The following is a 72,089-nucleotide window of genomic DNA, read 5'->3' on the forward strand; positions in this document are numbered from 1 at the left end:
ACTTTGTTTAGAACACATCAAGTTTTGAGCTTCATTATATTGGGTGATTACGTGGGACTTGAACAGCCCCCGTAGGGAAATTGAGCTCATTGCGATGGCAGAGAAGATATCAATAAGGATTAAACAAATGGTGAGCGGCGACGACAACACAAGAGGGAGTTTGTTCCGGAGTATCCTACACTCAAAGTGTACAACAAACTGCAAAACAAACAGATCTGATAACAGCAGATACAGGCCAGCAAAGTCATAGGACCAGGAATCATACTTTAATTTGAGCAATGTCTGCCTGTTTGTTTGTTCGTCTACTCCTCCAAAGTTTGGTAGATTTTCTTCAAACTTGGTGTGTGCGAGAAGGATGAACCAGGAATTACCTATAAAGGGATTGTTTTGGCAAAGGCCAACATCAGAGTAAAAATTCAAAATTTCAAAAATGAATTTTCACCAAACATGGTAGCAGGCAAGGTCACATTTTCAAAAAAGAAGCATAGCAATGGAAAACAACCTACCAGTGGAAGCACTACCACTTACATCTTAAAAAACTAAACTAAACAGAAAGGCCTCCAGATAAACTGAACCAATGGTGTTCATTGGTTCTTCAACAAGTGAAATCAGATTGGGTTCATATCCACTGGGTACCTAAAACAACCAGTAAGGGATGCCAAATGTCATGTGCGGTGCACAACCAGCAGGGGTAAGCAAATGTCTACATCAAAATTTAAAAGTGTGAAATATGAACTTTTCATGGCCATAAATTTAAAGCATGAATGCTTTTAAAATGCCTATGATGGGAGTTAGACCATCATTCATATATTCTATACCAATCTTACACCAAATATGAAAGCAATCAACTGATTATTTCTTGAGATCTAGTTTTTGCTCAGTGAACTCTTGGACACTGTGATAAACTCCACATCTATCTTTCTTCAGACAAACGGGGAGATAACCTGGTGATGGGTCCCTGCACATGAACACATTTTGTCATATTCAGGTTTAGCATGGGACTTAGGAATGCTAATCAGTCTTTTTGGCAAATCTTTGCCTCGTTAGAATATTTAAAGCTGTGCATAATGATAACCCATTCCTCGCCTCCTCCCTCTCTTACTCCCATGGTTCCATTTAGCTCCTGGCATCCAAACGTCCATCAGCATGGTGTCATAAAAATTCAGGTGTTGTACAAAAACAAGGATTCAGACGGGGACTCATTAGAGGTGTGAAAGCAGAGTGATGGAGCTGGAAGGAGGAATATGCAATGCAAACCAAACATGATAGACGACATGAGCTGTAGAAAATATGTCACATCGAGGCTGCTGTGTGCGCCATGTGGCCAATGTGAGCAAACGCTCACCTCCTGATCTGCCCATTTGTGCTTTCAGGTGATGAGTCTCACATAAAACAGACTGAGCAATGGTGTAGAATATAAAGGATTGAAGGAGATGGGGTGGAGTGGGGTGGGGTCTGATGGATGAGAGATTTGTTCAAGGACCCAGTCAAGAACTGCAATCAACATAACCAGCTGTACCAAATGCTATGAAAGAAAGGAAACTGAGCCCAAATATTATTATGAGCTTTTATACCATGCTATTTTATACCTTCATCGTACCGCATGTCAGATTAGCCCGCAGGGTGTTTTTTAATTGTGAAGTACAAGAAAAGCAATATGTTATAAATTGAATGATGTAAACATATTCTGAACACGCTTTGAAACAAACAATTTTTCTTCCATGATTTTTACTCTCTCTCAAACTGTCAATTTGGCTTTGAAATTACTTTGGAAAAAAGCAGGACCAGAAAGCACTAAAGGCCTTGCTGTAATACAATATCAAGCATGTTGGTGCCTTAAATCTTCCTTTAATCTCATTAATATGATAACCAACAGGGATGATGCTCAATTTAATGAAACAGACCTTGATTTGACACAAGGTTAATTGAAAGCCTCACTTTTGGCTTCCATTGTGCACGTGGTGGCGGTGCATAAAATGCATTTAAAATCCGGTATAAAGCTGCCTCTGCTGTAACCAACTTTCTGCAGCTTGGATATTTTTTGGTGGCCTAATTGCTGCCAGTGGCAAAATCCTATCCATTTGCATTGATCTCCTTTGAAGAGAGATGCAGATGAGCTTAATGAGTGTGCTAATTATGCTAACTCTGCATGGGGAGCCTGCAGTTGTAAACACATGTGACTGTGCGCGCATCTTTCAGATTTTTTTTTTCTTTTTAAGGCTCATGCATGTCTGGTTGTTTGTTTTTGCATGTACACTAATGGAAAAACCCCAAAACATTCTAAGTTCAACAACTTCAACACACATCTTGTGGAATATCATTAACTGAAATATTCAAGTACGGCTATCAGAAAGTGCCTGCCACGCTACCAGCAAACATATGTGCTGTACTGAATACATCCGCAATGTTTTTTGGGCGTTGACATAAAAATAGAGACAAATACATTTGGGGGAGTACCCAAAGCTGTTTTGGTGCAGCACACAAAATAACCTAAATGATGAGACAGAATGTCACATGACAGGCCCGTCTCCTCGCTCTCTCTTTGTCTTTGGCTCCCTCTCTGTTAACCTCCTTTTCTTTCTCTCTCCAAATCCATCTGCTGTGCCGAAGGCGATGTAAGTACCTAGACACGTTACAGTGCTGCAGCGTGATGAGCACCATGACACAATGTGTAGATTTGCAACCGAATATCGGTGAGATATGAAAGAGCCCGAACAGACCCATAATTGGCTGTGGTTGTCGTCCAAAGACAGCAAAGGCTTGAAACTGTCACAACACATCAAGGTTAATGGGGACTTTCAGAAATATTGGGTTCTTTCAAATGTTGGTAAATCAACTAACGGTGCCGTTATTTTTCGATTAAGCTTCTTTATGAAGTCCTTTTTAGCTTGTCGCCGCGGTGTGGGAACAAGAGAAATGGATTGCTGAAGGCCTTCTGTGCCCTTCACAGCATGATTACTCAATGCCAACTTGCCACAGACCCAAGATATTTGTGATATAAGTTCATTTCCCAAGCTCTACTCTGCGAGTTCACATGGCACCAATCTTGATCTAGTTTTTCTGGTTCAGAACTGGGTCAAGTCTTTAAAGTACTACTATAGTTCTTCACAGTGCCAATACTCAACACTAAATAAATGCAGGATCCAAGGTATTTGAGATAAAACATCTCACTTGAATTCAGAGGGTGATGACTTTGACCTCCTTTTCATGGGTCAAATCAGGTAAGTGCCTGAACACCCATCTTTCCACTCTATAGTACCAATTCACTGAGAACTACTTACTTGGCCTTTAGGACGCATCTCTTGTCAGACATGCAAGTCACACTACAGACATCCAGTGCAATTTTGACTTTAAAGCATACATCTCCTTTATTAGATGTTTTCTTACCCTGTTCAGACATGACAGGACATTGAAGGAACTTGCAATAACAACACTTAATAGAGTATATACCTCCACTAAGGTCCAAAACAACCTGAGTCAATCTTGGCGGGGGCAATTTTGCATCGAGATCTTGAGCCAGATTTCATGCTAAGGTTTCAACTTATTCTAATCCAAATAGAGACAGACAGACAGACAGACAGACAGACAGACAGACAAAGGCAGATGCATAATGATTGGACAATGTTTAAATGTTAAGTTAATTAAGGAGTACTCATGTGACTGTGGGCAGCATGGTGGATGAGTGGTTAGCACTGTTGCCTCACAGCAAGAAGGCCATGGGTTCCATTCCCACCTGTGGCTTTTCTGTGTGGAGTTTGCGTGTTCTCCCCATGTTTATGTGGGTTCCCTCTGGGTGCTCCGGCTTCCTCCCACATCCAAAAACATGCAGGTTATGTGGATTGGAAACTTTAAATTGTCTGTAGGTGTGTGTGAATGTGTTTGTTTGTTTATATGTGGCCCTGTGACAAACTGCCGTCCTGTCCAGGGTGTACCCCGCCTCGCACTCTATAACTGCTGGGATAGGCTCCACCCCCCAGCAACCTTTAAAAGGACTAATCGGTTGAAGATAAGTGTGTGTTGTGACTGTCATTTATGATATTTTCATCCACGACACCAAACAGGTGAACATATTTTAATGATACGTTTTGTGTGATATTATACGGAAAGATGTTCAGAAACTCATGTCTGCATTTTGGTTAAGGTTAGGTTTAGGGTTAGAATTATATTAATAAGTAAACAACAACTTATTTCTTTCATTTTTGATGGAATGATTCACTATCTTGTTGTCAGTGATGTTATCACTGCCTCCTGATGGAAAATACACAGGATATGTATGAATCCTGGTACAAGATACGTACAAAGACAACACACCGAATAGATCAAAAGTGACAGAGACACATTAAAATTGCTGAACAGGACTGCATGAGTGTGATGTTTTATTTCTTTTTGCCTTGTGCCATTTTCTGTTACAACTCTGATCTTAAATCGCCACATCAGAATTTTTATGCCGAGGCAGGCTGCTTATTTGCCTGCAGTGAAATTCCTTTGCAGAACAAAAATACGCTGCCATGAGATACACCTAACAATGTCACTAACAAGCATAGGAAATTGGATTTACTAAACAACCCACAGCAGCACATTAATTTGAAAGGATGTGAGATTAGACTTGTTTTTTTAAATGTGGAAATTCTTGTCAAGGTAAACGGGGGACAAGAATCCTGGCTTGTTGCTTGGATGAGAATGTTTTCCATGCCATGCCATGCCGTACCACAGCTATAAGCTGAGCTTTGACAAACGTAACATGTACAATGCACCAGATCACACATTTCTGTACAGCTCATTGTCAAATCCTTTCAGGTAGGACTGATATTAAGTGCCTGATTACATAGTTTTGATGCAAATTCCAGCAGTAGTGTTAATATATTACACTCAGAGACCACATCAAAATGTTGCTTTGTAGTTTTAAAGCAGGGTTTTTGTCTCGCTCAGATGTTCATACAAAATGGATATAAAGCTAAAACAACCTGGGGAAACACAAAATGTCTTTTGAAAGTTAAGTTATCCAACATCAAATGTTCCTACTGTGGAAAAAGTAATTTCCATCTCAGTTACCCACTCAACCAAGTAGCCAAATCTAACTGATAATTGTGTTTGATTAGATGAGACACACCCAGGCTTCATTACTGCAGCACTATTGAATTGAAGCATCGTTTAATTAGAACATTTCCAACAAAGCGAATGCGACTAAAAGAACTCAAAAAGCAACTGTGCCATAACCAAAAGAAACATCACAGAAGCCCAGAGAGAAACTTAACAAATAAATCAGGCTGGAAACGATAAAGTCCTTTCTGGGAATCCAGAAACCAACTGAAACACCCGTTATCTCCCCATGTGGTAACATCAGAATTGTGGGAAATATTTCCAGGAATAGCTGGTTTACCAAATTCTGCCAAAAGCATAGAATTCATAAAAAAAAAAAAAAAAAAAAAAAAATCCAGACAAACATGTCAGGAACTGGAGATCTCGCTCACCTCAATGAAGGTCACCTTTCAGGACAGCACACTGTTATATAACATATACATTGTTGGGTAGGGTTTAAAGGGTTTAAAATATGATAGCAGATCAATAAAATTAGTTGTTCATCAAACATCACAAACTGTTACTTCGAATAAAAGTGTCAAGTTGAGTACACTTGTGCTTTAGATTATCTCATTTAGAATAGTTAACCTCCTTAGGACTTCAAACTTATTTTCAGCTAAATTAAAACTGTTTGTTGTGTGAATGCTTAGTCATTGTATAGCTGACACAGATTTGTATCGTTCTCCTCTATAGGTAGCTTTCCTGTTCATGACAACTGTATGGGGTGGATTTTTATATAACTTATTAGTTTTAACCTATTTTAAGACACAAGACTATGAATAATGAGGGTGCAGTTGCTTTGAGTGATAGCTAGTGTGCCCGCAGGTCCAGGCAGCCACCCGCTTGCAGTAACTGCTAGTTACTGTGGACTGTGTTTATCCATTCTGAAGATTTTATAGGAAGTATCTGAGATAATATGGCTTATTGTGCAGCTAACTGAAGAAGAAGTTAAGAAGTTGGTGCTCCAGTATTTATGTTGAGTGATGCTTTAGTATTATTTAACTTGTATGTTAGCACCCTCAGCACAAATTAGCAGGTACTGAGAGCTTGGTGATGTTATTGCCACTGGTACTCCATGGTAACAATATGCCAGTAGTAATTTTTAATACCCACACTCAAGCTACCGCTTATGAAACCCATGGCCAGCTCTAAAAAATATACCCGTTATTTAAGATATCTGGACTGAGATGAACTTTTTAGCTTTAGCTTGTTTGGTAAATCAAAGTTGGTGGTGGTAGGGGGTAATGTTCAGGCATCATTAGTCTTACCCAAGTCACACTGGTGTTGCTCACACACCGCAACTTTTATCCACTTTTAGTTTTGTCCAATATGTGTACAGCAGATGCTCAGTTATTTCGTAAACAGTGTTTTGCTTGTGCCTCACGGATGAGGCACAAGAGTTGAGAGTTTCCCAAGATTGTATAAAGAGGAACAAGCAATCTGTGATCAGGTAAATAAATTCGGGGACACAGTATTCCGGAGAGTGGAGGATGGACGGCCAGGCCGGCTGAAGCAAGATGGATGTCAGGCCTTGGAAGGACCTCACAGAACACTGCTGTTGGGATTTAGAGATAATTTGCTGCTTGCCTGTAAAAACAAGATGAAAAGCCATACCTTATGGTTACTGTTGCCGCGCTATATGCCGTGGGCCAGAATGACGACGTGTGTGTTGGCGTGCACGTGAATTCTATGGAAGTGAGAGCAAATAAGCAAGCATCCATCCACATACAGCTGAACCTGTGGGCAGCAGTGCCCAATGTGACTGACAACAACACAGTAGCAAGTTTAAAGTGACGCCAAACTTTTGCCCCTGTGCGACTTGTGATGTATAAAAAATTATCTGCCCCTCTGCCATATGGATTATTGAAAATGCAAATTTAAAGCAGACATGCAGCATTTATTTATGTCAAGCTAATTATGAAACTATTTATTCAAATATTTTTGCAATATGAAACCCCACACACCCTGTGGGTGGGTTCCAAATAACTCCAAACTACTGTCAAAAGTTGGCAACCCCTGAGTCAGCATAAGTTCCTACAACTAACACCATAAAGATGTGCATTTGCCTTTTTTTTTTATCGATATAGTTTGTGATTTAGACTTTTGTCATACAGAGAATAAAGTCTTCTTGCTGCTGTGGAGAGTACTGAAATTATACAACACTATAAATTTACGTTTGTTTATTGTACTCTTCCCAGGTCAGTTGGCTGATTTTCACATAAGTTGGTATATGGGATAACCATCTCCGTGGAATTGCCATTAAAGGATTCATTTTGACAACAGTGAATGACATCAAGTTCAAAAGTCAAAATTTTATTTTTCACTCATTCTTGAACCAAATTTGGCAAATATACGTAAATGGAGTCAGGAATTACTCAGGCCAGGTCAAATTTCCCAAATGTCAATCACTGAGGTTGAGGTCACTAGAGGTCAATGTCAAAAGCTTTATTTATTTATTTATTTTTTTCCAAAGTGTTTTCACACCAAACATGGCAGATACATCGGTGGGTTCTGGATTTGTCGAAGTGTGGTCAAATTTTCCAAAGATCAATCACTGGGGTCAATGGAATATCATCTATTTCTGTCCATCTTTCGATGCACTTCACCCATGTGCTTTGGGCAATTTTAACCAAGCTTGGGATATGGATGAAGACTGACTACAGAACTGCCCTTAAATAGTTCATTCATTGGGGTCAAGATCAAAGAATCTGACCAGATTTGGATCAAATTTGACATACATATGCAGTGCCTTTGTCCAGCTACTAATGAACTTGACTGTATGCACTGTGACATACCAAGAAAAGGTTCTGCTGAACAGAAACTCTCCGTTAATGCTTTAACACAATAATTTGAAGTTGCACCAACAGGTGGAAAAACTCTCGGCACAGTTTAGCAGCAACACAGCGTGCTTGGATTTATGCATTTCCAACAAAGAATAAATAAAAAAAGGAAGCACAAGAGTGCACTGGGTAGTGGCGAGAAAGTAGCACCCTTAATGTGATCAGCAGCTGCAGATAATGGCGGCGAAAACACCTACAACTTTTGGAGTAATTCAGCCAATCCTCTCAAACTGCTGCTGTAGACAAACTGCAAAACGTTGCACTCTAATGCACAGCCAAAACGCTGTAGCTATTATTGATTGTTAGTTGGTGTTGAATAAGTCCAACACAAACCAGCTCCTCTGGAGACGGCATTATTTATTCATAAAACATAAGTAGTACAATAATATAATGTGGCACAGTTATGAATAATGCATGTCAGATATGAAGTGTTAAACAAAGCAGTGGAAAAATGTATAAATAGGTTTGATTTGCTACTACATTTGATAAGCTTCTAATTCATAGTAAAAATATAGAAATAACATCACGTTTACAAAAAAGAACAACAACACACACAGCAATGGCAGACAAGGCTTTGAATCAAACGATTCACTGATTGAGAAATTCCTGAAATAGACAATGAAACACTGTTTCACTGTTTCAAAATGATCAAAATAGCCAGCGAGCTTCACAAATTATTCAGTTATTCAAAATGCTCATATTAGTAAATGCAACATGATTCACTGTTACAAATGATTCAAAAGGCTAAATGAAACAGTTGCTTATGAAAATGATTCAGTGGCTTCAAATGTTGGAAAAACAGCAACAGTGACATCTAGTGGACAAAGGGTTCTCCAGCATGAATTCCTGGCTACACCCCCAGACTCCCCCCCAGGAATAAGACACAACAGACTGGTGACACCGCCTTTATGACTGTGTGACCATAAGAGGGCACTGCCGAAACAGCGTCAAACAATGACAAAACTGTCAACAAATGCTGATTTAGTGATAGCAAAATTGAAACGCTATTAAGGAATGTTTGAAATCTGTTGTGAAATATTGTTCCGGAAACTGGAGACTCGCAACCTCCTTCATAGGTGTCAGGCACAGCAGGGTGGTGACACACAAGCCGTTACAACTGTGTCCATCAGAGGGTGCTACAGAAATGGTGGCAGTTGTTGCCAGACAAAGGCTTCAACAAAAGCTTCAAGCATTAGTATTGTTGTTATTTAAAATCGTATGCTATGTGGTGACCATGTCTTGCTTTATCAGCAAACAAAATTATTTCTCTCCTCCAGCGTTGTCTTGCTTATGCAACAACTCAATCATGACAATGGACAAAGGAGTTCTCAGCCTATCAGTGATGCTGGTCTGATTTAGATCAAGATGATGCCCTAATAAATGTACTTGAACCTGGGCCCTCTTTTTAAAAGGTGGAGTTAAAAAGACGAGCTCCATGTTTAATACTACAGAGTCTCTATCAAAAAGGAAGACATGTTGAACATTACCACCTGCTGGACACCTTACGAATGTGCAGCCCTATCATATGATAATCAAATTTCAAGGCTAATTCAGTGCAGGGTCAGTACAATTTTTTATTTTATTTTACAGCTTCAAATGATAACTATAGATTGAATGTGTTATGTTATGAACAAAATCATTTGTGGAACATTCAAGTAGACAAAAATAAATTAAAAAAATTAAATTACACGAGATTAGAATTCATGAAATGCTTATTATGTCAATCAATTTAATTAACACTTGTTTTATTGACACTACTTAATTAAATAGGCTGTTTTGTTGTGCCACATATTAGTCGCATTATATTTTATTACATTAGTAAATTTTGTTACGTAAATTTAATGTGCGGTTTTGCACGTAATCCGCCAGCTATCGCGTCAGAAGGCGGATTTTACGTAAGGACCGTGAAGGCAGCACGGTGGACGGCCAGTTCCCTCAAATCCAACATGAACGCCGCTGTTGCTGTTCGAAGGTTAGCAGCGCTGTCAGGGGCCTCTGCAGTGGTTGCTGGCGCATACGGGGCTCACGGTAGGTACCAAAAACTACACATTAATCCGTAATGATTGTCATAAAGCGGCATGTTATACAAAATCAAGGAGGGCCGTCTTCTGAGCTAGGGTGCGCAAGACTTCGTTAAAAAGTGCTCATTTCTATTTGTCACGCTTGTGTACACAATTTCACAATTGGAAAAAAAAAATTTAAGTTGGTTCCGCAATGTATAACGGGGCTTTGGTAAATTCGGCTTTAAATTTATCCCTCTGATCAGCGTGTTATTTCGCTTATTTTCAGAATTAAGCGAGCCATCTTCACACCGTTTCATGTTTGAAGACGAGCTGGCTGAATGCAAAAATGTAATGAAGTCTGGTTCTTGGTGGATGTTAATTTACTGCGGCAGTTAATGTTGCTGTTGGTCACATGATAAAAAAAGGGTCAAAGTTCAAACTGTAAAGTGTAAAAAGTAAGTAAACTGTATATGGAAAAGGCACCTGGATGTGTGTACTTCAGCCAAGGCTGAGCAATGTTGCAGTTTTGTTTTCATGCAGTAAAGTGGATTTACACACATCACCAGTGTTTAATTATATTTCACTGTAACTCCTGTATCCTTATACAAATCTGCATTCAGTTTCAGTTGTTGATAGTCTGTCATGGATGTGTATTAATGACCGGTTTCATCCTGATTGGTGTATTCGATTTTGCTTGAAATGCTTCGTCCCACACCAAACCAAAGTATTATAATCACAAAAAGTGAGCTGCTTTCAGGCTGCATCTAAATTTAGCTACACCTGCTCCAAATTTCTTTCATGATTCCAAGGCCATTCCCCGCAACAAACCTGGATAAGTCGAGCAAGTTTCAGACAGACATATGGTACATATGCAAAACAACCGTACTTTTTCTCTTCCGTCTTCCTTTTTTTTAATGCCCTTTTAATTTGGAGGCTTACAAGATGAGAGCATTTATCATTTTTGAGCGTTTGTGTTGGTAAACTGGAGATGATGGATATTCATTTACTGTATCTGTTTATTCCCTCACTGCTTTTTTTCATGGTCGATGCCTTGGCTTTTGTCACAGGCTGTGAAATGTAAACGAAAGAAGAACTTTTGTGACAAACATTATCGGAGTTCAGTAAGAGTGAAATTTTCTAGCAGGGAGGTTTCTACATGCACAAATGTAGAATTATGACTTTCGAGATGTTTAACACAAAACTGTGGCCAAATGTAACCATTAAAGTAAGGTACAAACAGATTTTACATATTGTGGTCGATTTAATGACAGAAAACTCTATCAGAGGCTTATTTTTCATACAAACAGCCCATAAAAGTTGTGAAGACATTATTAAGCATTATAGATTTATACCCTATTAAGGATTTTAAAATCTTGTGATTTTTGTGTTTTGTCTTATTTAGGTTTTAAAAACACCAATCCTGATGATTATCAACTTATGGTATGTGATTTTTTTTTTTTTTTCTACATATTTGATTTTGTCGGAATTCTTTTGTATTTTTTTTTTTGTTGTTGTTGTTCTTAATCATTTGTGACATATACTAGTCCATCAGTGCTGGAGCAATAGTTGATGTGCAAACACATAAACAACTGGAAGTGTCAGAATAGCCTGTATGCGATCGAGGTCTGGACCTATATTAGATCCACTACACACCTGTAAACAGAAGTGCTGGAAGAATAACCGGGATGTAGTAGTAGTCTGGACCATATTAGAGAAATTATTGCTATTTACATGAACTTCAATGTGTGCAACTTTAAGAACAGAGTGTCTGTTACCAACATTATAAACAGCCTTATGGCTTATTTATGTTAGTGACTGTGTTTGTACAGTGGTTTTGTAAGTGTTGTCCCACACCTCAGCACAATAATTGAAAGCCAGTCATATGGAGTCCATAATATCTGGGATCCAGAATGTGTCTCACTTTTACAAATGCTCCAATACACCATGCTAACTTCATTTGTACATATCACACAAGGTTTCCAGCAGATATTATGGTCCAGGTACCATTCCCTGTGGTACTCCATATGCGATGTCTAAACATGAGGATCTGTAATTACCTACCTGCACAAACAGCTGACAGTGTCTTAACTAACTTTTAAGTCCATTCAATACCTTCTTATTAGCATTAGATCCACTCCACACCTGGAAATGGAAATGCCGGAAGGATAGCCAGTATGCAATATGTCTGGTCTTGGTCAAGAGCAGAAACTTTAATTAATTAATTAAATTAGGAAGACAGTGTATTGGCCTTTTGTACAGTTGCAAAAGGCTAAAATGATGAAGATTAATCCTCTAAATAGACATCTTAAACAAGGCCCAAACCATTTTTTAAAGGACTTGTAACATGCAGCAATTTTTAAATTGTGAACTCTGGAAAGCTTTCTATAGAATTTGCCTTTTGCAACTGCAGACATTTTTTTTCAGCTCTGTCTGATGGTCTGTCATGTGCATTAGACAACTGGGCCTGATTGATGAAAATGGCCTAATAAGTGCAGGATAGTAATCCATTTCTCTTTCCTACTCTTTACAGACACTCTTTCACTCCACTTACACAGTAATAGTCTTTGTCGAGATTCCCACAGTGTCTATCATTTGGTAAAATGAAGAGTGATTGGAGAGGGTATATTTTTTTTCTCTCTTAAGTCTGTTCTCTGTCTCTGCGCCTGCAGCTTTTTGAAACAGCTAACAAGTACCATTTCTACCACAGTCTGGCTCTGCTTGGTGCTGCCCACTCTCGCAAACCTGCTGTGGTGAGTAGGAGCATTTCACTATAAAATTAAGTCATAAATTCAATTCAATTTATTTATTTTATATATATCGCCACATCACAACAAAGTTGCCTCAAGGCAATTTACACGGGTAAGGTCCAACCCCTAGAGCAAGCACACAGGTGACAGTGGTAAGGAAAAACTCCCTCAGCTGATGTTGAGGAAGAAACCTCAAGCAGACCAGACTCGAAGGGGTGACCCACTGCATAGGCCATTCTAACAGTTACAAGGTTTTTACAGGCTGAACAAACAGGAAAAAGAAAATCAGAATAACATCAAAAACACAGTCCATTATTGAGATGACCATGCAAGCAACTGTGCCACAGGCAAGGGGGGCATCCAGCACCCTAGGATGCAGGGCCAGCCTCCAGCCCTCACGCCATCAATAGGCCTATCCTCCTGGCCGAGCATATTCCAAAAGCAGACCACAGTGTGCTGTGTCGGCTTCAGCCATGGCATGTCATGGTCAGTCCAGCACCATGTGGTGTGCATCTGTCAACCTTGTGTGACATCGTCAGTACCTCTGACAGAGAAAAACAGCAGAATCAGTTGGCCGGAAAAACTGTGTCTAAGGTATGACTTCTCACTTGGCTTATCAAATGCTGAAGTGTATATTAGATGCCCGTTATATCTAGTCTTGGAGCATATGTTGGTGCTATGCATTGCCACATCCACCACACTGCAGAGCTGCTTTGGGTTCTGAATGGCAACCACCCAGGCAGAAAAGTGGTCCTTCCCCACCTCTCAATAGTAGCTATCCATCTATGTCAGCCAGGTGAAACATGAATGCTGGGGTCCTTAACACCGAGGCACCTACATGCCACATCTGAGTCTCACAAAGTAACCATTCATTTCTATTCCAGTGGTGCCCTTGGACTCATAAACTTGCAGTTTGCCTATAAATGTCCTGACAGCCTTAAATGTAACTGTTGACAAAATGTCCTTTTCCCTTTCTGTCTTGTGGAAACAGGCTGGTACCCTCCTGATAGCGGGCATGGGGATGTTCTGCGGGTCAATGTACTACCAGGCCCTAACGAGAGATCCTAGTCTCAGCAAGATGGCTCCTGTGGGGGGCGTTGCTATGATCGTTGGCTGGCTGGCCATCATACTCTGAAAGTACCATAGGGCCCGACGTAAGATTCTGAAGTATAACACTGCTAAGAGACTAGCAGAGCTGCCATGTCACTGCGCCTGTTGTATGACCTGGCACTCCTCTGGTTTGTGGGTGTAAACACGTGATAAGCTTATCACTGTTGTAACACCGCTGTCTGTTTGCTGATCAGAGCCCTTTGTTTATTTCTTCTCAGTCATAACCTCCATTTTGTTACGTGTACAGTGCATCCGGAAAGTATTTACAGCGTTTCATTTTTTCCACATGTTGCAGGCTTATTCCAAAATGAAGTCAATTCATTTTATACCTCAAATTTCTACTTACAACACCCCATAATGACAACTTGTTTTTTTGTTTTTTTTTTTAAAGATTTTTGTTCAACAACCAATATATTTTATATCTGGGGGAAGGGGGGCACAAAACCCCCACACACAACCCTGTGGCAACCCCTTCCACCCCATCCGATAAGTCTCCAATTACAAGTTTCCTACCAAAGCACATGGGGCAATGATTCAAAAAATTTAAGTGAAATGAAAATTATAAGCTACAGATATTCCTTTATCTTTGCTGCTGTGCTGAAATGGTACTAGCTTCAGCGTCATGCATTTTTGCCACTAATAGTTCCATATTAGTGATGTCAAAATATGTGTTGATCCATTGAGTGTTGGTGAGGGCGTGAGGTGTTTTTCAGGGGACAACCAGCACCTTTTTGGCTGCAGTGATACCTGTCAAGACAGTCCATCTTTTTGCACCTGTTAGTTTCAGTGAGGTGGTCTCATTCAAAAGTAACAGTATGGGAACTTTTTTCACATTGTCATTATGGGGTATTGAGTGTAGAATTTTGAGAAAAAAAATTAACTTCATCCATTTTGGAACAAGGCCACAACATAAAATGCGGAAAAAGTGAAGCGCTGTGAATACTTTCTGGATCCACTGTAAATAAAAAAATATTCACAAACATTTGTAATTATGTGACAAATCTAAAGCTATGCAAACAAAAAGTGCATCACATCTCTTCTTTATACTACTTTATCTTCTTGTACTGCAATAAATTCATTTCTGGATAGAATTGATATTTTATATCAGAGACAAAACTTTAAAAATCAATAAACTATTTTCTCACGTTTCAAAGCCTAACCTTTCCTTTTTTGGAGTGTTTGATGAATGATTGCCTCCTGCTTACTCATTCTTGGAAAGACGAATCATTAGCCTGTGGAAAAACACTGAGCTTATAATTTATTTAGTTTTACAATAACCATTCGTGAATATCACCACTTGCAGAGGGTGAAGAAAGAAGACAATTTACTTTCAAAACTGACCACTGACAAATCTTACTGTAAATATTTACATTGTTACCATTTATAGACAGTATACATCTTCTTGAGTATAAGATGGTAATTCCTTCTCAAAAACAACAGGTTGCACCAAATACACAATAAACGTGCTGCTCTCTCAACAACAGCTGAATATCACAGTCTTACATACAGTTATGTCACTGAGTGGCACTTGTCTGCATTTTAACATCACAATTATTTATCGCCAACTTTAAGATCACCACAAGAACCAGCATACAATACTCCTAAATAACAGTAAAATAACTTAAAATTCTTGTAGACCTCCTTATGCTCCTGTGTCCTATTTTAACTAAAGCATGGAGCCACATTATTTTTGTTACTCAAAGCGCGTCAGGAGAGATTTATAAAGCGAACAGCAGAATAACCTCATGGCGTGCCACGTTTTCATTACCATTTCCTATCAATACTGTCATAGTCTAAATAGGGGTGAGTTTGCTGGAGTTGGAACAAATGTTGAGAGGTTCTGCTCAGGCAAGAAGGCACTTTTGAGTGAACATGACACCAATTAGCTTTTGGTCATGACTTATAAAACCCTCACTGGCAGCTATAGGGAGTCATTTTTTTTTAATTCCAGAAAATGTAGGCACACATCTAACGGTGACTCTTGAGATGTCTCATGTCTGGTTATCAACGTGGAACAGGCCTGACAAAGGCGCAGGCACACAGTGTTCGCATTATCACCATGATAAGATTTTCTGCTACATTTCTTACATGGGAGCACCTAATTCAGGAAATGATCTACAGATTTTGACCAGTTTCACATTGTGGCCTTATTTTAGAAGTGTCTATTTCTTGAGTCTGTACGGGCTACCCTGAGGTGTGAATCTTTGCTGCCAGCATAGCATCTCTTTGTTAAAATTCATTAGTTGGAACACAACGTTGGGTTCACCAGACCACGTTTAATGTGTGGGAATAGGAAGGAGGGGGAAAAAGTGGAACACAGAATAAATAGTCACAGTCACCTCTAACTTCCCACCTATTTCAGTTATCTCACATTCACTGTGTCCAAGCTTCTTCATTTATATGACCCAAAATCATAATGAAAGTCTTGGTGGGACATTCTCTGTTCTTAGATCATGGACATTCGCATGTTGCCAACATTAAAAAGGAAACGGAGAAGAGGGTTTTCGTAGAGAATGTCAACTCCCGCTGTCACAGGGAGGAAACTGATGGAGAGGAAGATGGTGTTCCTTTTGGATCTAAACCCAAAACCCTGGTGACCCTCATGGTCGCAAAATCTGATGATCAAGAGAGCTGGGGTGAAGAAAGATCCAATGACAGGGTTTGGCATAAGACACAATGTGGTAAAAGAGAAAAAGGACAAACACTTTAGTGGGAAGATATTAAGACCACTGTGATAGACTGCACCCTGTCCAGGGTCTACCCTGCCTGTCGCCCAATGACCACTGGAATAAACTCCAGAACCCCTGTGACACTTAACTGGAATAAATTAAATTAGAAAAAGGACTGACTGGATATGAAGACCAGTTTTTTACATCCTCTTTACCATGTCAATTGTTTGTTTTACAAATGCAAACTAAAGTTTAAGTTCACTGTGAAATCCTAACCCATACGACTACAGATAAATATTAGGCTATTAACAACCAATAATGTAGGTTATTCCACAGAAAAACAATTTCAATTTATTTTCATTTATATAGCACCAAATCACAACAAAGATGCCTCAAGGTGCTTCACACAATAAGGTCTAACTTTACCAACCACTAGAGCACACAGGTGACAGTGGTAAGCAAAACCTCACTCTGATGATTTGAGGAAGAATCCTCAAGCAGACCAGACTCAAAGGGGTGACCCTCTGCTTGGGCCATGCTACCGACACAATTGGCAATATGAATATACAGGAAATTTTGGGAGTCCATGCTGGTGCACAGGAGGGGAGGCTTTCAGAAGAAGACACCACTCCCTTTTCTGGATGGAGATGCACCTCAGAGAGAAAAAACAGAATCAGGTGGCAGAAAGACAACAAATACATTATATAGTATTATACAGTACTTCGCTTTCACTATTGCAATACACAGTACACCCAAAGGTCTAGAACAGGTACGGGAAGGTACATAAGGCTTCACAAGAGCTACCTGAAAAGAGTGCAACATATTGACAGCAAAACAATACATCATCGCACACGGGCAGAAGGTTAAAGATGTGAGGCTTGTATTAAGGTAATACAGTCAAATTGCTTCATCTTGGCTAGAACTAGCAGCAGCATTTTAAACTATGTGAAGACTTCAAATACTAGGGTATGGCAAGACAGAATAACCAGTCAATTCTGAATACACAGAATCGACAGAATCCTTGCAATGTTCTGCAAGTGGAAAAAAGCATCATCTTTAGGTAATTGTTTTTTATGTTTTGTTTATTTTCAAACAGAACAGACCCACTGCTCCAACATCTGACTTGGGTTTGTCTCTGCGATAGTCTGTACTTTTGTGAGCAGCAAAGAAAAGAGCAGCACAGATACTAACGGGAGCGTTAATTAAACCTCCAGGGACTTTTCCCTGCATTTCGTGAGCTTTCCTATCCATTATTTCTCCACTCCAGAATATATTATTTAGTCAAATACTCCCCTGCATCCTTGCTTCTCTTGCCTTTTTTTCACATTTTGTCCTGCAGACAGATTTAATTACATCTGCTTATTTTATAGGGGAAAGGCTCCTGGTCCCGTCAATTTCTTGTCCTGACTGTTTTGGTCCAAGATGACGGCTGATAGTCACTGGTCGTGAAAAAGCATGCAGATAGATGAGCTTACAGGAGCTGATGAGCAAACTGAGAACGGTTGTGGTTCCACAGATCCTCTCTTGAAGAAGTGGAATGAAGCACTTCAGACACATGCTGGTGTCTGAAGTGCTTCAGCCGTTACTTCCTCTCATTCTCATAGGCGAGGGCACACACACACACACAGAAGAAAACCTACAGCTTTAACTGATAGATTAAAGTGTGGGTTGTATTATATACAGCACAGTGACACTGTATGCTCTCTCAGAAGCATCAATCAGGTGAAGTGGAAGGAATGTAACGCCTCTACTGGGTACTCCTGCAACCCGGTCCCCCTTAATGACCTTTAAAAAGCCACTTAAAAGATGGTCAGTGCTACTTCACCCTCATATTATTCCTGCACTTAAGTGGACACTCAGACCCTGTACACATTGCTTTTTCATGGGTTTTATTTCATTTCCAACTGCGCCACATCATGAAAGGAATGGTGACGAATCTTTGCTCAGTATATATTAGAACCCGACCAATATCGTTTGGCTGATAGGAGGTTTTCACCAATATATCAGTGTCTGCATTATTTTTGCCAAGATGAAACTTATTTTACTGAACAAGCAGTGCAGAAAAAAACACTTTGGCTATTATGAATGGGTGAGACTAAACCCCAGGTGGAGTATGGGAGTTCCATGAGAAACAATTCAGAATATGGGGGTTGGGTCTCAGGGAAAATCGGGTTACCTAACTTTGCTGAAACCCCCATACTTCACCTGGTACTCCCATAGTCTGTCCGGCAATTATACATTTCCGTTGGAAATGGTGTCATTACAAAGTTTATCCAGCAGAGGGTACTCAAATGGCACTGTTTACAATTTGTCAAGCATGGCTGGAACCCACATCATCCCTTGGTCACTTTAGCTACAAGCGAGGCAAAATGACCACCTGTCATTCATTTTCAATCAGAGGTGATTGCTATACTGCCAGCTAGGTTGGACCAAAATATGAGAAGTCTACTTTACACAAATGTGCAATGCATCATGGTGACTGCCAATCCAAGGAAAGGCAGTGTGACATGCACTGGTTGATTTTTGGAAATCTTTATATCTATTTATAATAACGTTCATATTTAAACTGTAAAATGTCAAGCCTCAAATACATTTCTTTGTCATAAGGATCTGATGATGAAATGTTTGGAATCATTGCCTTTTTTTTATTGGCAAACAAAATTTGTACTCCCTAATATCAGTATCTGTATAAAAAAAAAAAAAAATCCACATCGGTCAGAGTCTAGTATACGTAACAAATGCTTTTGGATGAGTGTTTTGAGTTGACCTTACTAATTTGTAAAACTTATTAAAAGTTTTGTTGCTGTGCCCGGCCACACATTCAAGCTATTGTTAATTTTTTTTATTCAGTAGTATTTGAAAAATACTGCTAAAACTTTGTTTTCTTGCTGGGATTTACTAACTCATTCACTCACTCGTCTACATTTTTGCTAAACCCGACACTTAATACTACATGGAATACTGTAAGGTTTGAACTTTTAAACCTTCTTCATTCTCTTCATTCTAACTGCAGAGCAGATAGTACTGTGGATTAGAAGTTGGACTACCACTGTATAAACTGGGGTTCAATTCCAGATCTGCCCTATTTGCAACCCATGTGTGTCCTTGGATAAAGCACTTAATGTGCATGATTCCAGTCCACCCAGTGCTAAAATCCTTACTGGCTGTGGGTATAATCTGTGAATAACTGGCATCCAGGCTGGTGGGAGTCGTAGACTTTCATCTGTTTCATGCTTCAGATGGATCTCAGCTCCTTGTAACCATTCATCAAATTGTTTTGGAGAGAGGATAAGTTTTCAGTTTTTAAACATTCCTTCTAACTCTTTGTCCTTGCATCTATTAGGGTCATATTTCACTGTGTCTGATACTTTTATCGCGTTTTCCAGTTTTGTTGGACATGTGGTGATTTGATGCCAGGGGCTGAATATCTCAACAGTACACCTTCATTTCTTCTGGAACATTGTCTGAAATATCAGCCTAATCTGATGGCAAAGCAGATTTTTCATGGTGGCACCATTTCTGGACAAATGATGTATGAAAACATATGGAGGCAGACGGTAATGTGTTTTCTTTACAGTTCCTTCCTGTCCGGATAAGATTAGGAATGCCACACTTTGTCTTCCGAAGGCCAGGCTTGTCTCTTACCTCTCATTTGGCAGACAGTTGGTGCCATTCGCTCAGCTTGCACCTTCAGTGCTGCTTGGGACACCATTATCTTGATAGATGCTTCACTTATGCCAGAGAATAGGCTGATTAATCAGATATTGTACATGTTCAGCTCTCCTCACAGTCAGTTTGATCGCTGACTGTGAGGCAGCAATGATCCACCGACAAGCGAAAGAAGACGTTTGACTCATTATTTTGGGCACTACTGTCACACCCAGGAACAGTGCCATTTAACCAATACATTTGATACATTACCAATACATTCTAATACATTTGATTACATTTGAGGTGATGGTCTAGTGGCTAAGGTGTTGGGCTTGAGTCCAGAAGATCATGGGTTCAAATCCCCACCTGACTGGAAAATCACTAAGGACCCTTGGGCAAGGCCTTTAATCCCCTATTGCTCCCAGTGTGTAGTGAGCGCCTTGTATGGCAGCACCCTGACATCGGGGTGAATGTGAGGCATAATTGTAAAGCGCTTTGAGCGTCTGATTCAGATGGAAAAGCGCTATATAAATGCAGTCCAGTTACCATTTTACCATTTTAATTATTTTATATATTTATGTATATTGGACAAACTCAGCAACGTCACCCACAGGTTTTATAAAATGTGGCTCCTACTGCAGTGCCTAATTCAGCCATGCTAACAGGGTTATTTGGTTTGGGTGTTCATTGTATTTTCATAAATGTCACATTTTCTGAAATGTTAGTGTTTTATGAAAAGTTGTTTTGTTAAATATCACTGTTTTCATATTGTCAGGTTTTCTGAAAGTTGTTTTCATAAATGTGTTTTGTAAACGTTTTTATGTTGTATTTTCATAAATGTTTGAAAAGTTGGATAAATTACATTTTCTGAAATGTTAGTGTTTTCATGAATGTGTGTTTCCTGAAATGTTTTTTTTCTTCATAAATGTTTTCTGAAAGTTGTTTTGATAAATGTGTTTCTGAAATGTTTTTATGTTGTTGTGTTTTCATAAATGTTAGTGTTTTCTGAAAAGTTTTGATAAAAATCATTTTCTGAAATGTTAGTGTTTTTTGTGAAAAGTTGTTTTGTTAAATAACAGTGTTTTCATAGTCAGGTTTTCTGAAAGTTGTTTTGATAAATGTCTGTGTTTTCATAAATGTGTTGTCCGAAACATTTTTATGTTGTTTTCATAAATGTTAGTGTTTATGAAACGTTTGGATAAATATCATTTTCTGAAATGTTAGTGTTTTCATGAATGTGTGTTTCCTGAAATGTTTTTTTTCTTCATAAATGTTTTCTGAAAGTTGTTTTGATAAATGTGTTTTCTGAAATGTTTTTATGTTGTTGTGTTTTCATAAATGTTAGTGTTTTCTGAAAAGTTTTGATAAAAATCATTTTCTGAAATGTTAGTGTTTTTTGTGAAAAGTTGTTTTGTTAAATAACAGTGTTTTCATAGTCAGGTTTTCTGAAAGTTGTTTTGATAAATGTCTGTGTTTTCATAAATGTGTTGTCCGAAACATTTTTATGTTGTTTTCATAAATGTTAGTGTTTATGAAACGTTTGGATAAATATCATTTTCTGAAATGTTAGTGTTTTCATGAATGTGTGTTTCCTGAAATGTTTTTTTGTCTGCGTTTTCATAAATGTGTTTTCCGAAATGTTTTTATGTTGTGTTTTCATAAATGTTAGTGTTTTCTGAAGTTTGGATAAATATTGTTTTCTGAAATGTTAATGTTTTCATGAATGTGTGTTTCCTGAAATGTTTTTTTTCCCCCTTAATAACTGCTATTTTGTGAAAAGTTGTTTTGTTAAATATCAGTGTTTTCATATTGTCAGGTTTTCTGAAAGTTGTTTTGATAAATGTCAGTTTTGATACACGTGTTTTCATAACTGTTAGTGTTTTCTGAAAAGTTGTTTTGTTAAATATCAATGTTTTCATATTGTCAGGTTTTCTGAAAGTTGTTTTGATAAATGTCTGATTGTAGAAATGTTTTCCGAAATGTTTACGTTGTATTTTCAAAAATATTAGTGTTTTCTGAAATGTTAGTGTTCTCATGAATGTGTGTTTCCTGAAAAAAAATTTTTTTCTGCACAAATGCTGTTTTCTGAAAAGTTGTAGTGTGCTGACCTTCAGGGCCACCGTACAGGTGCTTCCGAGAACTTGGAATTCAAAACAGTGGAAAAGAGTGAAATCACTCTTAATAATGCGGAATATTCTGTTTTTAAGGCGGGGGTGGGAGCAAAGTGATTCCTTGCTGTAAAACACTCGAAGCACGATATGAACAATTGTCTCGGGAAATGATTCAATGTTTCGAAACACTGGTGGCGACATCTAGTGGATACAAACAACAGATCGTAGCTGCAACAAACCCTCCCCAATCCCTGGATGAGTTCTTGTGTTTTCTCTGCTCACTATTGAGTTTTCAACCCGCTGCCATCAACCCGTGTGTGGGTTTTACGCGGCGTGCCCGCTCGTCCCTGACTGCTCCGTGTCGGACCATGAAGCATGGTTCGGTGTTGCTGCCGGGGACGGACGGCGGCGGCGCGCCTTCTGACACATGTTGGAAATGACAGCTGAGAAAACTGGACTGAACCTCGGGGATCATAAAGGCAGAAGATAGCAGAGGAATTCGTGCATTACAACTAATCACTTCACTCTGCTGCTCCGAGACCCGACGAGCTAATGACACGTGAGCCGAGCGCATGTTCGTGCACGCGCCTCCACTGGCCCCACCTGTCATGTTGTTAGCAAACAGGCTAATTTGATGAAGCTAGTCGGCTAATGAGAGATTATCCGCCGTGCGGGCGTCGATTTTTATCAGTTTGAGCGAAATGATCTGCGAACACGGTAGTACAGCAGTCATATGGCTGTAATTAGCGAATACAGTTTGAGCGAATTAGTCTTAATTAGACAGTGTTACATGTAAGCACCCAAGCTGGCTAATTAGCCTGGATGTTAGCTTAGCAGAAGAGCTCTCGGGCTGAGTGACCGAGAGCTATGTTTACAAATTTAAAATTCTGCTAGCTGCTTTAAGAAAATCGTTTGTTTAGAAACCTGATTACACATAAAATTCTGTAAGGTTTCTGCATATGCCCAGATTGTCTACGTGATCCCGATCTTACAGTTAAATATGGTTGGAATTTTATTTATAAATAAACAACTTTACACTGACATATTGGTTTGCTCTTTTGTGATACGCCCACGCGTGACGGAGATAGATTGGGCGTGGCCTGCAACAGCTCCTTTGCATTTAAAGCAACAGGCACTGCCAAATTAGTGTTGTCCACCAACCTCTATTTGAGTCTAACGTAAGATAAAGTATTTAACTATTACCTGTGGGGGGCAGCATTATGCTACGCCAGCGTACAGCCTGCCGGAATCTATTAGAAGAAGAAGAACAAATTAGTGTTTTTTGGGGTGCCAAGCATGCCAGCATCTGTGAGGCAGTATATGATTTTAGTAATTTGTTAATTTTTTTGTTAAAAAAAAAAAAATGTAGTTCAGTCTTACTACCACTGTCCAAAATTCTAGTTTGTCATGAAAATTAATGTTTGAGGGGATTACGCTTGTGAATGTTTTATGTGTGTTTGTGCATACTCTCACGCGCGCCAGTAGCTTAGTTTATGGCAAACTAAAAGTGGACACTCTCGTTTTGGCTGAACAACTATCCAGTTTCTGTATATTCTGTGTTAGTACGTGCCCGCGGCCAACGTGCTTGATGAGTAGTTCCAAGATAATTGTAATATTCCTGTGAGATGATGAGTATATCTCATCTAAATTAATTCTAAAATTTACCAGTAATAAAATTATAAAGATAACTGAAGTTTTAAGAGTGGCCTTAATAAATATTTAAGAAACTTAAAGTTTATGAGCAACTTCACCTGTCAAGCACACTGTAAACGTTGACACAATGGATTTTGATGCGGAAGAGTTCAGAAATATACGACTGGAATGTTTTGATTACCATCTACAGTTGGCAGTGAAAGACTTGGGTGTTAACTTCGTGTTAAAGTCTGAACAAGAAGCTGCACTGAAAGAGATCTGTCTGGGAAGAGACACATTCTGTGTGTTGTCGCTCCAACGAGAGCGGCACGCTGAGCAGGGTGGCGAAAGTAGTCCGACGAGCTCAATTTGTGGGCGAGCTATCCCACAATGCCAAAATAGCAGAGATGTCGTTCCAACGAGAGCGGCACGCTGAGCAGGGTGGTGTTTGTGTCGTTTGGGAAATGGGCAAAGGTTGGACAGATGTTTGGTTTATCTTATTTAAAAATATATATAGTAAAAATACAATTCTTGGGAACAAGTAATGAGGCTGCCTAAATTATACCTAGGTAAAATGAGAACAAAACAGAACATGACGTATTTAAACTTTAAAATAAACCACACTTTTTTTTGGAGAACAATCCAGCTGAGTTGAATATGAAATAACACTGTTAAAAATATGATTCGCAGTGTTATTTTTTTCCTTTACGAGGCATTGTTGTGTACATAGTACACCCTCCTGTGTTCATGATGTGCAAATATAAAGTTACACTTTGTTGAAATACTATGGCGGTAGATTGACAGTTAAATCTTGCCAACCTCAGTGCTGATAAGCATTGTTATTAGCCTAATTTTCTACTCCCAATTTTTTCCCCCATCACATTCTTTCTGGCTGGAAAGGCAACCACATTGTCAATTTTTAAAATAAAAATTGATTAATAGCCAGTTTAGTAGTAGTTTCAGTATAGCATCATTCTCTCCACCTGTAGATTAAGTGCCCTTTAATAGTGTAATACCCCCATAGAAGTCTCTTTTATACAGTGTTACCTATGAACATGGGGCTATTCTGAATTTATATTTGAAAAGGAAAATTGGTTCAAAGATTTTGTAACTTCACAGGGTTGTAGAGATGGAGTCCCTGATGAGTGCGGTGACACCACGCTCCCCAGTGCCTGCCAAGAAGGTGTCAGAGGTGGATTTCCGCTCGGGAGCCACCCTGGAGCAGCTGTCTGCACAGGTGTCAGAGTTGGTGCTGCTGGAGCAGGGGGACTTTGGAGACCAGACCGCCTTAGAGGTCCACACGGCCAAGGACTTCATCTTCAATATGTTAGGTATGTCTGTTCCACGGCATAGTTGTGTACAAGAAACTTTGTGGAACCACCACAGTTACTGATTTAATTAGATCACATTGAGTTGAAACCCTAAATTTTAGGACTAGAGGTTTTTTTTGTGTGTGTGTGGTGGTGGTGAGGGCCTTTATAACAAAGCATATTCAAGTTGAAAGCATTTAAGGAATGTGACCACAAAGTGCAGAGCTTCAGTAAAATTTGAAGGGTTTTCCATCAAATTGAGAGCATGCTCCATCAGCAAATACGGCACTGCTGCCAGCACTTCACAAATATCTCTGCAACTACTAGAGGTAGATTTTAGCAGGAATACACAAAAACCATTAAGCTTGTTTTTCTTGAAAATTGTTGAAAGGGTGGAGCATGTCCCCAGATAGTAACTGGGGACATGGGGTGGTTCTAGGAATGATTTATTACTTTAACATTGTAAGACCAGACAGCAAATAGATCCGGGCTGGATGTAGTCCAGCATCTGGTACGAATCCTGAAAACAGATCCGGTCCAGACAGTTTTTGCACCCTGGCCCAGATCCGGCACGGCTCCGCTTTACAGTTCTGGAACAGATCCAGACCAGATCTGAACTGGATCCGCAAAACACCAACCGTTTACAGACCATATCTGGCACGGATCTGGGACAGATGTGGTCCGCATCACAGCACCGTGGCAGGATATGGGGCATAACGATAAGCAATTTTATCTGCACTCGGTAGAAACTATCCATTAGCAGTTGTAAACTCTGTACTCTGTAATCGTGATTGTCACTGAGGCTTTTTTAAATGCTTATTGCAAAGCGGTTTGTTTCTTTACGACAATCAAGTTTTATAGGTCCAGGGACTTTTTCAAGATTATGTAGATGTTAGCTGGTACTACCTATAAGCTACACAGCCAAATGCTCAGAAAAATGCCATGTGGCCAATAGAATGTATCTGATTTTAGCCACAATGGCTAAGAACATTTTCACGGTTATTCATAGTTCATACAAATTACACACCAGGTACAATTATTGGGGTAACTATTGACTTAAATGTCTTTGATGAAAACTTTTGGTTTGTGAATTTGGCTGCTAATGCCGTTGGTATCATTTACATTTACATTGTGTGGCTCAGGAAAACTAATTGTAGCTAAAGAGAAAATACATAATTTTAGCTGCATTGGCTAAACATTAAACTATCATAGGGTGGTGGCCAAGTGGTTAATGCACTTGGTTTCAGTGCAGAAGGTTCCGGGTTCAAATCCCACTCCTGCCACATTTCTCCATGTAATGTGGAGTTGCATTAGGAAGGGCATCCGGCGTAAAACCTGTGCTAATTCAACATGCAGATCCACCTTGGATTTGCTGTGGCGACCCCGAGTGCAAACTTACTTTACTTAATTAGCACAAACCCAGATTTAGCACTCTACAAATGCCTGATTAAAAACAAAAAATAAATAAAGATTTGTGCATTATCTCTTGAGCAATTTAGCAAAAATATTGACAAAATGACATTGTGGAAGTAAAGCTGGTAAATGTTTTTCTAGTGGCCAATTTCTTTCCGCATACTTTTAATGATGTCTGAGATGTTCTCAGTAAAAATAAAGTGAAGTGCATCTATGTGTCCAGTAGGTGGCAGCCCCCTCCCTCCACCCCACTTGTGGTCAGTGTGCATCGTTAGCTGCTGGACAACTAACGATGCCACACACACACACACACACACACACACACACACACACACACACACACACACACACTTTTTCCACTCCACTCATGTCTGTGTCTTATTTACTAATTTAGGAGTTTCCTTCCTCTTCAGTCTTTGAACTCACTGCAATTGGTGCTCTTGACAGTTTGTCTTGAGAGGACGCACAGTGCAAATCCCCCCCACCCGTCTTCCCACCTCTTGCCTGTAACAACAACTTTGAAAATAGGTCTATTCTGGTTTAAGAAAGCCAGCACTTTTATTACAGTCGTCAAAATTAATGGAGCCATAGAGCAACTCTGCCATCATAGCTAATCCAGGCAGCAAACGTGAGTTTTACCTCACACTGTGTGATAACACGCCCGAGTCACTCTTGTCATGTGACCTTTTTCACGCCATGAGTGCAGGGTTTCATCGCCCCGTCCCATGCTTTTCATTGATGTCATGTTTAAATTTTTTTGCAGTCCACGAGCTATTCGGTACTCTAGTCCAGTTGCTGGCAGTAAAGCACTGTCAGTAATGGCTTTTGTATTTTCGCTACTTAAAGACTGAGAAAATAAAAATAAACAAGGGTTTTACCATTACCATTTTTTTTTTGAGTATAAGTCTTTGTTTTAAAACTAGATTGGGAGGTCCTGCAACTTGTATACTGATGTGAAATAGTTACTGAAAAATCACATATTCGTTATTAACAACAACAAGTAATTACATAGAGCTTTCACAGGAATCAAAGCACTAAATAAAATAAATTCCAATAATAAAAGAAGAAAATGCCAAGAATAAGAAGTACAAAAGCCCAAAATGAAGAAAAATGAAACGGTCAGTGGCAGAATGCAATTTGCAACCTCACCACTAGATGACCAAATCATACACAATGCAGCTTTGCAGGAGATTTCTGCATTGTACAATCTTTTATTATTTCCCATGATCCCAAGCAGTGCAAATCCCTGTGCTGTGATCTTTGGCTGTGTTTGCCACTTTCTTGGTTGATTCGCAGATCTGCGCCTCTCGAGGGCACGGGCCTTGGCGTCCGCCTGATGGCGGCAGTGCGTCGTCGCTGTATAGGTGGTTGGTGAGGTTGTGCACGGACGCCGATAAAGCGTGTCCTGTCTGTTTTTCCAGGGTTTTACAAAGTTTGGGGGTGAATAGGGATGCGCACTTTGCTGTTTCCAACAAAAGAGAAAGATTTTAAGTGTACGCACACATGCATGTGCCCAGTGGCTTTCTTCACAGTTTGACAGATCCAAGAAGAGGCACTTATTTACCTCTCAGCCGAGCACGGTGCAGGTACGGTGTACACTGTGGGGAAAACAAAAGTCAGACGAAGGCTGAAAGAGATTCACACCGCCAGCGAAACAGAAGATCGAACCCCAACACATCAATGTGACACTTCTTTTCAGAGTGCATCCCCCAGATGTTGGCAAGAAAAAGGATGCAACAGCGCTAGGAAATGTATAAAACTGACAAGCTAATTTCAGGCTATATTAAACTTCAAGCACACATATACTGAAAAGGTAAAAGCAGCACCTGCTTCTAGTTTCTGACATGTGTGCAAGAAGATTATTCTTCGCAACAAACCCAGACAGACATGTTTTTTTTGTTTGTTTTCAGATTTGGTGGATCAAAGTTGAGCAAATTTTAATCAGTTTATCCTCCTTATATACCGTTTTAATTTGGAGACTTGCGCAGTATCAGCATTTGTTGCTTTTGAGTTATCCACTCACGGAACTTGCTAAAGCCAAGGAAAAGTGTAAGTCACGAAGAAACAATGCAATACTCACAAATAATGAGTAAAAGTAAAATGTAATGTTTTAGATTTAATATTTTCCAGTCTAGTCTGCAGTGTTCTTTTCTTATCGGAATGTCCAGCTTTAATTTAGATAAAGTTGTCGGTGTAAGCTCAGAATTGGGAGCCAAGTAACGCACCCAGTAATGTCATTTTAAATTCGAGGGCTTGTTTTCATCCAGTTGCTGCACCAATCTGGATCCTTGCCAGTGTAACAGCAGCTGATTTAGGCTTTGCTTCAGGCCGTCTCATTTTGCTTTTCATTAGCACGTACTTTTGTTTTTGCGTCTTGTATAAACGACACTCATTATTGCTCACTCAAACCATTTTTTTTTTTTTTGTTACAACTTCGTTTGAGCACTTGAAAGGCTTTTCGTTGAAGATGGCATCAGTTCTGTCTGCAGCACGATGGCATCACACCACCTAATTAGAACCGGCTTAATGAATCCGGCATGTTCAGAGAGGTGTTGAAACGCTGTTGCTCATTTTGACAGGTGACATTGTGGTTTTTTGTTCTTTCATTATAAGACAGTTTTCCTCGAGCAACAATGGTGAATTGTTTGGATTATAGCTGGCGAGTGATAGGACCGTTTTCTGTGCTTGTTGTTGTTGTGTGGGGGGGTGATTCCAGTAAAAGCAGGGTGTTAAAGCTATACTTTTGTCTCAGTCTTCATCAGTCGCAGGCTGACACACTTCAGTGATTGTTACCTGTTGTTTGAAATGATATATATCAGTGATTTGTGACGTGATGTTTGAAAAATGGCACTGTTCTATTTTTAAAAAGCTCTTTTGAGCTCATATTTTCTCTCAATATGAGTTCATAAATAGCAGATTGATGCACCTTTCAGCAGGCTGGTTTGTCTGGGAATAATCTTGCTGTGAGCGAGTGAAGGAGAACCTCTACAGATAACATCCGGTTGATATGATATTAGTCAAAAAGAGTGCAGTGGCTTGAATGGTTGCTTTTGGAAGAAAACTGTGTATATGATAATTGCTATGATATGAATGACTGCTGTGTTAATTTTACTTTGAATGACAAAAAAAGGATAAAAACTTGAGTCTTGCAGTGCATCTGGAAAGTATTTACAGTGCTTAACTTTTTCACGTATTATGGTACAGCAAGTATCTTAACTCCAGAACCTCATTCACAACTGTTACCCGCTTGTTAAAAAAAAATAAAAATTGACAGTTAATTTTTGGAGATATCACGTCTACACCAAACCAATATGAAGGCATGAAGCCGTTATGTTAATGCAGGTGTTTCACCATCAGGCCATCAAACATTAGCTGATGACTAGTTCCATGGTTTAAAGCGCTTTGTAAATGGTACAGTTACAGTCATCCAGTGCAGAATTTTAGTCAGAGCAGGGCATGAGATTTTCCACTTTATAATTAATAATTCGAGAGGAATTTATTTATATAGCACAAAATAAATTGAACAGAATATTAAAACATTACACATGAATAAGATGTAATAAAATTTAACTCCAAAAGCAAGAAACACAAAAACCAGCAAGTATAAGAAAAAGATAAAACTTAAAAAAAAACAGCAAAAAATAAATAGGTTTTAAGATTTTTCAACTTTTTATAGCTTCTTGTTTGTATTGTTGAGAAATGAATGATTTCTAAAGTTGAAACAATTACACGTGTATTTCCTGATACTCTAGACGGTTTTTCTCATTTACCATAGATCGAGCCAACGCAGGTATGATTATTTTCATGATTCAGTGCCAGTTATATTACTGTTAATTAAGTAATTGGATAATAGTTTTTAGTAGTTATGTGTAAAATATGAGTCATTTTAAAAGGTTAGTAATTTATTTATTTTTATGTTTCGGTGTAAAATACAGTAAAAGTCACATAATGGCTTCAGGTGGACCAGTGAATTTTGTCCGTTATAATCGAAATCCGCAATGGTTTCAGGGCTTTTCCCCCTAGGTCATTTCCCCCTGGCTCCTTCCCCCTCTGGTCATTTCCCCCCTGGGGAAGCAGAGCCGCAGGGGCGCCTTTACCACTTGGCCCAGTGTGTGTACCATTGGGTGTTGGCGGAAGGGCTCCAGGAGAGATATGCTGCTGACGCCAAGCTCTCCCTTGCAACAAGGATGTTGCCTGCTCTACCCTTTGTGCCACCAGAAGATGTGGTTGCTTCATTTGAACTGGATCAGGAGGGACTGCCTGAGGAGCTCTACCCTGTTGTTGACTACTTTGAGGAAACCTCCATCGGCCGCCCAGGTAGGAGAAACCGCAGGGATCCACTTTTCAACTTCACTGTCTGGAACGTATCAGCCAGAATACATGAAGGGCTGCCACCCACAAACAACAATGTCGAAAGCTGACACTGCCGATGACTGCTAGTGTCGACTGTCATCACGTGAATATCTGGGTGTTCGTGGATATACTAAAGAAAGAAAAAGCAATGAACAGTCGTCGTTCAGCAGCCGGCAAGCCTGCCCCACCACAACGTCAAGTGTACCGGGACACCACCTGTAGAATCCAAACCATTGTGGCTGACTACCAAGACAGAGATTGCTTTGACTTCCTCTGCGGTGTTGCCCACAATTTGCAGCTGTAAACAATGTCCTAAAAAATATTAATACTTTGCATATTTGAAAAGACCATAGATGTATATTCAGAGGGAGTTTTTCCTGACCGCTGTCACCTGTGTGCTTGCTCTAGGGGTTGGTAAGGTTAGACCTTACTTGTGTGAAGTGCCTTGAAACAACTTTGTTGTGATTTGGTGCTATATAAATTGGGACAAAAAAAATTTAAACAAGCATCGGGTATTGTGTGCATTAAAAACATTACATTTGGTTCAGTCACTCTTTTTTCTAAGTCCGCTGCGGAGTGGTACCTTAAAATCCTACAGCTTGGTTTATGCGTCTGCGGGCGTGACCCTTTTAAAGTTCTCAATCGCATCTTTATGCAATTTTCCACAGGAACAATACATTTTTCTGGATTAATTTATCCCTCAAGGAGCTTTTGTACAATCATCAATCACCAAACCAACGGTATGATAAGTACAATTTCCCTCCATGAATTGCAGGTCATATTACAGTTCAGGCAACAAGCAGCATTTTGTTAATGATCACAGGCCATGAATTACATCCTGCCCTGTTTAGGTCTCGTGTCTGAGCATGGTTTGAGAAAAATAAATGCCCGGGCTTCTTTTTTTAATCACGGAAATACAGTAACCACTTTCCTCGACTCGGCGAGTGTCAGTGGTGAACTTCATTGCGTACCTCTGTTACTGGGCATGTCCAGACTGATCTGTCCGGTATATGCAAGGGGTTTTTAATGGAAATACTTTAAGATGAGGTGGGACGTTTTGTCCGATGTGAGCGAAAAACTGTGATACAAAATCCATTATATACAGTGTTTATTACATGGAAAACCATACACAAGCATTGGGACTTTTGCTTTTATCTGTTGAGGGCGAATATCCGGTTTATACAATGACGGTTTAGGCGCGTTGCACTGTAGTTATGTGGATGAACCACTTCATCTCACCATAAAATTAGTTTTGTTGATTCTTATTGCTGAAACTAATGAAGTTAGATCAGCCCTTGTGTCTCCAGCATGTCAGGTGTTAATAGTCATATTTATCCGACGGTGCTCGGGGCTAGTTCTGATTTCTTACCATCCACACGTCCTGGCAGGAAGGGAAACTACACTGCGCTAACACTGGATCAGCTCCGTGACATGCAGGTAGGCTTTACAGGGCGACGTGCAATAAAAGGGCCAGAAAATAGTTCTTAAAGCAAAGCTTCTTCTCATGCTGGAAATCTGCATTTAGAGACACTTGTTACCGGATTACGTCTAATCCGTGGCTGTGAAACCAGACGAGTCCATCTCCTTTTCAGCTCTGCCTGCCTTCGTCCACACATACAATTGTGCTTGCTGCCCCCCCAAGTAAATAAATGTGCGACAGTTGAGTTTGACTTGGTAAGTAAATTGTGTTCCCGTGCCTCCTGCAGCTGGTGGAGACATTGGAGAGGACAGAGCTTGTTATTCCTCTGTTTTTCTCATTTGTCGCTCTGCTGACCTAGCTTCAAGAGCACGACATCCACAACATTGTCCTTATTTGTTTCAACAGCAGAGGGAAATTCTGAAGGTCTCTGAGATTTTTCACCCGGAGACAGCAGGGGGTAAATCCGATAAAATGGCATGAAACTCTCATTTATATGAACTGATCTGGAAGTAACACAGCTCAGAGATTAAATGACAGGAGGCCATGCTTCCCCTGCTGGCCCAACTCTAGAAAGCAGTGATACTGTTCTCCGGTTTTTGACCTCAGCTTTGGCCCGTTGCAATTTTCTGTAGCCACCTAACTGCCCTGGAAGGATTAAAAGCACGAGCTCAAGATTAAGAACAGCACGCGGTCTCTCCCCTGTAGGCTCATCGAGGATTTCAAAGTGTCCAAACTTTACCTTTGACCTATGGAAATTACTAGCTTCCTCTAGGCTACTGCGGATTCCGCCATACAATCAAACGTTCCTCGGATGCACCTGTAAGCTGGCAAAATCTAATTTACTTGACTTCAGCAGTGTGGCTGCCAATGGGGACAGAGCCTGGGAAGTTTACAACACCGCTAAGGAGCCATAAAGGGATTTGAAGGTTTGGGATTTTCTCACAGAAACTGTTTAGAGAGAAAAGTGGGGAGAGTGTTTCTAACCACTCTGAGAAACTGTAGTGCAGCCAGCCTTAAACTATAAGAACACGGCTGATACAGCATTATGGACAATGGCGTTTAATTGGTGCATTTAGTTTCTTTCCTTATTAATACTGTTTACCGCTGATCTGTAGAAGCTTAAGCTTACATGCAGGCTAATATCTAATCCCCCTGGTTGCAAAGGCGTTTTAAATTTCACACATTCTTTTGTCACTACTACTAAGACTCATTCAGAAATACTATATGCAGCAGCTTTCGTTACAATCTACACTAGGCTTCTGGGAATTTTGCATCCTTATGGCTTATGGGCCTGATATTTTCTGTTCCGGTGTGTTTGTCAGAGCATATGCCTGAGCTTCTTGCAATTTACTTAAGATTGACTCATCAGTTTAAGCTATTTTAAGACATAAAGGTATGCACAGTTAAGAGCGTGGTTGCACTGAGTGACAAGTAGGGTGCTGGGCAAAGGTGGCCATCCGCTAGCTGTTAGCAGTGGGCTAGCTGCTGTGAACGAGACTGTGTTTGTCCTTTGAGCATTTCCTTACAAACATCTGAGGTAATATGGCTTGCTATGCAGTTATTTAATGATAATATTGTAATGGACCATCAAAGAAATCAATACTCCAGTATTTCTGTTGAGTGATATTGAAGTATTATTTAATTTGTATGTTGCCCTGGGGAAGACCCAGGACACGCTGGAGGGACTACGTCTCAGCTGGCTTGGGAACGCCTTGGGGTTCCCCCGGAGGAGCTGGGGGAGGTGTGTGTGGATCGGGAGGTCTGGGCGGCTTTGCTTGAGCTGCTGCCCCAGCGACCCGACTCCGGATGAAGTGGAAAAAAATGGATGGATGGATGTTACCACCTTTTGTACACAGGTATCGATAGCTTGGTGATGCTAGTTGTGCCATGTTATTGAGGCAATACACTGGTCACCGTTTTATTATCACCTGTTTGAAACCACCTGTTATGAGAACCACCACCCAGTCCTCAATATGTGTTAATCAAACACCCAAACCAAAGTTAGCCTGTTAGCTTCAGCTAGCTTGGTAACTATGAGATAGGAGGTGTGTTTGGGCTTGCTGGTTTTGATCATACTCCACCTCTTTACCCATTTATGGGTTGGTGGGGAGTCACACACTGCCAAGACCTGTGGGTTTGTCCAGTAAATGCAGTCTTTCATAAAAATGCCTGCTATATATGAGTAATTTTTTTTCAAGCCACTGTCTTACGCCTCCTTTACAGGCTTAGTCCAGAAGGTGGACCAGCGTCTCCCAGTGGCCAACGAGTATCTTCTGCTGTCAGGTGGAGCCCGGGAAGGCGTGTTGGACCTGAACCCAGAGGAGCTGGGTGATTATGCTAAAGGCGCTGACTTTGACCTGGACTTCACCTTGCTGGTGCCCGCTTTGAAGCTCCACGACCGCAACCAGCCGGTGACGCTGGACATGAGACACTCGCCACCCTGCCACTCCTGGCTCAGCCTTCGTCTGTGCGACTCCAAGGTTTTGTCTCGCTGGAGTATCTGCTGCCAGGAGGAGAATGGATTCCTCCACGAAGATGAAGAGGAGGAGCAAGAACTGGGTACGTAGAAGACGTGAGGACGGGGAAGGTATTTGTTGAAGGAGATAAGAATGAGCGTGTCTCTGATAAGGGGAAACTAGAGGCGAGGGAAAGCAAGAACATTGGTGTTAAAGAAATCAGTAAGAGGAAGAGTAAATATAGTCAAATAAACAAGCAAAAGAACAAAGCGGAGGAAATTGAGTGTCGGAGGCAACAATGAGAAGCAGGGATGGAGAGGAAGAGTGGAAGAGATAACGACGAAGGTTGAAGTGGCGATGTGGTGGGAGGTATGGGGGCTGAATGAATTTGGATCACACTTCACTGAGATCACTTGATGTATGATGTGATGAAGCAATTTTGCACCAAGAGGTTAAACATAGGCAGGGTCATGCAACTGTTCAGATAGGCGAAACGAGAAAAGCCCTCCCCAGCTACTAAACGCTGAAGCGTGTTAGCGTGGAGGGCCAATCGAAGGCTCAAAACGGCAATGCCGATTTGAGGTTGCAAGGCAAACGGCTGAAGCAATCAATTTGGGGCCTGCAGGCTACATATGAACACATTACCGTAAAGCAGATTGAGGATCAGAGTTTTTAAAAAATCATGTTGAAATTTTAGTTTTGCTATAAAATGTTAATTTTCTATAAAATACATATTTAGTTGAATTACAGTTGTATCATTTACACAAGAACATTTAGCCTGTTGCTGTCCAGAATTTATGGCCCTGCAAAGGAAAATTTGTTTACTTCAATGTTTAAAGCTGCAGTGTGTGAGCTTTAGTGTCATCTAGTGGTGAGGTTGCAGATTGCATTATGCCATCACATCACAGTTTTGTTTTCCTTCAGCCTTTCACTAATGTATACGTGCTGGTAGACACATAGGTCGACATCATGATTGCCACGTGATAAATCGTGCAGCTCTTGTGGTCATTTTTAGCCTACAGATCATTTGAGACCACTCGTGGTGATTTAGTTTCGACCGATCACCTGAAACCTTGAGGCAAACCGGCATATTGATTTATGGAATTGTTCACTTTAACGTGCGCTCAGGTAAAGGCTCCATCCCCTCCCTGGACTCCCCGCAGTCTCTGGACGGATGCTACTTCTCTCCTACCCTGGTGACGGACTGGTTCTGGGGCGTGGTGAGCGAAGCCGTAGAGGAGCTGCGTCGTAGCCCCCAGAGAGGTATTCCAACGCCAGAACGACTGGAGAGGAATGGGCCCCTTGCCACTATTATCCTACAGGTAGGCATTAACTGAAAGCATCAATCGGCTTCAATGGTGAAATGATGATCAAGATGGTTCAGCGCGTGTCACGGGTGAAGAATCAGTAAGAACTCTGGGTTTTCGTGGGCTGATGTGTCTAAAGACTTAACGTGCTCCTTCCTGCAGGCGGGCTCCAGCCGGGTGCTGTACGACCTGCTGCCTGTGGTGTCTTTTCGGGGCTGGCCTGCTGTGGCGCAGGGCTGGCTGACTGCCAACCACTTCTGGGACGGCAAAATCACAGAGGAGGAGGCCATATCTGGCTTCTATCTGCTGCCCTGCTGCTCGCCACTGGGTGGTCGGCCTGACCGGGAGTGGAGGCTGGCTTTCTCACGCAGCGAGGTGAGCGCACGCTTCCTGTGTCATTCATGTTTATGTCCTTAAAGCGTGATTCAGAGCTCTTCTCTCTGTCTTTTGTTGCCAGGTTCAGTTAAAAAAATGCATCCCCTACCCGATGGCGCAGGCTTTCCAAGCTGCTAAAGCCATGTTGTCTCGCATCCTGTCCCGCCCACGTATGGGCGTCAGCCTCTACCATCTGCGCACCCTCCTCTTTTGGGCCTGTGACCGGCTGCCTGTCTCCTATCTGTCCTGCCCTGATCCAGATACTCCCAGCCGCCTCCTCTTGGGTCTCCTGGATGACCTTGCTCACTGCATTTTGGGGAAAAACTGCCCAAACTACTTCCTTCCCCAGTGCAACATGTTGGAACATCTGACCGACAGCCAGGCGCTCCTCGTCGCCAGGAAACTGGCACATGTCCGCTCGGACCCCAGCGAGCACCTCCAGGCGGCTCTGAACCAGGCCCAGCAGGCGGCCCAGCTGAAGAAGGAGCTGGCAGCTGGCACTAATGGCCACAGCTCCCCGGGGCATCACCCGGCGAACGGCATCATCTCCCCCTCAGAGGACAAGCTGGCGCAGCGGCTGCAGCAGCTGGTCACAGAGAACCCGGGCAAATCCATATCAGTCTTCCTGAACCCGGATGATGTCACCAGGCCACATTTCCGCATTGACGACAAGTTCTACTGACGTGAAGATGCTGCCGGCGGAGGAACACATCAAAGGGATGGAAAATCCAGCCCACTGCTGCCGTTTACCATCATGAGGCTGAATTCATTAAACAAAGCCTTTGCTGCTCGAAACACTCTTCAAACTAAAAACAAAACGAAACATGTCCGACTACTGACGGGGGGGCATGCCCCCACATACAAACACTACCACCACCACAGAAACAACAGGCGAGATGCTACCAAGCAAATCTCCCACTCCTAACAAGCTGGCCTTAATGAAACTAATCAGCTGGTGCTTGGCCAGCGCTCGTCACGTGAACTAGGTCCCGCTGAGATCACCACACAGTGTCAACGTGAGCATCAGTGTTTTTTTTGTTTTGTTTTGTTTTTCCTTCCCAATGATTCTTGTTATCTGGGCTCTGATTGGACGGCGCGATTTCGGAATGATAAAGGAACACGCGACGTGGCTGACGTAATTGAATGTCATGTCGGGAGAACTGTCGAGTCTTTGAACAAAGAGGCTTTTTGCTCTTTCAGTTACATTTTAGCCTCGTGTCATCTTTTGTCATCGTTTAAGGTTTTCTCAGGTAAATTATTCCCTTTTTAAAGGTCTTGTCTCTTGTTTCAGAGGCAGTTTGTCCGACGTACTCATTTTCAATATCTCATCGTGTTGGAGCAAACCAAAAATTGTGAATTCTGTTTCAACGAGCCGAACAAAGTCCCTCAATGACACATTTTTATAATCCGCTCGTTGAGCTTAATCAATCATGATCGTCACGGTTTGCTTTTTCGTTTTCTGAAGCAAACTCTTCCTCCCATTTCAGCACTTTTACTCGATAAATACGTCTGTGTTCTTCACATATGATCACTTTATTTGTTCTTTAAGTACGGTGGTCAGTAGGGGCCACAGCACATTCAAATAAAGAATTTTATTTGAATGTGCATATATTCATCAACATGTAGTTGCGTCTAAAAATATTTTTCAAATTTAAAAACGTTTGCAACCACAGAATACAAACATAACCTGCTTAACATGGAGCGGTTTAATGTGACGTGTCTGCTGCAAATTCGGACAACAAGCATAAACACAAACGGAACAGAACACAACAGAACTTTCTGTCCGGAGGACTTTAATGGACTTCAACTCTTCAGTGCACTCCGAGTCCTCCATGCAGAACCCCCTGTTTGTGATGAGTCCTTCTCCTGTGCTGTTGGTATTGTAAAGCTTTGCAATGCGTTTCTACTTTTGGGTGCATTGTGTGAATTTGTTGCAGGCACAAGAGGTGCTGCAGGTTATATTTGTTTGTGTTCTGTGTTTGTCAGCTTTTTAAAAATTTTTTACACAATGTTTTTTTGGTGCACCTGCCTGTTGAATTGATGCAGATGTTTTTTAATTTGCATTTGTATTTACTGCTTTTGATAATTTTGTCTTTTTGGAAGTGTTGAACCCACCGTAGTTAAGAATTTCAAAAACTCTAAAACCTGTCTTTGTCATTTTAAATATGGAATTTAAACAAAAACACAGGCACAGAATTCTCAGAGGATCCAGGTTAGAGCGATTATTGGCATCAGGTTTTTCGCATTCCCGTAAACGAGCTCAGTATTCTTGCGCCTTTGTCATTTTGGCCTGAATATAAAGTTTAGAATTAAGTAGAATCAGGATTTTTAAAATTATTTTCTGAAATAGTTTTCAGATGAGTAGAAAGCATGACATTTCAAAATACTTTGCTATACTACACAAAAACACAAGGCGCAGTTTAAAATAATGAAAAGGTGCATTTTTTTTTTTTTGGTAAGTGTTTTGTTGTTTTTTTTTCCACAGCAGGTGGATGTCGCTCTCATCCTGAGAATAAATGTGCAGCGAGCAGACCAGCCTCTCAGGCCCGAGACAGCTGCCGCTGTGACACTCCTCTCATCTTCTAGCTTTCATGCGCCTTCATTTTTCTCCCGCTCCCCATCTGGACTATATTTCTGTCTTCAGGTTCTGGAGGTCCGGAGGAGGCTGCAGGCTTGTGGAACTCCTTCAGCTTAATATTGCCGTTAATAAAGCTAATGTCCTTGCTCCTTAATTACTGCGATTTAAACAATGTACCAACTCATTGATGAAAGGGAGTGACAGATAAACTTGGATCTGGCAGGTTCTTGCTACACTTTATCGCTGCGTCCGGCGGTGGTGTAAAAGGCAGGGTACACAAAGCTACAAGCACACGATCAGTTTCTCGTTTACATGCTCGAAAACGCATTCACTTGTTCTTTCTGCTGAGCTAAAGGTTGCTTGCAGAATGTTACTTGTCAAAACATTTTGCGTGCTTACTACTGCCTTTTTGTGTGTGTGTGTTTTCGTGCACGACTGTGTGTGTGTTTGGAATGAATGTGAGAAAACCAAAGCATGTTTTTGAGTTGGGGGGAGGATTCTGGCAGGTGAATTTCTGTTCAGCTGCCAAGATTGTGTGTTTTCAGCACTTTTCTGATTGTAGATTTACAAAAAAAAAAAAAAACAATAACAGGAAAAAAAATGACAGCACAGTTGCAATATCATAAACATGTACAGTAGATAGCGACACTTTGCTAATCATTGCCCCCTGTCTTAAAGGGGTCATATTGTGAAAAACTGTTTACAATTATAAATGAGTATGGTTGGGGTTTTACATTAAAGTACAAAAAAATGCGTGTGTTCATACAGAAAGTCATCTGCTATCAGCAAAATTTCATCTTGAAACAGCTCCATTTAGACTTCACGTAACATATTAGGACTACCGTTTTGAACTTTCTGAAACACACCCACCTGGTTGTTGCAACCCCTGTTAAAATGATCATATTTACTGTAACTAATTAGTGTAGCGCCATTCCAACAACGGTCACTAGTGTCAAAATTATTACCACAGCAGTCAAAATCGCATGGAAAAGTGATTATCGAAACCCAGATGCTTGTATTCAACATTCATGGTTTAACAAGCAAAGTTAGGCCATCAAGTTCTTAGGTTTATAGGTTTATTGTGAGATAAATCATTTTCTTAATTATTACACTAATTACAGTTGCAGTTGAATTTCCTGTTGGCTGTCATAATGACTAACTCAGCAGTGGTTTGCAGCAGAGGAGGTGCTGGAAGCACCACGCACAGAAATGCTTCATTTCTTGGTGATCTGTTGATTGTTGTTGAAGTCTCATATTTTTATTATCTTTTAAAATATATATGCTCTGGTAATGACCCCTTTAATGTTTGAGACAGCAATGTGTCAGGCGTGTTTCTCACTTTTCCCCTTAGCGGGCAAAGTTAGACATGAGTGGACTTAAGTTTTGTTTTGTTCTGATGAAAATTGAATCGTACATTGTGCTCTTTTACCATCATGTTTCCTCGATATGCAATCATCCCCTTTGTGGAAGAACAACATGCTGTTTACAGGCACCACATGGAACACAAACATCGCTCGTGTCTCTCTGTGCTACTTTTATTTGTAATCAATCAAACCTGCGCTGAAACCTCCGGCGATTCTATTTAAGATGTGCGATTACTGCTGTGGAATGTATCCACCTTATCTTACATTCACCCCAGGCCACAGATGGATTCTGGGATAAAGAATCTCTATTCAATCCTGTTTGAGGAATTTCATTTCACATCTCATAGCTTTGAATTTTATGCTTTTATTCTTTTAAATAAGTGCAAATAAGTTCTCTGTAACACTGATTCTGCTGTATTTGTTTTTTTTTAAATGGTTTATATTGATTCAAGCTTCAGCATGAAATAAATCACCACTTCATTTATCAAAACTGTGTGAAAATGCTTTAAATCTGCAGCAAATTTAATTTTCAGAAGTCCTGCACGCCAATAGAGGGCGCTCCAGGACCTTTTATACATTGGTAATTCTGCAGACTGATTTGGTGAAGATGTTGCCTCCTCAGCACTCCTGAGTAGAAATCGGACAGAACATGAATTATTAGAAAAGAAGTTATTAATTTATCTAATCAAAATTAAGCAGGATTATTATAAACAAATTAAGCACTTAACACGGATTAACTCTGAAGTTGTAGGTGTAAATGTTAATATTACAAATTTTGATGTTTGGTTCTTAAGTGTTCACACTTTTGATTTCAATATGAGCGCCCAAAATCTAACAGTTTACTTAAAGGGGAAGTTTTACATTTTTCAACCTCTGCTCTGTTTTTACATTGCAGCGTTCATCTTTTTCACTTGGAACCAAAATGAGTTTAATCTGGGCAATACTGGTTGTGAACGCAAATGCTGACTCATGCTAATAAGCTATATCATGTAACTGTGTGGGGCAAGCTAAATACACAATCACAATATACAATCATTAGAACCATCTGGGAGCATGGAGATGCCCCTACGGAGATAAATGTGCATATGTTTGTCTCAATAATGTAAAAAAAAAAAAAAAAAAAAAACTTTTTCAACGACCGCTTATACAGTTAGCCTCTTATGTTGGCTTCCTCACCATCTGGCGACGCGCCTGTCCAGAGTCATTACAAGTCGAGCCCAGGTTGAAAAATGTCAGACTTCCTGCTTAATTGTCCACTTATCCCTCCACCTCCCCACTGATTAAATATCTATTCTGGAGATCTGGCATCAGAACCCAGTGTACTAGCTCAAATCGAACATCACGCTAGTTGCTACACAGCTCAGGTTGGGTGCCTACGAAAGTCTGGCACATGTCAAATAAATAAAAATTAAATCACTATTATTGCCTTCATTTTGCACATTTTCAAAGAGTTTAGCTTCACCTGTATCTAGGCGGGGTGAGCTGAAACGCAGCTAAGTTCCCAATCACTACCCCTTGCCTGAGACTGAGGCCCAATCAAATGTCCAACTGTGTACAGATGGACTTGAATGAGACTAAGTACTAGCACTCCACAACCGTCGGGGAAAAAGCAGATTATGATTTGGTGGCAATCCAGAGATACTTAAACATATTTCATTTAACTGTTGGGTATAATACTGCTTAAAAATTGAGCAGGAGACTAGAAATCCTTGTAGTACTAATTCACTTTTAACTTCTTTCTTGTCGTGTCCCCTTCAGGAGCTGCTTCAGTCGTGGGAAAACAGATAGTTGCTGCCTCTCTAAAAGAAGTCACATGTTGTGATAGTCTCGTTAGCTATCTGACAATGGTACAACACAATCATCACAGTGTTTTACAAGACTAAAATGTTTAACACTTACTCTGGACTCTTGAATTATTATTTTTTTTAAACTGGGTACACCAGTGTGCTGAAGAGTGTGTGTCCCTGTTCACCTGCATGCTACACATGTCCTCGCTAGTCTCTTGCCAATAACTGACCTAACAACCCCCCCGTAAGTAGGCCAGTGTAACCTCAGCCCTCAGGCGAGGTGGTTGTGGGTGTGTGTTTATGTGGAAGAGTCCAGGCTGTGACCGCAGACTGGTGTCCCGTCACTGAGAGTCCAGGGCCGAATGAGGACACGTTTTCTCAGAGCTAAGATAACGATGTGTAACAGTAGTTAGGCCAGATGTAAACTCATTCTGTCTGTGTTGTGTTTACTGCCGGCTTCCGTATTTTTCAGTGTCAACCCACCATCATGCATGTGGTCATGCCATGTTCAAAATAAGACAATAGATCTCTCCACAAAGTTTGGGAATACAACATCTGAGTTCTGCTTAGCTAGTTTTCAGTTTAGGAGAAGCTAAGATTAGCAAACTATGGGTTCCAATCAGATCTCCAACAGAAAACCTAATCTAAAGGGAAAAAAGTGGTGTTTTGTTCTAATATGAGCCGCTACAATCTTTGTATTTTGAAATTATTTTTGTCCAAAAAACAGGTTTATACACATCCATGTATGCAATTAGCTTTTCAGCTAATTTAACGGATTAGGTTCAGTTAAATTTAGCGCCACCAACTTTACGTCTACAAACTTTTTTAAATACAGTTTAATAGTCAACATCACTACACCTCAAAGTCATACATGTTTGTTCTTGTTGGTCTTTATACATTAATGCAGTTAGCGAAATCGACACTTTGTGCAGAGACAAAAGGTCACTTAAGCCCTTCTGCCTAGGTCATTCAAAATAAGCTTTTATACTAAAATCTCATCTCTCTAGGTCAGTTTTTAATACAACCCCTGGCAAAAATTATGGAATCACCGGTCTCGGAGGATGTTCATTCAGTTGTTTAATTTTGTAGAAAAAAAGCAGATCACAGACATGACACAAAACTAAAGTCATTTCAAATGGCAACTTTCTGGCTTTAAGAAACACTATAAGAAATCAGGAAAAAAAATTGTGGCAGTCAGTAACGGTTACTTTTTTAGACCAAGCAGAGGGAAAAAATATGGAATCACTCAATTCTGAGGAAAAAATTATGGAATCATGAAAAACAAAAGAACGCTCCAACACATCACTAGTATTTTGTTGCATCACCTCTGGCTTTTATAACAGCTTGCAGTCTCTGAGGCATGGACTTAATGAGTGACAAACAGTACTCTTCATCAATCTGGCTCCAACTTTCTCTGATTGCTGTTGCCAGATCAGCTTTGCAGGTTGGAGCCTTGTCATGGACCATTTTCTTCAACTTCCACCAAAGATTTTCAATTGGATTAAGATCCGGACTATTTGCAGGCCATGACATTGACCCTATGCGTCTTTTTTGCAAGGAATGTTTTCACAGTTTTTGCTCTATGGCAAGATGCATCATCTTGAAAAATGACTTCATCATCCCCAAACATCCTTTCAATTGATAGGATAAGAAAAGTGTCCAAAATATCAACGTAAACTTGTGCATTTATTGATGATGTAATGACAGCCATCTCCCCAGTGCCTTTACCTGTCATGTAGCCCCATATCATCAATGACTGTGGAAATTTACATGTTCTCTTCAGGCAGTCATCTTTATAAATCTCATTGGAACGGCACCAAACAAACGTTCCAGCATCATCACCTTGCCCAATGCAGATTCGAGATTCATCACTGAATATGACTTTCATCCAGTCATCCACAGTCCACGATTGCTTTTCCTTAGCCCATTGTAACCTTGTTTTTTCTGTTTAGGTGTAAAAGATGGCTTTTGTTTAGCTTTTCTGTATGTAAATCCCATTTCCTTTAGGCGGTTTCTTACAGTTCGGTCACAGACGACTCCAGTTTCCTCCCATTCGTTCCTCATTTGTTGTGCATTTTTGATTTTTTGAGACATATTGCTTTAGGTTTACTGTTTTGACGCTTTGATGTCTTCCTTGGTCTACCAGTATGTTTGCCTTTAACAACCTTCCCATGTTTGTATTTGGTCCAGAGTTTAGACACAGCTGACTGTGAACAACCAACATCTTTTGCAACATTGCGTGATGATTTACCCTCTTTTAAGAGTTTGATAATCCTCTCCTTTGTTTCAATTGACATCTCTCGTGTTGGAGCCATGATTCATGTCAGTCCACTTGGTGCAACAGCTCTCCAAGGTGTGATCACTCCTTTTTAGATGCAGACTAATGAGCAGATCTGATTTGATGCAGGTGTTAGTTTTGGGGATGAAAATTTACAGGGTGATTCCATAATTTATTCCTCAGAATTGAGTGAGTCCATATTTTTTTTTCCCTCTGTTTGGTCTAAAAAAGTAACTGTTACTGACTGCCACAATTATTTTTCTTGATTTCTTATAGTATTTCTTAAAGCCAGAAAGTTGCCATTTTAAATGACTTTAGTTTTGTGTCATGTCTGTGATCTGCTTTTTTTCTACTAAATTAAACAACTGAATGAACATCCTCCGAGGCCGGTGATTCCATAATTATTGCCAGGGGTTGTATAAGTCCTATGATTTCCAGTTTTCCTCACTTACAAAATGGGGTTGTCTCGGAATGTCCTTGATTGCCATGATGAGCCGTTCTACCTCTTGTTATTGACATCAAGACGTTTCCATTGGTGCCATCATTAGTTTGTGCCCGTCATCAAGTTTGTTGGAAAATCCACTCTGTTCCTTTATTAGGGGCATCTTTTCCTCTGTGATTATGTCTGTGCGCTCCTGGCAGTCCACAATGTCACAGTTGATTGTAATGCTAGCAGTCAAGTCTGTCATTGGACAAAACTGCTTTTATTGATCAACTCTTCTTTGCTCGTTGACCCCGTTCCCAAATGGGCTTCCATTTTGGGAACTGAAAGCTCACTTCCGACAACACATTGATATTTTTATTCCATATGCTGATGATATTGAAGTATTCCTCTGTTTCGAAATAAAATAATTTTGGTTGTTGCCATTTATAGGTTCACACAGCTGTTTATGTTAAATTGCAAATGCATGTGACAATAGTGTTTTACACACTCCAGATATGTTATTGTAACTGAGGAAATGCAAGTATTTGTCCGAGCAGTCCTCCTTTCCTTCTTGCGGGGTCAGTTCTTTCAGGCTCATTTTATAGGTTTTGAAAATGCAGGTAGCATAGGGGATACATATGTGGACCTGGGTTCGAATCCTGCTCATGTCTGTGTCCTTGGACAAGACACTTAATCTGCATTGTCCTAGTCCACCCAGCTAGCTGTAAATGGGTACTGGCTTTGGCTGGGGAATTAACTTGTATTGGAATTGCGTTCCATCCAGTGGCAGTCGTAGACTCTTATTCGCTTCACACGATGGAATATGGAAATAAGTACCAGCACAAATGGGTCTCAGGGCCTCTATTCATCCTATTGAGATATCCCATAATCCCTTGCGCGCCAGAGAGTTGCTGCAGTCGAAACAACATAGAGAATCCACATGATGACAATTGCAAATGAACACTATACGACCAAAATATCATTTTTTATGCTTTACATCATGTTAATAAAAGACTCCATGCATGAGACCCTGAAAACTTGCTAAACAAATATTCCAAATTATCCATGTCTGCTACGTTTAACCTGCATGGAATTTAATAAATACAAACTGAATTTCAGACATTTTATATATATTACTCTGGAACAAACTGGACAAACAGTGTTGTAAAGGACAATAATCAGGATGTTAAAGAGCAAACTTCATTTTTCCCCAGAACTACATAAACAGGAAGCAATCACAGCTCACAGCAAATCCCGTTGAAAATAATGGAGGAACAACCTGAACTTCTCGCATGTTTACATAAAACAAACACAATAACATCTATAAACCCAGATTATATATTCATGACAGTTTTAGGCACAATATACAGTGTTTTATGTTGCGATGTTAATGCTGTTGTCCATGAGCAGCAGCTAAAGTGCAGCCTTATCAGAGCATCTCAGTGCAGTTCCCAGTGTTCCTGACATCGCACAGCGCGGTGAACACTCCGAAGTTTTGCGAGATTTTGAGGATTTGAAACCTCAATAGGGCAAATAGAACTTACTAATGCCATTGTTTTCAGTATAGAGGAAACATCTGGTGTCATCCCCAGCCACACAGTCTGTCCATTCATTAATTCCAATTTCATACATTTATTTATATATAAATATCAAATGAAATTAAAGATCTGAACAAGACAACTAACCTCCACTGGTGATGCAGTGAGGAAATTAGAAGTTGATGATCTTCAGCTTGACATTTGTTCGTCAGGTTCTTGTCGTTATGAGGCTGACACTAACTTGTCGTCCTCTGCAGTATATGAACTTTATTCAAATTGTGGACTTTGCTTTGTCTCAGCAAACTTTTTTTTTACAACATGGTTACAACTGAACGACTGATCACCTTGCGATCATGTAGCCCACTCCTTTCAACCCCTTCTTCATTCCCCTCCATCCCTCATTAGCCCTTTGTCAGTGCAGTATTTTCCCGCTGTTTGATTATTCTCCAGAGGCGGGCGGTGCTGATGCAGCGCTGTGGATTTGCCTCGTGCCGTCTGCTTTTTTCCGCCCCGTTTTTAAATCCCCCTCCCGCTACTCGCTTCTGCAGCCCAGGAGTAAAGGAAACGAGGGATGATGGAGGGAAGCTACCGTGGCTGAAGTGCAAAGGCTTGTGATGGAGGGGCGAGCGGAGAGACAGACAAAGTAGGAAAGAGGGATGCATTAAAATTCCAATTAGAACACATGGGAAAAAGATTCATGATAGATCTTATGGATCCACCGGAGATCCCAGCTCTGGAAGGCATTTAACCATCTCGAGTAACTCACTTTGCCTCATGTCTTTCCTACTTTTCTTCACTTTCTCTCAATCGACTGCAAATGTGGTTCATAGATAAACCCCCTCATTCACGCAAAATTAAGTCCATGTGTAATTATGATCATCGCGAAGGGAATCTGAGGCGAGCAAGGACAACTGGTCACGGACTTGTTAGCTTTCAAGTAAAATTACTTCAACAAACTTACCCCTGGGACATAAAACCACCACAGTTTTCCTTTGTGATGCGTCAACTTGGACGGGACAGTGGCCCAAAACATTCTGCAACATTATATATATATATATATATATATATATATATATATATATATATATATATATATATATATATATAAAACCATTCCAATCGTATCTTTCTGAACCCTTCCACATCAAACTCCATCGTGTCAATGTATCAATTACAATGCTCATAAACTTTTAAGTTTCTTAAATATTTATTATGGCCACCCTTAAAACTTCAGTTCTCTTTATAATTTTATTACTGGTAAAGTTTAGAACTGATTTAGATGATATACTCATTATCTCACAGGAATATATCACAGTTATCTGGGAACTACTTTTTGTGCAGGAATTCATCAGGTACATCGGCCGCGGGCGCGTACTAACACAGAATCCTCAGAAACTGTGGAAAGTTGTTCGGCCATAACAAGAGCGACCACTTTTAGCTTGTCATAAGCTAAGCTAGTGGCACTCGTGAGAGCGTGCACCTCCTGTTAAGGTTCTCTGCGTGAGCTGTCCGTGGTGCTGATCACACACTTAATACATATTCCAGTATGAAAACCTCCAGCCTGCCTTCCTGCGGATACTAAACACACACGGACGGTTCTGTTATAAGCTGCTCCTCCAGTGCCTGCATTGAAATTCAAAGATTTACATTTCAGGAATAGTTTTCAAAGGCAGGCAATCTATTTTTTGCACATAGTTTCTTCAGCTGTGGAGGTGGATGAGGAATGGAGGGAACGAAGGTGAAAACACACTGAAGAATTGGTAGTGTACTCTTGGAAGGTAAGGCATTTGTCAAAGCACAAACCTTTAAAAAATAAAATTGACACAAAATTATTCCTCGAGGTCAAAGGTCATGTGAACAATGGGAAAAAAATGTTCTTGATACAGCCTTTCTAACTATCTCCTGTTTATACACAACGGGCTAAAACTTTGACCTTGGCCAAAATACCATGTTGCAAGAGTCATAATAACATAAGTGGTGTGCTGCCTCGTGCTACAGTTGCCATCATATAACAAGCTACGGTATCAGGCTATTTAAGAGGGAGCAAAGTACAAATATAAGAGAACTTCTGTGTCTCAGCAAAGCCCTGAAGTGTCCTTTGATGTCTACTGTAGCAGTCGTTTGCAGTGAGGCGACATGAGAGGACTGTCAGATAACTGCAGACCCAACACGCGCTCCGTCGCTGCCACTTACTGCTCCTGTCCGTCACCGTGTGCATGTGACAGAGGAGCACAATGGATCAAGTGCTTCATGGGCCGAAGGAGGAAGCCGGCGGGAAGAAGGGAGGTATTAAGGACACAGTGTGAAGCAGACGGGACAGAAATCAAGAGATGGGACGAACACTGAAGCAATTTGGGTCTTTCACACCGTAGGATGAGTCATCGCGTTCAGCAGTGCGCCGTGAATGAAACAGAACGGGGAGGGATACCTGCAGAGAGCAGCTGTAGAGTGTGAGAACGAGGACAAGAGAGAGAGAGAGAAAGAGGGAAAGAAGAAGAAGAAAAAAATAACGATGTCCAAGTCAAATTCTGTCAATGAAAGTGGGAGGGAGAGGAGCAACGGCCACAGGCCGGAGGGAGGGAACAGCGCGGCCAATAAGAAGCTGGAGGTGGACATCGGAGTATGGTCATGTGATGGCGCACTCCTGCACTTTGACAACACTGTTGTCAGGGGAAGACGAGTAAAGAATTACACTTAACCCTAAACTACACATGACAAATAAAATTACAGGTGGAAATGTTTGATATATACAAATATATATATATGTGTGTGTGTGTGTGTGTGTGTGTGTGTGTGTGTGTGTGTGTGTGTGTGTGTGTGTGTGTGTGTGTGTGTGTGTGTGTGTGTGTGTGTGTGTGTGTAAAAATGCAGAAATCTTTTCAGTGCAGTGGATAAAGTTTCAGCACATGGTGATGCATGATAAGTAATGCTGATGGAATCTTCCACGATTGGGATAAGAACTTCTGGTATCTATAACTTGGAATATTTATGGTTTGTCTTCAGTTGTACATGATCCAGATAATTTTACAGGATGAATTTTGATCCAGGATGTGTGCAGGATGAGTCCATCACTTTAAGCTAAAAACAATGACAGCCCACACAGTAGCCACAGACGACTTTATCTGGAGGGGATAGAATCAGTTTTGTTTTTTTGTTTCGTTTTTGGAATGTAAGGAAAATGGCCTAGTTTCCAAAGGTTCAACACCATAATCTGAAAGTTCTTTTCCATCTTGCTGGGGCAGCTCTGCAAGACTATCAAAACAAGCACCTGGAAAAGCTGGTGCAGGACATCTTTTTCATCAGGACAATACCCCAGCTCACAAATCAGAGATTGCCACGGCTGTCCTCTCCTCATTTGGCAACATCTGACATCAGGATGGAAGCTTCTTTGCCAAGTTGACCTAAGTGCTGCAGCACCATTATAAGAAGTGTGTTGGGAAAGTGTAGTGACACGGACCCACAACAGGGGGCGTAAATGAACGGACAATGGAAGAAGTCAAATTATAACACTTTACTGGTGTGAATGTCACAACCAAACACAGCAGAATCAGAATGTGCAACAGTCAATTAATAAAGGTGTCGTGTGGGCAGGCTCGACGATAGGAGACGCCCGTCAGGAAACGAACCGGAACCACACGATTTCCACCGCCACCTGAACCCGAGGAATACTGGAGCCGCCAAGTCCCGGAGTCCCCAGGTGGCCACCTCTCCGGCGTGTCGGATCTGGTACTGCTGGCAGAAAGCAAAAGACAGTCAAAGGGTGGGTGTGTGAACACCCAGCAACAATGGTGGGAATGCCACCTCCACCTCTCACTCAACACGTTGCAGTGGTCTCAGAGGAAAAGGAGCGCCGTCATGCACAGCCTCCACCAAAACGACCCGTTCTCCTGCAAACACTCACAATCACAGATTTATAAATCTCAAAAAAAGGCTGAGAGTAGTACCTCCAAATGAAGATGATATCTCGGCAGTTTGGTGGAGGTGTCTTCCTGCTTTTATACCAGATGTATGGATTAGTGACAGCTGTCACAGATGATGGGTGACAGCTGTCACCACGGCTTGTTCCTGAGGCGGCAGCGCCCTCTCGTGCCTGAAGCCCGCACTTCAGGCAGGGCGCCTTCTGGTGGTGGGCCAGCAGTACCTCCTCTTCTGGCGGCCCACACAACAGGACCCCCCCCCTCAACGGGCGCCTCCTGGCGCCCGACCAGGCTTGTCCGGGTGGCAACGATAGAAATCGGCCAGGAGGGCCGGGTCCAGGATGAAGCTCCTCTTCACCCAGGAGCGTTCTTCGGGCCCATACCCCTCCCAGTCCACCAAATGCTGGAAACCCCGGCCCATGCGGCGGACGTCCAAGAGCCGCGAACTGTCCAAGCCGGCTCCCCATCGATAATACGGGCAGGAGGCGGCGCTGGACCGGGTGCACAGAGGGGCGAGGTGTGATGCGGTTTAATCCTGGAGACATGAAAGACCGGATGGATCCGCAGTGAGGCTCCAACTCCCGGCTGAGGACTGAGGACCTTGAGGATGGGGAAGGGTCCAATGAAACGGTCCTTCAATTTGGGGGACTCGACCTGGAGAGGAATGTCCTTGGTGGAAAGCCACACCTCCTGCTCAGGCTGGTAAGTAGGGGCCGGGGACCATCGAAGGTCTGCATGGGCTTTAGCCCTCGTCCGGGCCCTCAACAAGGCCGAACGGGCGGTGCGCCACACCCGACGGCATCTCCGCAGGTGGGCCTGGACCGAGGGCACACCGACCTCTCCCTCCACCAAAGGAAACAAAGGGGGCTGGTACCCCAGACACACCTCGAACGGGGAGAGGCCGGTGGCAGGGGACACCTGGCTGTTATGAGCGTACTCGATCCAGGCCAGATGTTCACTCCAAGCCGTCGGGTGTGCGGAGGTCGTGCACCTGAGGGCCTGCTCCAACTCCTGGTTGGCCCGTTCGACCTGTCCGTTAGTCTCCGGGTGATACCCAGACAAGAGGCTTACAGTGGCCCCCAGTTCCCGGCAGAAACTTCTCCACACCTGCGAGGAGAACTGGGGACCGCGATCCGAAACGATGTCTGTTGGTATCCCATGCAGCCGGACAATATGGTGGACGAGGAGATCCGCCGTCTCCTGGGCCGACGGGAGCTTCGGGAGGGCCACGAAGTGGGCCGCCTTGGAGAAACGGTCCACTATCGTGAGTATGGTGGTGTGCCCCCGGGACGGCGGGAGGCCCGTGACAAAATCCAGACCGATGTGAGACCAGGGGCGGTGAGGCACAGGAAGTGGCTGTAGAAGTCCCTGTGCCTTCTGGTGGTCAGCCTTGCCCCTGGCGCAGGTGGTGCAGGCCTGGATGTAAGCCCGGACATCAGTCTCCAGGGACGCCCACCAGAAGCGCTGCCGGACTACTGCCACGGTCCTACGCACCCCTGGGTGGCAGGAGAGTTTGGACCCGTGACAGAAGTCCAGGACGGCAGCCCTGGCCTCTGGTGGGACGTATAGTCTGTTCTTCGGTCCTGTTCCGGGATCCGGGCTCCGTGCCAGGGCCTCCTGGACGGTCTTCTCCACGTCCCAGGTCAGAGCAGCCACGATAGTGGACTCCGGGAGAATGGGTTCCGGTGGATCCGACAGCTCGGTCTTGACTTCCTGTTCATGCACCCGGGACAGGGCATCCGATCTTTGGTTTTTGGTCCCGGGGCGGTAGGTGATCCGGAAGTCAAAACGGCCGAAAAACAGTGACCAGCGGGCTTGCCTGGGGTTCAGTCGCTTGGCGGTCCTGATATACTCCAGGTTCCAGTGGTCAGTGAAAACCGTGAAAGGCACAGACGCTCCCTCCAGCAGGTGTCTCCACTCCTCAAGGGCCTCTTTCACCGCAAGGAGCTCTCGATTGCCCACGTCATAGTTCCGCTCTGCTGGGGTCAACCTGCGGGAAAAATAGGCACACGGGTGAAGAACCTTATCGGTTTCTCCGCTCTGGGATAGCACGGCTCCTATCCCTGAGTCAGAGGCATCCACTTCAACCACAAACTGGCGACCAGGATCGGGCTGCACCAACACCGGTGCAGTCGAGAACCGGCGTTTCAACTCCCTAAACGCGGCTTCGCACCGATCCGACCAGGTGAAGGGAACTTTTGGTGAGGTCAGGGCCGTCAGGGGGCTAACAACCTGACTAAACCCCTTAATGAACCTCCTGTAGAAATTTGCGAAGCCGAGGAACTGTTGCAGCTTCCTACGGCTTGTAGGTTGGGGCCAGTCTCTCACCGCTGCGACCTTGGCCGGATCCGGGGCGACGGAGTCGGAGGAGATGATAAACCCCAGGAAGGACAAAGAAGTGCGGTGAAACTCACACTTCTCGCCCTTCACAAACAACCGGTTCTCCAACAACCGCTGCAGGACCTGACGTACATGCCGTACATGGGTCTCAGGGTCCGGAGAAAAGATGAGTATATCATCCAGATATACGAAGACGAATCGGTGCAGGAAGTCCCGCAAGACGTCATCAACCAAAGCTTGGAACGTCGCGGGGGCGTTAGTGAGGCCGAACGGCATGACCAGGTACTCAAAATGACCTAACGGGGTGTTAAATGCCGTCTTCCATTCGTCTCCCTTCCGGATCCGAACTAGGTGGTATGCGTTCCTAAGATCCAACTTTGTGAAGATTTTGGCTCCATGCAGGGGGGTGAACACTGAATCCAACAAAGGCAACGGGTATCGGTTGCGAACCATGATCTCGTTCAGCCCCCGATAATCAATGCATGGACGAAGACCGCCATCTTTTTTTCCCACAAAAAAGAAACCCGCTCCCATCGGAGAGGTGGAGTTACGGATCAGCCCGGCAGCTAAGGAGTCCCGGATGTAGGTCTCCATCGATTCGCGCTCAGGTCGGGAGAGGTTGTACAGCCTGCTGGATGGGAACTCCACGCCTGGCAACAAATCGATGGCACAATCATATGGACGGTGCGGGGGAAGAGTGAGTGCCCGATCCTTGCTAAAAACGTCAGCAAGATCGTGGTACTCAACCGGCACCGCCGACAGATTGGGGGGTACTTGGACCTGCTCCTTAGCCTGGGAACCGGGAGGAACCGAGGATCCCAAACACCTCCGATGGCAGGTTTCGCTCCACTGTACCACCACCCCGGACGGCCAATCAATCCGGGGATTGTGTTTTAATATCCAGGGGAACCCCAGAATCACACGGGAGGTAGAAGCAGTCACAAAAAACTCAATCTCCTCCCTATGATTCCCTGACACTACCAGAGTTACTGGTGGTGTCTTGTGTGTGAGTAAAGGGAGTAGGGTGCCATCTAGTGCTCGCACCTGCAATGGTGTAGGTAGCGCCACCAGAGGGAGCCCTACCTCCCTGGCCCATCTGCTGTCCAACAGATTCCCTTCTGACCCTGTGTCTACCAGTGCTGGGGCCTGAAGGGTTAAATCCCCACTAAGGATTGTAACTGGGAGTCGTGCGGCAATATGTGTGTGTCCCACGTGAATTTTTTGGCCCACCCTAAGCCCAGTCTCTAGGGGCGGGCGTTGGTGTTTAACCGTTCGGGGCAATCGCTCAATTGATGCTCCATTGAGCCACAAACAAAACACGCCCCGCGTGGAAACCTCCTCTGTCTATTAGGTGGTCTAAATGTGGCCCTGCTCGTGTCCATAGCTTCGTCAGCAGGGGGAGCTGTCGCCCCACGGGACGTAGATGCCAGGGAGCGTGGGAAGGGCAGACCTTTCTCGGACCCGGAAGGAAGAGGGACGGCGCGCACCCGGCCACGTCCTTCGTCTTGTTCCCGTCAGCGTTCCTCCAACCGATTGTCTAACCGTATAACGAGATCAATAAGCCCATCTAATTCCCGCGGTTCATCCTTGGCCACTAGGTGCTCCTTTAGGACTGACGACAGTCCGTTTACAAAGGCGGCGCGGAGCGCAGCGTTATTCCAGCCGGACCTCGCAGCCGCGATGCGGAAGTCGACTGCATAAGCGGCTGCGCTCCGGCGTCCCTGTCTCATCGACAGCAGCACAGTTGAAGCGGTCTCTCCCCTGTTAGGGTGATCAAACACAGTTCTGAACTCCCTCACAAACCCAGTGTATGTGTGAAGGAGCCGTGAATTTTGCTCCCAAAGCGCCGTAGCCCAAGCGCGTGCCTCTCCCCGAAGCAGAGTGATCACATAAGCTATTTTGCTTGCGTCTGACGCGTACATGACGGGACGTTGTGCGAAGACGAGCGAACACTGCATAAGAAAGTCCGCGCACATCTCCACACAACCTCCGTACGGCTCAGGAGGGCTTATGTATGCTTCAGGGGATGGTGGGAGGGGTTGTTGGACCACCACTGGAACGTTAATATCTAGCACAGGATCGACAGGAGGAGGAGCTGCAGCAGCGCCCTGAGCGCTCGCCGCCACTTGCGCGGAGAGAGCCTCCACCCTGCGGTTCAGGAGGATGTTTTGCTCGGCTATTTGATCCATTCGAGCCGTAAAGGCGGTGAGAATATGCTGTAGCTCACCAATCACGCCTCCTGCAGATGCCTGCGCTCCCTGCTCTCCCATTGGTTGTTCAACAGCCTGGTGACGCCCCTCGGAGTCCATGACGCTGGCCGAGATATCCTGTTGGGAAAGTGTAGTGACACGGACCCACAACAGGGGGCGTAATTGAACGGACAATGGAAGAAGTCAAATTATAACACTTTACTGGTGTGAATGTCACAACCAAACACAGCAGAATCAGAATGTGCAACAGTCAATTAATAAAGGTGTCGTGTGGGCAGGCTCGACGATAGGAGACGCCCGTCAGGAAACGAACCGGAACCACACGATTTCCACCGCCACCTGAACCCGAGGAATACTGGAGCCGCCAAGTCCCGGATTCCCCAGGTGGCCACCTCTCCGGCGTGTTGGATCTGGTACTGCTGGCAGAAAGCAAAAGACAGTCAAAGGGTGGGTGTGTGAACACCCAGCAACAATGGTGGGAATGCCACCTCCACCTCTCACTCAACACGTTGCAGTGGTCTCAGAGGAAAAGGAGCGCCGTCATGCACAGCCTCCACCAAAACGACCCGTTCTCCTGCAAACACTCACAATCACAGATTTATAAATCTCAAAAAAAGGCTGAGAGTAGTACCTCCAAATGAAGATGATATCTCGGCAGTTTGGTGGAGGTGTCTTCCTGCTTTTATACCAGATGTATGGATTAGTGACAGCTGTCACAGATGATGGGTGACAGCTGTCACCACGGCTTGTTCCTGAGGCGGCAGCGCCCTCTCGTGCCTGAAGCCCGCACTTCAGGCAGGGCGCCTTCTGGTGGTGGGCCAGCAGTACCTCCTCTTCTGGCGGCCCACACAACAAAGTGTTTAGACCTTAAAGGAGATTGTGGAAGATAACTGACACACAAGAAGGAAAAGTAAGTCTTCTGTGGATTTCAGATTTATTTGGTTGAATTGCATGTCAGACTATGCATGAAATGTTTTCAATTAGAAGCCAAAGTCTGAATCAGTTAAGCCATCAATCAATATTTTTAATGATTTGTAATATAATTTGTCACGGCTCACCACCTTTCATTTGACGCAACACTGGGCAAACAGAATCTCCAAGCAGAAAACGTGAGATAGTTGGAAAGATCAGGGGGGAAGTCAAAGCAAAAGTGTGGTGCTGCCATGCACGCCGATAAATTAAAGATATCAATGCCAAAAACAATATTAGAACCCATTGAGACGTGCAATGACAAAACCACAAACAATAAAGAGATAATCGATTAATGGACTGAAATCTATTTCTGAGCCAAAGGGTGACTCGGCAAGTTCAAATGAGGTTGAAATTTACGGATTCAACTTGTCTGAAGTGCGACCTTATGGCTCCATAATCAGTAGATTGGTTCTTTATAATCTGTCCGTGCTAGATTTTCTTTTTATTGCATGTCTGTTCTTGTGTGGGACTCTAACATGTCATGTCAATTGCTGCAAATCTGGAATTGTAATACAATATATCTATGTTAAGAAAAAAGACATCAAAAATTGAAGTGTAGCACTGCTCTACAGTCGATGCAACCCGGAAGAAATAAGCCAGAACTGTATTGTATTATGCTGGAGGAAAACATGGCAACACTGATAGGCCCAGTATTAAACCAAATCAAAGACCAAATCAAAGAAAAATTTCTGCTCCATGGCCAGTCCAGTTTTGATACGGCACATTAGCAAAACCAGCATTACTTTTACTTCTTTTTCAATTTTTTTAAAAATTCATTTTCATTGTGGTTTGATAAGCGATGATGAGTGCTACTGCAGATCCCCGTGCATACACATCATGAACTTGACTATTCCACTGTATGAAAAGTAGAGAAACTTTGCACTCGACCACAGACGTGGTTGGGTTTTTTTTTTTTTTTTTTTTGGTCTATGGTGCAAATGCTTTTTTGTTGCCTCAAAACAACAATCCCTCAACAGTGCACCTGACCACACCCCCTTTTAAGACCAACACACCAACAAGTGCAGGAACACTTTAAAACATTAGCACTAGGCGTAAAATTGACAACTGCATCACTTGGAAACTAGCAACAACTTACAAACATTTCTAAGGATCCATTTCCTTGAGGAAGGCACTGCAACACAAGTTGTTCCCCTTTCAAAAAAGCAGTTTGGAAAAACTCAGATAGCTTTACATCAAAGTACTCCACCAGTTTTGTTTTGTTGTGGTTCCAACCAAGTTTTGTTCTTGTTTTTGCCACCACCATTGGACTGCAAGCTTTATTGCCGCGTTGTGCTCATTTTTGAGGCTGTGGAATGACAGCGTTTGAAATGAACGCAGGATATGTATGACTTCACATGTGCATCACATCATTATAAGCAAGTACCTAAAATGCAAATGTTACACAATTGTTTATTTGTATACCCGGGTCACAGCTTGTTGTACTAAGTGGTTTGAAGCTAATCCAAGAGTGGATGCTACACTCACAGACACATGCATGCACAAGCGCGCGCGCACACACACACACACACACACACACACACACACACACACACACACACACACACACACACACACACACACACACACACACACACACTCTCTTTGGATGCACACTCTCTAATATGGAGTCATCCATCAGAAAATTTTCCTGCTCTGATGCTCAGGCAAGCTGGCAGTGCTGATGAAGATTTAGGACCTCCGCCCAAGCTGTGTGTACACACAGTTGTGCAACTGTGTGTGTGTGTGTGTGTTCCTTTGCTGGCTGTTAACACTCACTTCATTGGATTGAGCCAGCACGGTCCATCTTTCATTCCCAACAGTGTAATAGATGCTGACGAGGGAAAAGCGTGTTGCATCACAACTTAAAATGTTATCTCACATGACTGTGACACACTCTCAGACACCAAATGACCTTGGAGATGCCGTCATGCGTAGCAGCGGTTCTTGCCCATTTTGATGCCGGCGGGAGCGGGGTGAGCAGTTGTTCTCATAAGCTTGTTTTATGCTTCTTGTTGCACCGAGGGTGAGCGATGCATGCGCCACACGACGTCATTACGCCACTTGTGCAATGGCTCTATGAAATGATCTTTACTTGACAAAATGGGTTTGTGCATTGATACAGGGGTACCAGGTTTCAGGGGCAGGTTTGTAGATGAGCAGGCAACAGTTTAATCATTCAAGTCAAGAGGTTTGTGATTTGGCTGAATTGTGACAGATGTTATAGGTGACACTGCTCATACGGTGCATAAAACTGAGGCTGAAGCAATCCTCGAGCTCCAGAGCTGGGTGTAATTCTCTTGTGGCTGCCTTGGGATTTGTTGAGAGACTCCTTCCTGGGTCTTGCTGAAAGGATATTTGATAAACTCTTCGTGATGATGTTGTAGAATCCCACTGCCTAGATGTCAGCAATCTAATCAGGGTAGAGGTGTTACTCAGTAGCAAGCCTAAAAGTGTCTGCGGCAAAGTGCTTGATTCTCTGATTTACAAGGTTTGCCGGTGCATAAAGTAAGTTTTCAGGGTCCATGCCCTTGTCAGACAGCTACATAGTAAGATACTTTTGGCAGAGTTTTGCAGGAGTAATACCTGACAGTACTGGAAGGCATTCAGTTGTTACTGATTGATGAGTATTGTTCTTTAAATCATTGCAGAGCTGAGCATGTGGTGAGAAAGTCAAACTTGTTGAGAGAGTCACTTATTTTGGCAGTGACATTCATGTTTCTGTCAGCTCAGTCTATGAGGTCAAGAGACATCTGGAAAGAGGTTATGGAGTTATGTGGTTGCAGTGCCACAGGTCTATGATGATACCTATATCTCTGCAGGAGGACAAGAGCCCAAGGATTAAGAGTCCTGCTGCTCCGTTGTACCATCTGAATACTTGCCAGTGACATAGGGCAATATTTGGAGACACTGTCTACCTACCACAGCCCTGCCAACAAACAGACAATGTCTGTTTGGTGGTAAGTGTCTTCGAAAAAATCCCTGGATATCTTCAGTAACAAGGGTCAAGGGACACCTGAATATCTCTTGGCCATGGCAGCTGGATGGCTGCATTTAGAAGGTAACTTGCCTGGTGATCTGCCTTGGTGGATCCCAATCAGGTGGTGGATCTGCAAGACCAGTTAATTTTTTTTCTATATGACTTGAGAGTTGTGCACATCAGCAACTCATGTAGCAACTGTGGCGCCAGACTGGTGTAGCAAATTCCCGCAACAAGTTAATATCAATGCAGAGGTGTGAGGACTGGTTAATCAAACACCCTCTTCAAGGCGTTGACACAAGCTTCAGTCTTGGTTGCAGAGCATTGAGATGTTGTTGGAATATCAAGCTGTGGTTTTGGATGACAGAGTAGTCAGGTCTGGGATTATGCTTGAATTTTGTACCACTGAGCCCAATGTTGAAGGCAACTTTTTCTCAACTACTGGCCAAAAGGATAGAATACAGACTCTTAACCAACTACCTTGTGACCACGATAAAACGTAGAGTGATATCGGCTGCTTAAAAGTTTAAACACAAAAAAATCTAATTTGTTTTGAAGGACTCCTCATTTAGAGGGAGCATCAAGCTTTTGTCAGATGGGCACTTGGTTAGTTTCAGAATTATTTTCAGAAGTAAGCAGCAGGTGTATTTTGGCTGTCTATTACCCTTCTACGACGATGAGGAATATGTACCAAATGTTCTTGGTCCCATGTGTGTTCCATCCAGGCGAAGGTCACAAGGGGCATCTACAGTGTTCCTCCAGGTAGGCATTCGGTCATAGCAGAGCTGCTGATCTACCCACCTCCATAGAGGTCATCACTACAGTCCCCAAACCCCCAAGGCCTCTGAAAGACCATCAATCACTCCAGACCTTGGACGCACAAACACATACGTATCTACCTTCACACTATAGAGCTATAATGTGCTATCAGGAGAGCTGTGGACATTGCTTTCCTCAGTAAACACAGTTCTTTTATCAGGTGATAGATGTTACCAGGGGCGTAGGTTTGCATATGGACCATAGGGACAAGTCACAACCAATATTTTGGGATGGCAAAATAGTCCCTACCAATATTTAGCATTTTTTTTATATATCAAAATCATTCACTATTTTTTTGCGAACTCGATACTATAATTTTAGTCGTCACGTTTTGTGTTTTCGATGTGCCAGAGTGACAGGGTTACCATGTTGCAATTTCATTGGCTCACGTTCTTCTCACATGGATGTAAACAAAGCGCATCTCGTGGCAGGCAGTGCTTCATTTGTAAAGTGGGAGGTCCCGGAGCACAGAGGATGGGTGGCTCCGGTGCAGTGTTGCCAGATGTACGATAATTATCGTATTTGTACGATAGTTTTGCCCTCTGTACGATCAATAATGGGAAAAAATCCAATATGTACGATAATTTCAGTTGGTTGCCCAAACACGCATCTCTCTCTGACACCCAAGAATCATTTTGCAGGTGTTGCACTCAGGCGGCATCAAAGACACACCACACACAGGGCTGCTGCTGGCTTTGGGCGACCGGGACAAAGTCATTTGAAAGCCCGTCCCCTCTCTATACAAGTTCCCATCCTATCTCTGCCGTGACAGGAAGATTCCCCAGCCAACATCTTTTTTTTTTTTTCGAAACTTTATTTCAACAAATGCAATAACAAACGAACAAAACACAAGAGCAAAGAGATATACAAGAAAAAAAAAAAAAAAGGTTCAAGTTCCTTATGGAGGTGTCAACATTTTTTCTGTGTTCAAAAAAATCTGCACAAGTGGCCATGGCATCGGATGACGACAGCGACCTCAAGGTTGAATTTGACTCTTTCTAGTCTGGTAATTGACACGTTTGTGTCCCTTCACAGAAAAAAAAAAATCTTTCTAGTCTGGTAGTGCATTTGCTTGTGCATTTGTGTTCTTTCTGTGCCATAGTTTCCCCATTACTATAATTACTGTTTAAAAATGTGACAAAATTCTTTGTAAATTTAAAAAAAAAACAAAACACAAAAATAGCTACATTGTATGCGTTTTGTTTGTGTACGATAATTTCTCCCAAAATACGATAATTTTGAGGTTTTGGTACGATAGTTTCATATTTCATATCTGGCAATACTGCTCCGGTGCAGAAAAACAAGAAGGGCGGGGCTTGCGAACAATGCTGTGCGCCACACTTAAAATAAATTGCACACCCACACAAACACATCTTCACAAATGACACTAACACCCTGCCTTTTCCTCAAAAATTACTACATTTATGTTTGCTGTCTGTCTCTGTACTTTTCTGTCAGTTTTGCACTCTTTTTCATACTTTTCCCTCGTTTCAAAAGTCACCGAACGCACTTTACCATAATATATGCAACATATAGCATACTGTTGGAAAGCACGGGTTCTTGGCTTGCTGTCAGTGTTGAAATTTTTCAGAGTGAGGGCTTACATGAGAACTTACGGTAATGAGAATCAGCGGCGCACTAGTGTGAAACTTCCGTGTTTTTCCTCTGCGTTATGACATCACAGGCTTACGTTTACCGTAATACACCATATATGTTATTGGAAATCCCTTTTTTTTTTTTTTTTTTTGGCAAATTAGGTTGCCAGATACCTACAACTGCATTATTGATGAAGAGAATAGATTATACATCTTGGTTGCAAAAACTTTTTTTTTTTTTTTTTTTTTAGCTCCACAAGTATATTTTTTGTTGTTGTCTTGTTCTCTCAGGTGTAGGCCTATAGAATAGATTCGTGATTTTGGGTGCAATTTTGTTATTTAAGCTATTTGTTTGTTTGCCTACACACTTAATATTGTAAATAAAGTGTTAAATTATTCAGCATTATGTCGTCATATGTTATGTATTATGCTGTACTTGTGCGTCTAATGGTATGAGTGGGTTAGGGGGTGGTGGTGGGCAGGGGGGCCGGGGGGGTGGGGGTGGTATTGTCCCTACCAAAGCTGAGACCAAACCTACGCCCTTGGATGTTACTGTTCACTTTAAAAAAGGATGCTTTAAAATATGAAAAGGCATTGGTGGTGAGGAAAACTAGTACATTTCACAGACTATTTGGGACTGTCTGTGTAAGAAGAAAACCTCACACATAGATCAAGGTTGTTTTGATGTCCTCATCAGTCATACTATCTTATGCAACCCCTTCTTACCCTTTGGGATATATTAAATGTACAAGGACAGCAGGGATTTATCTTGCTTGGGCTCAATGTACACTCCTGCCACTCTAGAAATGCAGCCATAGTCTTTGATTAAATGAACACTATGTTTACGGTTAAAGAGAGAAAAAAAACCTGTTTAATTTTCCCTGCCTTAATCTATTAATCAATGGACTGATGTAAATACTAAGGCATTGCCAAGTGACACTGGCGTACTGGGCTGCAGTTACAGCCTGATCCTGGATCCAGGTTTAAACTTTCAAATTAGAGACAAACCAAAGAGAGATGATACAGTAAGTGCTCTGGCCTAGATTGTTTGTGTTCTCTTTGTGCCTCCCAGCACAGTATCAGCAGTATGGTTACTTATGCATGCATAGCCTGGTCAGAGCTGTGAGCAGACGCTCGGCTGCAGCTTAGCACAAGCAAAAAGTCATCTTCTGGTGATAACAGAAAAAGCTCTTACAGTAATTTATATTTTAATTTTTTTTCGGGGGGGGGGTATTAAAATCCAAAATGATTCCAAATCTCCTGGCAACTACTTTGTGTTTGAACTGGAAAAGTGTTGAGTTGACGAAAATAAGGTGCAAAAAAATGTATTGAAATGATGAAAATGTGAACCTTGCATACTATCTACTGACCAATACGGTCAGCTAAAATCATAGCTGTCTGCTCCATGCTGTGTTACGAGAAGTATATTTATTTTTAATGACAATAAATGATCAAAACCATGTTTTTCAAGAAGGGTCAATTTTACTGAAGTGTATTTTGTCAATTTAGTATCATCCCATCCTCGTGAGCAAAAGCACAGCTCTTTTAGAACCCTTGGCATTAAATATGGAACTGGAAATCAGCCCTTATAGGTACTGAATGTGATGGGAGGAAACGGGTGGGTGAGCCACAGTGGTCGGGCTTTACTGGTCTTACTAGCTGTGACAGTTCAATCATACTGATTACAGATACTGAAACTGCCAATGCCCATAAACCCGTCTGACAGCAATTCAAGTAAATGCTGGCAAATGCTCATAAACTTGAAAACGTTGGTGTCAACACTTTTGTTTCCAACCATTGGCAGAACTGACTGGCAGACAGTTTCGTTGGAGTCTGTGTCCAATGTAGGTGGAGGAATTGTAAACATGGACACAACAAATGACCCGAATTGAATGTGGGATTTCATTTGCGATAACTCCCTGAAATCTGCCAGGGACTGTATTGGAATCACCAGTGTTCACAGGAGGAGGGGGTTTCATCCACAGATGGCATACTGCAGACCTTTGTAGAAATTCTAGGCTGTATAAGGAGCAGAGGAAGCTGGTTGTGATGATACAGAGGGTAGATAAGAAGGCATTTTTCAGAGGAATCTGTGAGCAGGTGACACATCACCTATGGTCTGGTGACCCTCAGCCCCAGTGTCTGTGGGTTCCCTCCAGGCATTCTGGTTTCTGCTTCTTCTTAGTCGTCGTCTTCTGCTGAAATGTTGGACATCTTTGGTGTCTGGATTTTGGTGGATAATACGCCAATCAGCTGCTGACTAAGAAAATTCAGTGAGATTGCGAAGGTGTTGAAGAGCTGCAGGGATCTTTAGAATCAGGATTGAACTTCTTCAAGCAAGTGGAGATGCTGTTCTCCTGGAGTTGTAAGTAGTATTTGTTTCCAGTTGGAAGACATCATCCCAACAGACTGGAAGAAAGGAGGTGTTGTCTTACTCTAGTAAGGAATGGCCTCGATTACAATAACTACAGTGTTATTACACTGCTCTCTGTGTCAAGAAAGGTGCTTGCAAGGATCCTTCATAACAGGACTCAGCCCCAGTTGCTGTCCCTGTTCTTTTATTAATCCTTCTATCTCATCACCAACTTTCTCATCCTTTGATCCATCTCTGCTTCTTCTTTCGTACAAAGGATCCCTCCTTTCTCCTTTGCTTCTCCTCTATCCCTCCAAGTGACCAGATGCTGGCATTTTCACTTGTGTTGATTCTTTTACATTTTTGTAATCATAAGAACACATGAATATTTATGATGCTGATCTCCTGCAGTGAGACATCTGCCTGTTCATTCTGTTTATTTACTGTTTGCATGCTGACTTGGATGGTGGTGTAGATGTAATATTCATAGTATTTTGGTGAATTGTGCATACTGGATTGTTTTTTTGTGTACACTGTGATCAACAAGTACAAATATCAAGACACTCAGTTATCTTGTATGTACACTTCAGGATGTTAACACAAGTCTGCTGGACTCATCTTGCCTCTTAACCGAGGTTTCATATCTTGTAAGGGAAAGACCAACTTTAAAAAATACAATATTTTGTGGATACTGAAACCTCTAACAGATATTTTTATTTAATTTTATGTATTTATTTATTTTTGGAGAGCTGATGGTTCATTAAAAATGGAAACACAGGCTTATAGTTGAATGTACGTGAAAATCTTGTGATAGTTTTCCACAAAAAATGTTCATAAATTCTTTGATCATAATATTGAAGATGAACACTGTATCATTCTTATTATGATTTGTAAATTTATTTTCCTTTTCTGTTGTACTGTATTACATCCTATTTTTACACTTGAAGACAGTTACACTATTTGAATCAAAAGTCGGCCGATTTTTAGATGTCACACCCTGCTAGCCTTCCCTCACATGAGATGAAGAAAAATCCCAATGACAAATATTAGAGCATCCACTACAGAGAATAATCATACTAATAATACAATATTGTATATTATAACAGCCAAGTGGCCTCTGTTTGCACGTGTGTATGTGTGCGTGTGTATGGCTTCGATCACACAAAAATTGGGGAGAGCTGACATTTGCTGTTTGACATGCTTATGCATTTTGGGTCAATGATGGCTGTGAAAATAGAAAGATCATAGGACAAATATTTTTGGAGAAATTACTTGTTTTAGCTAATCAATAAACAATGGATGCTGTGCTGCAATGCACCATGGGAGTTCAAGGTTTTGAGGTTTTAAATGTTATTGTGGTTTATGTTAGTTTAACAGCATTGTTAATATTATTGATTTATTGTGGTTTTGTAGCTCAATTGGTTTAGTCAGTTTAGGTAAGTCTCATGTTGTTATTACCATGAGCAACTTAAGTTTCATGGTGGCACCATGAGTGAAATGGTTAGTGGTTTTAATTTCTTCATCCACTGTCTTTATTTGTCAAATTAAAACCACCTGTTTACAGCAGCTGTGTGTGTGTGTTGCTAACAACTACTTTCTGGACTCATGCCATTCCAGCAGGGAGTAGTAAGTCATCTTTATATTAAAAGCGTGAGTGTGGTCAGTGATTTCAAGTTCAATGTAAGTGCATAATATAATTGTAAATACATTAAAAATACATGGATGACACAAGAAGCTGAAAACACTTATTTCCATTGTGGTCCATTTAAAAATCAAATCAAAATAGAAGTAGAAATAAAATAATAACGGTGTATATGATAACAAGAACCTAAACAATTTATAAATAGAGTAACAGTAAATTAACATTAAAAAATTACATAATTAATTCATTATACAAGCTTTGTTTAATGTATTACCACCCTTACCACAAAAATGTCAGCTACCTATTTTGTAAACACTACCCAATCTACAGCCCATGGATCCCCACAGGCAACACACTAGTGTTAATATAACAGCTGAAAAACAATGACCACAACAACAAAAAATTACAACTAGAAAACAAAAAATACAATGAAAAACCAAATCATTTTCTGTTTGATTCAAAGGGTTTGTTAATGAATACCTTTGACATGTTTTGCTATTAACTATAAGATTCATATTTTGCTGCAAGCAAGGCTGCTTCTGTTATCTGCACAAGAGGGTTACTGCGCTCTTGCTAAGATTTCTGCATGGGAAGGGTTATTGCGTTTTTGCTATGGTCTCTTTATCTCCTCAGAAGGCACAGCGTGTAACTGCCAGTGTCTTCACTCCTTTTATTATCACGTGAAGGCATAACAACAGATTGTTACCAGCGTGGTGACTCCAAATTGAATCACCAACTCAATTCCTTTTTTTTGTGTGTTCCAGTTTGAGCTAGCTGCATGGCCTGACGTAACACCCGTACTTTTCTGATCATGCACTGTATGGGAAGACAACCCCTCTGTCGCTGTGAAGCCAATAGAAATCCATTGCGAGAACGGTTCCACCCATTGTAACGGGGAGAAGACTCCCACTATAAAACATCACTGTACCATTGTTTGGGGTTCCTTCTGAATGAGTTCCTGCATGAGGTATATTCATTAAGAACCCAGATCTGTCTGACCTTACATGAGATTATAATAAATTGTCTTTTTTGTAAAGTATGGTCTCCAGGGCCATGTGTTTGGGACTGTTCCACAAAACAGCCAGGGCTTTACAGGTTGGGTCTAATACTGTCTCACTGGACAACAAAGATTTTCCTTACTGAACACCTTTGGGTATATTTTATGGAAGTTGGGCTTCTAATCAGAAAAAACACCCTGAAGGATTTTCTGTCATGCACTGTTTTATGAATTTAATCAATGATTGTGATTTACCATCATACCAAGTCTACACATACTGCATATTCCAATCAAAACAAGCTGCTTGGATCAGTCCAACCATGCCAGGACATCCAGTCAGTGCAAATATTGTCTTAGGCAGATACTAATTGGATGCATGCAAGGGCGTAGGTTTGGTCTCAGCTTTGGTAGGGACAATACCACCCCCACCCCCCCGGCCCCCCTGCCCACCACCACCCCCTAACCCACTCATACCATTAGACGCACAAGTACAGCATAATACATAACATATGACAACATAATGCTGAATAATTTAACACTTTATTTACAATATTAAGTGTGTAGGCAAACAAACAAATAGCTTAAATAACAAAATTGCACCCAAAATCACAAATCTATTCTATAGGCCTACACCTGAGAGAACAAGACAACAACAAAAAATATACTTGTGGAGCTAAAAAAAAAAAAAAAAAATAAAGTTTTTGCAACCAAGATGTATAATCTATTCTCTTCATCAATAATGCAGTTGTAGGTATCTGGCAACCTAATTTACCAAAAAAAAAAAAAAAAAGAAAAAGGGATTTCCAATAACATATATGGTGTATTACGGTAAACGTAAGCCTATGATGTCATAACGCAGAGGAAAAACACGGAAGTTTCACACTAGTGCGCCGCTGATTCTCATTACCGTAAGTTCTCATGTAAGCCCTCACTCTGAAACATTTCAACACTGACAGCAAGCCAAGAACCCGTGCTTTCCAACAGTATGCTATATGTTGCATATATTATGGTAAAGTGCGTTCAGTGACTTTTGAAACAAGGGAAAAGTATGAAAAAGAGTGCAAAACTGACAGAAAAGTACAGAGACAGACAGCAAACATAAATGTAGTAATTTTTGAGGAAAAGGCAGGGTGTTAGTGTCATTTGTGAAGATGTGTTTGTGTGGGTGTGCAGTTTATTTTAAGTGTGGCGCACAGCATTGTTCGCAAGCCCCGCCCTTCTTGTTTTTCTGCACCGGAGCAGTATTGCCAGATATGAAATATGAAACTATCGTACCAAAACCTCAAATTATCGTATTTTGGGAGAAATTATCGTACACAAACAAAACGCATACAACGTAGCTATTTTTGCGTTTTTTTTTTTTTTTAATTTACAAAGAATTTTGCCACATTTTTAAACAGTAATTATAGTAATGGGGAAACTATGGCACAGAAAGAACACAAATGCACAAGCAAATGCACTACCAGACTAGAAAGATATTTTTTTTCTGTGAAGGGACACAAACATGTCAATTACCAGACTAGAAAGAGTCGAATTCAACCTTGAGGTCGCTGTCATCATCCGATGCCATGGACACTTGTGCAGATTTTGTTGAACACAGAAAAAATGTTGACACCTCCATAAGGAACTTGAACCTATTTTTTTTTATTTTTCTTGTATATCTCTTTGCTCTTGTGTTTTGTTCGTTTGTTATTGCATTTGTTGAAATAAAGTTTCGAAAAAAAAAAAAAGATGTTGGCTGGGGAATCTTCCTGTCACGGCAGAGATAGGATGGGAACTTGTATAGAGAGGGGGCGGGCTTTCAAATGACTTTGTCCCGGTCGCCCAAAGCCAGCAGCAGCCCTGTGTGTGGTGTGTCTTTGATGCCGCCTGAGTGCAACGCCTGCAAAATGATTCTTGGGTGTCAGAGAGAGATGCGTTTGGGCAACCAACTGAAATTATCGTACATATTGGATTTTTTCCCATTATTGATCGTACAGAGGGCAAAACTATCATACAAATACGATAATTATCGTACATCTGGCAACACTGCACCGGAGCCACCCATCCTCTGTGCTCCGGGACCTCCCACTTTACAAATGAAGCACTGCCTGCCACGAGATGCGCTTTGTTTACATCCATGTGAGAAGAACGTGAGCCAATGAAATTGCAACATGGTAACCCTGTCACTCTGGCACATCGAAAACACAAAACGTGACGACTAAAATTATAGTATCGAGTTCGCAAAAAAATAGTGAATGATTTTGATATATAAAAAAAATGCTAAATATTGGTAGGGACTATTTTGCCATCCCAAAATATTGGTTGTGACTTGTCCCTATGGTCCATATGCAAACCTACGCCCCTGGATGCATGATAACTTTTCCATGCAACCACACAATGGACATAATCAACAGTTTTTCATTGATTTGGCTGAATTAACACAATGGATCCTATCGGGAAAAATGACAATAGCGCTGCTTGCAATCTCGCAATAGCACCAGCACTGTGCATTGCTTTGTTGAATGCTTCCCTGAATTACTATGTGTTATACTAAATCTCAAATTGTTTTTGTGTCTAGTTTCATGTTGTCCAATTTTCTTCATTTAATTCTGGTACAGCATTGAATTCAACTTGTTGAAAATACCATCTACCAATCAATGCAACAAAAAATGTTTTTTTCCCCTAAGGGCCCCTTCACACATAGTACAAATCATGGCAAATCACGGCAAAACAGCTCGTATGAGCGAACCACAACAACATCAAGCCGACGTTGGGAGGGACACGCGGTTGGGCAAGCGTGAATGATCCCGCTGCGATGGTTTTGTACATGAGCGTGCATGAAACCGTCGCAGCGGGAACACAGTGCAAGCTGCTGGAGCGTGTGGAATGGCATCACGCAGCTGCTGTGGTAAAAAATAAAAATAAAAAATACATGCCACCCGTGGGATTCGAACAGGTAATTTACAAACGCTCTGACTGCCAGACAGAAACTTTATCACTGCGCTGTCCTATAAAAGGTGCGTAAAATGCCTGAAATCAACAAGGAGATAAACGTATTTAAAAAAATAAAAACCATACACCAAAAAAAACCACACCGCATTTTATTGATTCCCTCCTATCGAGCGAACAATACAAGTATGAACCATCTGTTCCTCTGTAGATGACCCATGGTCATAGATGTACAGTCATGACATGACATGAATGAACCAGTGCACTCTTATCATGTCCACATCTGCTGAACCTGACATGTCCAGCTGGCCCTGCGCTTGTCCATCTGACACGCGTGTCCTGTGAACAGTGCGCTGCAGGACAGACACCACGTCATGTGGAACAGCGGTCACGTGGGTGACGTGACATTCACATCGCCCGCTGCGTGTTATAATCTAACGGTCCATTTCACCTGGGGCAGCCTGTCAATGTGTGCACCGTGCGCTTGTTTGCTGCAGCCTGTTGCAACAGCGATATATGTTTTTATGTATGTCCACGTGAGGACAGCAAGCAGACACACGCGCATCACAGTGGACAGTTGTTAGGTCATGTCCGTCCAAACACGGCACGTGTTCCCCAGGTGAGACGTCCAGAACCAGTGATCTCAATAGCTGCTGCTGTCGGCGGCCACACCCCCTGTCCGTCCAGCGCACACACCAACGTGTCACTCTGTGTCTGTGTTATGTGATCATTTCTTTTTAGTTATTTGTTATGTAATTGTGTATATAGGTAGTGTTGTACTTATTAATATACCTGGCCTAGCTGTGGTCTCAGTGTTGTCAATGTGACACACCGTGTGCACTGAGCCCGTCATTTGTAGCTGTCAGTGAGTCTCTGGTCAGCAGCTGGGAGGTGGGTCGCAGCGTGGTGTGCGCTATGACGTAGCTGGCCGCTCCATCTGTACATCCATATCAGCAGTTCATTCAAGTGCGACAGCTGTACGAGGTTTTGGAGGAAGCTCCAATTTTACACAAATTGCATATGGTTCCTGTTTCATGCGCAGTTTGGCCACATTTGTACTATGTGTAAAGGGGCCCTAATGCATGTATTTTAGCTTTTATTTTGTGTGGAAATTGGTGACTAAAATGCCATAAAGCACTTAATTTTAAAAACAAGTAGAAGTGTCCTCAGTGGCCACCCGATTTAAGGTGCGTTTACACATAACCAAGACGTGTTAACGAATGTGATTTTTCTGTCATTCGTGACACATTCCTGACATTCTTAATGTGACTTAATGCATCTGAATAGGTTTCTTAATAGTGCGTGCTGGTGCATGATATTCTTGATATTCGTGGAGCATGTTTTTGCCTGTCAAAAAATCTTCCATGAATGTTACACACCACCCTCATTTCGTCTCACGTCGTGGAGGTCGAGTATTGATCCGTCTTGATGAGTAGTGATCCTTAATAGAACGTGACAACGTTCGTAGTGGTTCCTGTGATGGTTCTTGGAGCCCAAACTGTCACGCGTTATTACGAAGTGACACGGAAACTGTCAAGTTTTGACACGACTTGTAACGCGGCGTCACATTTCACTGTGCGCCACGACGAATCAGTTTTCTGTCACGTGTGCACAATTAAACTCGGCTCCAAATGTCGTTCCACAGTTCCTGCTGAAGCTCCTCGGGACGCTCCTGCAGGTGTTCCACCTGCTGTTGTAACCGATGAGCGGGAGAACGAGTCTGAGCCAGAGGAACCAGAGGAGCGAGAGGAGACTCACTTGCAGCCAGACATCTCTGCACCTCCTCCAGTCTGATGGAGGAAGAAGCGTGCGCACAATTAAACCCTGCTGCACCGCATTCAGTTTGATTGCTGACACCAAGTCGGCTAAAAGTCTAATTTCAGTGCTCTTCAGCGCTCCTGCAGGTGTTCCACCTGCTGCATGTGCCTGATGTTTGGGAAAATGCACAAGACGAGAGCCGCATGAAGCCACACATCTGGCTCTGTCCGTCTCCTCCTCTTCTCTGCGCCATTCCATGGCACAGAGCCCAACTATGCATGCAGTCACAAAGTTCTTCTGAAAAACTGGAGCGATCTGAATTCGGTTGGATGAATATGGGTGTCTATGTGGAGACAATTTACCTCGTTCACAACGTGACAGAACTTAACGATGCACTGTTACGCGCAATAGCGCGCAACAACGTGGAACACTATTCTTGACCGTGTCAATGGTTCCTGATAATTCTCCAGCAACACGTGCCATTAATTGTAACGTGTGGTAACAGGTCGCAGCAGTTCGTGAGGACACCTGAGGCCTCTGCCCCGAATCATCACATTCGTGATCAGCGGCCAAGAATGTGTACTTCGTGGCATTCGTGACTTGTCGTCGTTATGTGTAAATGCAGCATTAGACTTTCGAAATAACAAGCTCATTTTAGTATATAAGTAACTATACTGGCTCTTAATTACCATCATGCATGTGATAATAAGCTTATTGGCCATTCTGGCCTGTAGCACTTACGTGGTATATTACATAAGTGAAAAAAAAAAACTTGCTTTTCATTAACATGTTAACAGCTTTCTATCATACCTAGGCTTTTCCTAAAGCCTAAGAATAAACATTTTAAAATAAAAGTTTGTAAGAGTACCATTTACTATATTAGTATTCATATCATTGAAAATACTGACAGGCCAGGTAGCAACACTAAGCTGACCATGAATTCATCTTTTCCCTGCAAATGTAACTAATTTAATTTCAAATTGTGACGACTCATCTTTCTGCAGCAATAAACATCCAAATTAAATGTAGTTTAGTGAACTGTGTACTTTACCTTGATGGAGGAGTTGATGCTAAGCAGATTATTTTTCTATTGACCGGCACAGGCAGCTGACTTGGATGGATTTGATTCAATT

General features: G+C 42.0%; 2 protein-coding genes across 3 annotated transcripts; both read left to right on the forward strand.

Annotated features, from left to right (window-relative positions):
* Window positions 1–9,803: 9,803 nt before the first annotated feature.
* tmem256 (transmembrane protein 256) lies at window positions 9,804–14,926 on the forward strand. Its single transcript, XM_034164166.1, has 4 exons — window positions 9,804–9,947; window positions 11,325–11,362; window positions 12,592–12,672; window positions 13,661–14,926. The coding sequence occupies exons 1-4, from the start codon at window positions 9,866–9,868 to the stop codon at window positions 13,802–13,804; spliced, it is 345 nt and encodes a 114-aa protein (XP_034020057.1). The 5' UTR covers window positions 9,804–9,865; the 3' UTR covers window positions 13,805–14,926.
* Window positions 14,927–22,526: 7,600 nt separating this feature from the next.
* Window positions 22,527–40,908, forward strand: tmem102 (transmembrane protein 102). Of its 2 annotated transcripts, none has more exons than XM_034164164.1 (6): window positions 22,527–22,769; window positions 24,962–25,173; window positions 34,562–34,897; window positions 35,923–36,116; window positions 36,264–36,476; window positions 36,559–40,908. In XM_034164164.1, the coding sequence occupies exons 2-6, from the start codon at window positions 24,972–24,974 to the stop codon at window positions 37,156–37,158; spliced, it is 1,545 nt and encodes a 514-aa protein (XP_034020055.1). In that variant the 5' UTR covers window positions 22,527–22,769; window positions 24,962–24,971; the 3' UTR covers window positions 37,159–40,908. The 2 variants fall into 2 exon arrangements, with proteins under 2 accessions (XP_034020055.1, XP_034020056.1); XM_034164165.1 differs by lacking the exon at window positions 22,527–22,769 and adding an exon at window positions 22,829–22,927.
* The last annotated feature ends 31,181 nt before the right edge of the window (window positions 40,909–72,089 follow it).

This window comes from Thalassophryne amazonica, chromosome 23 (genome assembly GCF_902500255.1).
Source record: "Thalassophryne amazonica chromosome 23, fThaAma1.1, whole genome shotgun sequence".
Lineage (NCBI taxonomy): Eukaryota > Metazoa > Chordata > Actinopteri > Batrachoidiformes > Batrachoididae > Thalassophryne > Thalassophryne amazonica.

Bases quoted from the DNA above. Each gene is read 5' to 3' on its own strand.
- tmem256 (XM_034164166.1), top strand. From the start codon at position 9,866: ATGAACGCCGCTGTTGCTGTTCGAAGGTTAGCAGCGCTGTCAGGGGCC. The intron at 9,948-11,324 runs GTAGGTACCAAA...TGTCTTATTTAG, and splicing joins TGGCGCATACGGGGCTCACG to GTTTTAAAAACACCAATCCT. The intron at 11,363-12,591 runs GTATGTGATTTT...CTGCGCCTGCAG, and splicing joins CTGATGATTATCAACTTATG to CTTTTTGAAACAGCTAACAA.
- tmem102 (XM_034164164.1), top strand. From the start codon at position 24,972: ATGGAGTCCCTGATGAGTGCGGTGACACCACGCTCCCCAGTGCCTGCC. The intron at 34,898-35,922 runs GTACGTAGAAGA...ACGTGCGCTCAG, and splicing joins AGAGGAGGAGCAAGAACTGG to GTAAAGGCTCCATCCCCTCC. The intron at 36,117-36,263 runs GTAGGCATTAAC...TCCTTCCTGCAG, and splicing joins TTGCCACTATTATCCTACAG to GCGGGCTCCAGCCGGGTGCT.